Source organism: Podarcis pityusensis (genome assembly GCF_964106645.2).
Source record: "Podarcis pityusensis genome assembly, chromosome: 13".
NCBI classification, from domain to species: Eukaryota; Metazoa; Chordata; class Lepidosauria; order Squamata; family Lacertidae; genus Podarcis; species Podarcis pityusensis.
In genome coordinates, this window is record NC_138038.1 from 41,043,174 (window position 1) to 41,113,706 (window position 70,533).

The 70,533-nt window shown below is 43.7% G+C and overlaps 4 protein-coding genes and 2 pseudogenes across 8 annotated transcripts; 1 reads left to right on the forward strand and 5 right to left on the reverse strand.

The window, feature by feature from the left end:
* The first annotated feature begins 11,560 nt into the window (after positions 1-11,560).
* Positions 11,561-15,030, forward strand: LOC308461226 (vomeronasal type-2 receptor 26-like). 2 transcript variants are annotated; one of them, XM_080977953.1, is made up of 3 exons: positions 11,561-13,251; positions 13,520-13,646; positions 13,948-15,030. In XM_080977953.1, exons 2-3 carry the CDS (start codon positions 13,571-13,573, stop codon positions 14,856-14,858), a joined length of 987 nt encoding a protein of 328 aa, XP_080834079.1. In that variant the 5' UTR covers positions 11,561-13,251; positions 13,520-13,570; the 3' UTR covers positions 14,859-15,030. The 2 variants fall into 2 exon arrangements, with proteins under 2 accessions (XP_080834079.1, XP_080834080.1); XM_080977954.1 differs by having other exon boundaries at positions 11,561-11,836; positions 13,023-13,646.
* Positions 15,031-18,306: 3,276 nt separating this feature from the next.
* On the reverse strand, positions 18,307-25,773 carry SLC39A2 (solute carrier family 39 member 2). The gene is made up of 4 exons (XM_080978932.1): positions 25,109-25,773; positions 24,380-24,510; positions 23,020-23,073; positions 18,307-19,384 (listed from the first exon to the last, which is right to left on the reverse strand). Exons 1-4 carry the CDS (start codon positions 25,221-25,223, stop codon positions 18,788-18,790), a joined length of 897 nt encoding a protein of 298 aa, XP_080835058.1. The 5' UTR covers positions 25,224-25,773; the 3' UTR covers positions 18,307-18,787.
* Positions 25,774-30,578: 4,805 nt separating this feature from the next.
* On the reverse strand, positions 30,579-47,855 carry METTL17 (methyltransferase like 17). Its single transcript, XM_080978802.1, has 14 exons — positions 47,666-47,855; positions 45,699-45,852; positions 44,109-44,243; positions 43,762-43,858; positions 42,996-43,077; positions 40,531-40,604; positions 40,135-40,229; positions 38,797-38,867; positions 37,902-38,009; positions 36,749-36,817; positions 35,850-35,900; positions 34,240-34,332; positions 33,356-33,540; positions 30,579-32,949 (listed from the first exon to the last, which is right to left on the reverse strand). Exons 1-14 carry the CDS (start codon positions 47,717-47,719, stop codon positions 32,832-32,834), a joined length of 1,386 nt encoding a protein of 461 aa, XP_080834928.1. The 5' UTR covers positions 47,720-47,855; the 3' UTR covers positions 30,579-32,831.
* Positions 47,856-50,687: 2,832 nt separating this feature from the next.
* LOC308461278 (ribonuclease pseudogene) lies at positions 50,688-55,727 on the reverse strand (annotated as a pseudogene). Its single transcript, XR_013991520.1, has 2 exons — positions 55,556-55,727; positions 50,688-51,514 (listed from the first exon to the last, which is right to left on the reverse strand). The product of XR_013991520.1 is annotated as a ribonuclease pseudogene (transcript).
* Positions 55,728-60,578: 4,851 nt separating this feature from the next.
* On the reverse strand, positions 60,579-66,386 carry LOC308460883 (ribonuclease pseudogene; annotated as a pseudogene). Its single transcript, XR_013991521.1, has 3 exons — positions 66,371-66,386; positions 63,064-63,279; positions 60,579-61,364 (listed from the first exon to the last, which is right to left on the reverse strand). The product of XR_013991521.1 is annotated as a ribonuclease pseudogene (transcript).
* On the reverse strand, positions 65,327-70,175 carry LOC308461227 (angiogenin-2-like). Of its 2 annotated transcripts, none has more exons than XM_080977955.1 (2): positions 69,959-70,175; positions 65,327-67,785 (listed from the first exon to the last, which is right to left on the reverse strand). In XM_080977955.1, the coding sequence occupies exon 2, from the start codon at positions 67,754-67,756 to the stop codon at positions 67,313-67,315; it is 444 nt and encodes a 147-aa protein (XP_080834081.1). In that variant the 5' UTR covers positions 67,757-67,785; positions 69,959-70,175; the 3' UTR covers positions 65,327-67,312. The 2 variants fall into 2 exon arrangements, with proteins under 2 accessions (XP_080834081.1, XP_080834082.1); XM_080977956.1 differs by lacking the exon at positions 69,959-70,175 and adding an exon at positions 68,995-69,053.
* Between the last annotated feature and the right edge of the window lie 358 nt (positions 70,176-70,533).

Genomic DNA, 70,533 nt, shown 5'->3' on the forward strand with positions numbered 1-70,533 from the left:
TTGCAGTCATGGGATTTTTGTCTTTCACATGACGGTATATGTTTTAACTCCAGAGTAGGAAGTGACGGAGACAGGATGTTTGTGTTACTGTGTTCTGTGAAGTGGGACTATCGTCCTTTTTTTTTTTTTTTTTTTATAAAAATTTTTATTAGGATTTTCTCACTTTTTAAGACAAACACACACAAAAGAACATCATAAACATCAACATTACACACAAAAAACACATATAATTTCAAAATCTTATTTTCCTAACCACTTTCCCAGACTTCCCCCGCCTCCCCTTCTTGCATCCCCATTCAAAATTTAGCCCAGCAAGTTCTTTATGCCCAAATTAATCCCTTATTAATATTTTATTTAAATCATCTTCATTAACCATTTTCAAACTTCTATACCTCATTTTAATACCCACATCCACCTTTTCTAAGATCGATCCACTTTCCCTTTCACGAAATTCCCAATTGTATATATTTACAGAAAATCTTAACAAATAAGAGCATATACTTGTAACCCTTTGGATTCTAACGTTCCTCCCCCCCCCTCCCCCGGTTTTGGTCCCCCCAAAAATTGTCTTTCTATCTGACAGTTCTCAGCCTGGATCTATCACGTCCGAGGCCTTTAAATCTCTTTCAGTCCCTTTCAGCCGGTTTTGTTGACAGTCCTTTATGTTGGACATCCAATCTCGGAGCATCTTCAACCCAAAAGGGTCCAAATTTTTTCCAACCAGTCCTTCGTGTTCAAAAGAAGAGTCCAGATCTTGCTTCTTGTTCTTTCCAAGTCCCAATATCCCAAATGCCTCAAACGGTCCAGTTTTCACCTTCACCACATTTGTAATCCATAAGTCTTTTGGACTCTCCATGGGAAAAGATCCCCACTCTTCATTCTCAATTTCAATTTCAAACCAAATTTTTGACATACAAACTTTATCTTCCATGCATCCTGACCTTGAAGGCCTCTGGTTGTCCTTTTTCACTTGCATCATTTCTGCTCCTTCTTCACGTTCCTCCAAAACAGCACTTAAATCTTTCTTCCCAGCTGTAGATTCTTCTTGAGTCATGTCCACCACTTCAGCAGAGTTGTTTATTTTTAAATTCAAGATTGTCAGATTCGTAGCCATAACAGAACTCTGCTCTTGCAGCTTTCCCAGAAGTTCAAAGACCCTATTTAACTCTGCTTGTAATTTTCCATCTGCAGCCATTGTAATGTTCCAAATCCCCTCTAGAGGGATTTTTGTTACTAAGTATTCTTTTTCCAACAATCCGGATATTTTGTTATTGTTGCCACTCTAATTTTAAAAGCTTACAGTCCCAATGTTACAAAAGTAACCGACACAAATAACAAAAAACAGAATTTCTTGACTTTGACAGCTCAGTTGACAGCTGTCAAACTCTGTAAATATCTTCACAGGCTCCCTCTCGGGTCACTCCCGGATCGGGGGGGGGGGTTGCACTTCAACTCCAAAGATCAGTTCAAATCCTCCAGCAATTAACTTATAGGTCCAAATCGTGAAATTAAGAATTGTATCTCAAAAAGAAAAAAAAAACAGTCTCTCGATCTTAGTTGTTTAATTCTTGCTTTAAATTGCCTGCAAGAGGGGGGGAGGCGGACTTCCTTTTGGCACCTCCCCCGGTCGTACCGAATTCAATTAAAAGAAATTTTTAGTTCCAATTACTCACGGGTTGTTGCATTTTAAGTCCAAATATTCAAGGAAAGAAGTCAGCGCTCTCCAGCCATGGCTTGCGGCTTCACTCCGTGGAGGAAGCGGTCTACTCACAGCACCACGCCGCTCCCCGTATCCTCTCCAAAGCCTTTAAAAAGGCTTCTTTGTGGGTCGGGGGGGCGCAAATGGTGCCCGCCGAGTCACCAGGTCCACAGGCATCCGCGCCTGTGGTTTCTGAGGGTCCCCGCGTCGCCGTCGCGGCAGGACCCCTCCTCCACCGAGCCGATTCCCTCCGGAGCTCGGAGGGAATCCGCCATTAGCTGGTCGCGCCAACCCGGAAGTCCTGGGACTATCGTCCTTTGTTCCTTTTCTCTTTGCTGTCTGATACTAGAGAGAGGGGGAGCCATGTTGCAGTGCTCCGTGTGTGTTTATATGTAAATAGATTAGCCAAAATGCTGAGTTGCTGAGGTCTGTCACGCAAGTTGCGCAAACTCTCCGGATCCCTAAGTGTGCCGGTGTCGGTTGGCATAGGTCGCTGTGATGTTTGGGCTGAAGAAAGCTTATGAAGCTCCTGAACGATTGACCAGGAGGGAGGGAACATGCCAGTCGGGCATGTGTTTCTGCCAGAGTCCTACTCAAGTGTAGGCTGAACTCCTGACAGTCTGCACCTAAGGGGGGCAACAGGAGCAAGCTCATGGGCCAGTCTCCTTTCTTTTGCAGGCCACTCTGTGCAGTTGGCCAGGTTGCCCACCTGTCAATCACTGATACTGCGATGACAACAGGTGAACCATTTTTCCTTTGCAGCACTTCTTAAACTGAAGCCATGCTGCAAGCAAAGAACCAAAAAGACTGAAGCCCCAGGTGAACTAACTACTGTCTGCAGTTCCTGATACTCCAGAGTTTAGCAAGATCAGTTGGGCTTGAAATCAAAGCCCATCAGCTGATCATCAGTGATTTCAAGCCCCCATTTCAGCAGGGATCAGCTCCTTGGAGCTTCTGTGTGGAACCAAACGTTCACTGGGCACCAAATTTATCAGGTACTAAATGCATGCCCTGCACAGAGATGAGGGAGAAATTCAATTCAGCTCACGTTTATAGGTGACCTATTTTGTGGCAGTACAGGCAGCAAAATATATTTTTTGTATTTTCTCTCTCTCTCTGTCTTCACTGTGTCAGTAAGGGATGTTTCCAGTTGTCAGGGGTCTTTAACACACTGGTCCATGTGTGGAGAATTTTGACCACTCGGTGGCCCACTGTGAACAATTTCCTCAGCACTGTGCTGACAAACTCACTCAGATCCATTCTGACTTGGACACTTTAGTTGACACAGGTTCAGTGGATGTAGCTGGCCTCTGCTTGTCCAGTGTTAAGTTGTCCAAGTTTTCAACTTGGAAATGTGAGAGCCACCACATTCTTGCCCTTCCTGGCTCATCAAAAAGGCTAGCGGGGGACTGGCTGGGTGGCCAATACCTCCTTACAACAAGGCAGGGTTCCCACATCCTTAACAGAAGCAGTTACAAGACCTCTACTGAGAAAGCTCTCCCTGAATTTCACTGTATTGGGGAATATCAACCTGTTTCAAATATCTCATTATGGAGCATGTGGTATCATCTCAGATTCTGGTGGAGACAGATTATCTAGATCCATTTCAATCTGGTTTCAGGACTGGTTATGTGACAGAGATGGTTTTGGCTACCTTGGTGGATGACTTACCCTGGGATTTGGACAGGGTGTGTGTGTCCCTTTTGGTTTTGTGGGACCTCTCGGTGGCTTTCCATACCACCAGCCTTGGTATCCTTCATGGTCATCTTCCTGGGATGGGACTTGGAGTTTTACATCTATCAATGTTTATTTGCATTTTAATAGTTTTCCTATGTTTTTAGCTGTTCTTCTTTTTATAGGTAAGCCATCTCAAGTCTCATCAGGGGAAAGATAGGGTGTAAATATATAATGATAATGATACTGTGAAAAATCAAAAAATCAAATCTACCTGTGAAAACTAAGCACACAGGCCTGAAGTTCCCAACTAGTGGTCTTCACTCTAAATTCTTTGTTTCTTAGATCCAACCCCAATCCAGATGTGTTGAAAGTTGCCGTCCTGGACACAGCAAGATCGTGAGGCAGGGAGAACAGATTTGTTGCTATGATTGTGTTCAGTGCTCAGAAGGAATGGTTTCACACCTGGAGGGTAAGTAAAGATTTCAGAATTGCATTCAGATGAAAGTCCAGATGTTGGTAAAACAATTTGCTCAAAATGCTGGTTTGCATGTGCATGTTCATCACTTAATATGCAAACATAATGTTAAGACTCTGTAAATGGACCATTTAAGATATAAGAACTTATGATGATGATTAAATAATAATAATGTGCTTTTGTATCTCTTCACTTGTAACTCTTTTCGCAGCTTCTGTTCACACATTAAGCTATTTATATTTAACTATTTCATGAGGTAACTTCTCATGAAACCTCCTGAATTTAACAGAAAAATATTTGCAATAAAGGCATGCAACTGTTTTTTTGGGGGGAAATCAAAGAGTTGTAAGGTCAAAAGTTAAGTCAGAATGATCGAAATTTGGAATTTTTAAAATGTTTTATGGTTCTTTTTTCTTTTAAGAATCAAGAATTGAATTAACCAATATAACATCTTAGTTAAGAAAGTACATGTACTTCTTTTTACTATTAAACCTTAAAACTTTCAGATGCAGACCACTGCGACAAGTGCCCTGAGGACCAGCATCCAAACAAGGACCACGACCACTGCATTCCTAAGCATGTTGTCTATTTAGTTTATGGTGAATCCTTGGGAATAATTCTGGCTTCATTTGCTCTGTTCCTTTCTCTGATCACACTAGTGGTGATGTGGATCTTCATTCAAAACCAGGAGACTCCCATTGTCAAGGCCAACAACTGGAACATCACCTGCACCCTCCTCATTTCCTTATTGCTTTGCTTTCTCTGCTCCTTCCTATTCATTGGGCAGCCTGGCAAGGTGGCCTGCCTTCTCCGTCAAACAGTGTTTGGGATTGTCTTCTCCCTGGCAGTTTCTTGTGTGCTGGCAAAAACCATCACTGTGGTTCTTGCCTTCATGGCCACCAAGCCAGGAAACAGGATGAGGAAATGGATGGGGAAGAGAATGGCAGTGTCAGTCATCATCCTCTTTACTCTTATTCAACTTGGCATCTGTGCACTGTGGTTGGCAACCTCTCCTCCCTTCCCAGAGTTTGACATGCATTCACAGACTACCCAAATCATTGTGCAGTGCAATGAAGGATCAGCCGCCATGTTTTATACTGTCCTGGGCTACATGGGGCTTCTGGCCATCATCAGCTTCACTGTGGCTTTCTTGGCCAGGAAGCTGCCTGATACTTTCAATGAAGCCAAGCTCATCACCTTCAGCATGCTGGTCTTCTGCAGTGTTTGGCTGTCCTTTGTCCCCACCTACCTGAGCACCAAAGGAAAACTTATGGTGGCTGTGGAGATCTTCTCTATCTTGACTTCTAGCGCTGGGTTGCTGGGTTGCATCTTCCTCCCCAAGTTCTATATTATTATTCTGAGGCCTGAGCTGAACACCAGGGATCAGCTTGTGAGGAAACAATATTATGCTACCTGACTGATAATTTCAGTTTTCTTCATTTTCATGTGATGGTCATTTTTATTTTGAGAATGTTAACTTATAGACCAGGTTGTGTCTACTTTTTTGTTTTTGAAGCACTTTGTGAAGTGGTAAATTTCCACTTTCCCCCTTTTACTTTGTTGCCTCATCTGCTTCCACTCTTAGCATCTAAAGTGTATGTGGGGATGGGGAAGACAAATTTGATCATGCTGTTTGAGAACTACTGTTTCTAATTCATAAGAAGTACAGCTTTGCCTTTCTTATACATCCTAGAACATCCATATTAATAATCTGCAAACTTTCCTGAGCTTGATTAACAGTTGGATTCAGCTAACTGAACCTGTCAATGAATAAGAGAAAGTAGCAAAAGAACTTGTTTCTTTCATAAACCAAATCACATAGAAGATTTATTCCACGTTTCACAATACTAGACCAATAGATTTTTTTAAGTTATAGAAATGTTATGCTTCTTTTTACAGAATCTGGGTTTTATTACTCTACTTAGCTATAGGAGCATTCCTACCCTACTGAAAACCTAGCCTGCCCTCAGTTTCAGCACTGAACATTTCATTAGCAGACATGAATATGAGGAAGCGAAAGATGTTTTTCTTAACTTTGTTGAGAGGTGAGAATCTTGGAAAAGGTACTTACCTACCCTATAATTATCATAATCACAGTCCTCATGTAATTGTAGTGGGATCCCAACACAATCAGAAAGAGAGCAATAGATGTATCCACCTTAAATATTGGTGGAATGCTACTCCACGTCTATAAAGGCGAGTCTAAAAACAACTTTTCACACACAGCTCTTTGAAGCATTCTGTCAAATATGTTTGAAAATTAACTCGGATGAGGCTTTGAAGCATTCTTCTCCCTTGCCGCCCACCAAATACTCATGTTCTGTTTTTCTGTCACAATGAATATGACCAGCTGGGGGCAAGATTTTCTGGTAGCCAGATGGACCTCATTCCTGCTGCTCATTTTGCTGATGCACCTGCCTCAGGTTGTCAACAAGAATGTGCACAGTGCAATGGGGCAGCAGCCAAAGCTTCGAAATGGGTTCAGCATCCCAGAGAATATTGTCATTGGTGAATTTGCTTCATTTCTAATTCATAGCCTTGAGGAGATTCCATTTAATACGACTCCAGACGAGGAAGTACATTCCACGTAAGTAAGACATCCAACTAAATAGCATAGTGTGAACATGGTATCAGAAGAGGATCGATGAAAAGAAGTCCTTATTGTGAAAGAACTATTGCTCTCCACCGGTAAAAATTATTCTAAATGTTCTTGTGGAAATCCAAACCCTTAATACAATTCTTTATCCAGAAAGGATGTGTGACAGATAGATTGACAGATGATAGATAGATGCAAACTCTATAGAAAGGACAGTGAAGGACCTACTAAAGATATTGTCACACTGTGTGAAAGAGGACAAAGCACAACAATCTAGAAGTCCCAAAAGGGGCAGACTCCGCCACAGAATTTTTGGGAATAGTGATATTGGACCCCAAATGTAATTTAGTACGATGAACATGCTATCACCACTTTTTCCTTTACATTTACATAATCTACTTATTCTATACATGTTCGTATCCTCTTTATAATAATTGACTCCCCCCTACCTCTTAACAGCTTCTCTCTTTATTTAATTTTCTTTTGTACTGTGTTCTAGTATACTTTTGACCTTCTATTTATATAGGATATCTTCTCTAATTGTCTTTTATTTTGTGAAATTTACTCTGGACACATCCAAGTTTTGATTTGGGAACCATGTTTACACATAGAATTTTCTTATTGCTTCTGTCATTTTGGCTAGCGCAACATATTCACACAATTTCATTTGCCACTCTTCCTTAGTTGGTATCAAATCCCCTTTCCAGCATTTGGCAATTAATACTCTAGCCGCAGTTGTTGCGTATAGAAATACTCTTTTGCTTTTCTTGGGGTGTTTATTGTCATAATGCCCAGTAAAAAGGTCTCTGAGCTCTTAGAGAATGTTTGTCTGAGCATTTTCTTTAATTCTTCATAGACAGTGTCCCAGAATTTTTAAATTTGGGGACAGATCCACCACAGATGAAATAGGATTCCTTCCCCCTGCTTACACGTCCAACATGTGTTCTTGTTGTTTTTATATATTTTAGCCAATTTACTAGGAGTCAAGTACCACCTATAAATCATTTTCATAAAAAATTCCTTTATCAAATAATATGCTGTGAATTTTAAATCTATTTTTTATAATTTTCCCCAGTCTTTCATTAAAACAGGATATCGCTTCTCGGCCTTTTGGCTAAGATCAAGTGTAGAAAATAAAAGTCTTGTCCAAATGAAAATGAACAAGAACACAATTTTTGACAAAAGAAATGCAATAAGTCAATAAAGGATTCTTCAAAAGAATTTGAAGAGTGCATTTTATTAAATAGATTATTTGGAAGAGACTGGCTAGAGTGGGTGAATGATCCATTGGATAATAAGTTAGTCAATGGTATGCAAAAGCAGCATAAAGAACTGAATGAATTATTTGCATCTTTCTTCCCAGTAGAATATCTAGGGCACAGGGGGCACCGGCTCCTAGGGGCTGAGCCCTTTTGCGTCCCCCTATATTTTGGGGGTAAGGGCCGAGGCCCTGCTATGCCCCAAAAGCACGGTGTGCCAAACATTGGAGCCAAGCACGGCATGCCTCCAGCAGCCAGCTCCTTTTCTTTCCCCTCCTACTACAGAAGTGAGGAGTGATTGAAGCAGCCTCCTGCCAGTGGCCCCACCCAGAGGAGAAATGAGCCACAAGGCCACCACATTGGGGATCTGTCCCCAGATCCTCACATCACAAACATGGCCTTGGCCCTGCCTCAATTGCCTTCTCAAACTGGTGCCTCTGATAGGGCAGGTGTCTATTCCTGAACTAACTTTTGCAGGGAGTCTGGGAAGCCAAGGCAAGTGAAAGGTGGAATTCTAAGCCTTGTTGACAAAATTCGTGGAGAATAAGATTATTGATGGCTACTAGATACGACACCTACATTCTACCTCTGTTGTAGGGCAAATCTGCTGTCTCACTAGTGCCATTAACTACTTGTGAGTTGGTTTGAAGAAAGAGTCCAAAAATTATTTACTACAGTAAATAGGTTCAGCACTGTCACTTCCACAAAGGCTGAACAGTGTGTGTGTGTGTGTGTGTGTGTGTGTGTGTGTGTGTGTGTGTGTGTGTTACCCCCCTGAACCTTTTATAGGGTTTACAGGCAAAGAATTCATATAAAATCCAATCAAAATGCTGCAGACATTTGCAGAGGGTAGCTGGCAGAAGACTCATTGGATACAACTCTCTGAGGGGTCCAGTCTGCACCTTGACGTGGCAGCTCTTTGAGGGCCCCTCGCGTTGCTGCTGCTTCTTACTAAAGTTCTGAAGCCTACATACTAAAAGGGAGAATTGTAGTTTGATTTATGCTTACATCGGTAACGAGCCTAGGGATGCAGGTGGCGCTGTGGGTTAAACCACAGAGCCTAGGACTTGCTGATCAGAAGTTCGGCGGTTCAAATCCCCGCGACGGGGTGAGCTTCCGTTGCTCGGTCCCTGCTCCTGTCAACCTAGCAGTTGTGAAAGCACAAAGTACAAGTAGATAAATAGGTACCACTCCGGCGGGAAGGTAAACAGCGTTTCCATGCACTGCTCTGGTTCACCAGAGGCAACTTAGTCATGCTGGCCACATGACCACGCCAGCTCCCTTGGCCAGTAAAGCAAGATGAGCACCGCAACCCCAGAGTCATCCATGACTGGACCTAATGGTCAGGTGTCCCTTTACCTTTAGGGCTGCCATACATCTGGGGCACAACAACTTTTGTGTCTGGATTTTCACTCTTTGAAATATGGCAACCCTAACTTATAGAGATAATTTCCACAGAACAACCCTGTGCCTGGTACAGTGGTACCTCAGGTTACATACGCTTCAGGTTACAGACTCCGCTAACCCAGAAAAAGTACCTCGGGTTAAGAATTTTGCTTCAGGATGAGAACAGAAATCGTGCTCCGGCGGTGTGGTGGCAGCAGGAGGCCCCATTAGCTAAAGAGGTACCTCAGGTTAAGAACAGTTTCAGGTTAAGAACGGACCTCCAGAAAGAATTAAGTACTTAACCTGAGGTACCACTGTAGTTCAGGAACAGCTTCCAATGGTCAATAAGTCCACTCTGTACATTAAATCATTGGATATGCAACAGCCCTAAGTCTATATTGAAATATCATTGCAGTATAATACACAATTACTACCATCAAGTCCTTGCCTTTATTTTGGCCATGAATGAGATCAACAATAACGACCACCTCTTGCCTAACACAACATTATCATCCATCATCACTCCTACTGTTCTCAATGAAGTGGGATCCTGTGCTGGGACTATGGAACTCCTTTTCCAAAATCAGGGGAACCCCATTAACTACATCTGTGACAAGACATACAAACTAATGGCCATCATTGGAGGGCTCACCTCTCATAACTCTAAGCAGATGCCCCACATCTTAAATATCTATAAGATGCCGCAGGTGTGTACTGTATACATAGGTGCAACCAGTAGGAGTATTTAGTGGAACAAGCACATTTGTGTACCCATGGCCTTCCTTGTGTTTAACACAGGGACTAACTTGACCCTATGGGGAAATGCATGCAATAGAAGCTGGGTTCCAGAAGGCCTCACTATCAACCCACGTGAATGAACAGGAGGAAATGTACACTGTGACATCAGAAGCCATTTTGAGTGGTTTGGCCAGCACCATCTCATTAAAGGCCAGAACAACCCTGGATTTAATCAGTCCAGTTAATCTGCCCTCATTTTCTTCCTTCTCCATTCCCCCTCCAGTTTAACATTTTCTCCCTAAGTTATAATAATGAATAGTAAGTTGCAATAAGAAATATTCTGAATTTTTATATAAAAAGTCAGGTTCACAATGCTCTTCTCACATATGGGGCAAGACAGTTTGACACCAATTCTGGCCCAACTGCACTGGCTGCAAATTAGTCTCCAGGCCGAACTCAAGGTGCTGGTTTTGACCTATAAAACCTTAAATGGCTCAGAACCGCAATACCTCAAGGACTGCCTCTTTGAACTGACACAAACCCTGAGCTCATAATCTGAGGGCCTTTGTAATGTGCCTCCCCAGGATACGTTTGACAGGTGGCAACACGAGAATGGGCCTTTTCTGTGGTGTCTCCCTTCTTGTGAAATGTTCTCCCCAAGGAGTCTTGCCTGATGCCTTCATTACATATCTTTAGGCACCAGGCAAAAACATTCCTCTTCTCCCAGGCATTTAGCTAATTAAACAACCTACAGCCTTTAAAACTGGGGTGGGTATTGCTTTTGTTTGTCATCATGGTACATATTTTTGTGTTTTTATCTTGGATGATGTAGTATAAAAATTTAATAAATAACAAGGAATAGAACTGGAAGCCTTTTGTTAACTTTTCTTTTTAAAATATGCCCTGTATAAAAGTGTCGGCATGTATATATGCTCTCCCTCTCTCCCTCTCCCCCCGGCCCACCTAATTTATGTGTTTCTTTAATCAGCTCAGTAATCATGTCTAGTTTGTGGTATTGGAGAGTTTATAGTCCCTGCAGTATTTGTATCAAATATAAAATGACCTAAACGGTCTTCCTGCCAGATCACCAAAGGAAAAATCTGAATTTTTGGTTAGGTCTAAAAAATTTTGTTGCTCCTGGTTTTTAGCTCAGCTATAAATCCTTCGACCCTGCACTGAGCGATAAAACACAGTTCCCTTCTGTCTATCGGATGATGCCAAATGAACGTCCTCAGTATGCTGGGATTGTTCAGCTGCTTCAGCATTTTGGATGGACTTGGATTGGCCTTATTATTTCAGATGATGACATTGGAGAACTACTGTTGAGGACTCTCATGCCTTGGCTGTACCAGAACAATATTTGTGTGGCTTTTAAGGAAATTATTCCAACACCGAAGGAGGTCTTTGATGAAGCACTGCTAACAGATAAGAACTTGGTGAGAATAAGCACAGTTCTCTTTTCGGCTGTAACCAATGTGATTCTCGTTCACGGGGAGTCACGGACTATGGAGAGCTTACGAATGGTTCTATTTCTGCATGAATTTCTTGAAAGGAAGCCAGAAGAGAGGGTTTGGATCATAACAGCTCAGTGGGATTTCACAACTGTGCCGGTTAAGTACGCATTCACACCAAAAACCTTCAATGGCACCTTGTCCTTCACATGCCACACAAATTATATGGCAAAATATGAAGAGTTCCTTGAGACTATACATCCTAATCAATCTACACTTTATTACATCCATCATTTCTGGTCTGTCTCATTTATGTGTGCATTTCCCTCACTGGGCATTGTTGCAGAAGACGTAAAAAACTGTACTGGAGAAGAAACCTTGAAGAGCCTCTCTGGATTGGTTTTTGAAATGGGAATGTCTGGTCAGAGCTACAGTATTTACAATGCAGTTTACGCTGTTGCACATGCTCTCCACGCCATGTTTTCATCAAGATCTAGGCAGAAGGCAACACTCAATGGTGCCACAAGAAATGGCTCAAATGTTTACCCATGGCAGGTAGGAAACTCATGCCCACCTCTACTTAATATATGACCATGAATGCTGGATTCAGGTTTATTACTTAGCAATTGACTGAGTTTGATTCAGCAACAACACACATACATATACAAATACTGAGGTTGCCCTGATGAACCATGATGATTTAAGATGCTGTGTTTCTTCGCAGAATTTTGAAATGTTCTCTGCTAGCTTTCCCCAACCTGGTATTCCTCAAATGTTGTTGACTACAGTTTCCTTTTTGCTCCAGCCAAAATGACCAACGGTCAGGAATGATGTGACCTGAAATCCAAGGCATCTGGAACTGACAAAGTTCAGGGAGGTTATAAAGGTTATGAACAAAGCATATTCAACACGGGCCTCATATCTCGTTATGGCAACCATGAAAATTGAGAAAATATTTTATTCCATTGACTCTATATCCCCCACACAATAGTAAGAAGGAGCTAGTTGAGTATGATATCAGAGTGACAAAGTGATTTCCCACACTTCTTGTCCCGCTGCTGTTCTGCTGCTTTCCCCGGGGGAAAACCCTTCCTTTGCCCTCAACTGGAACAAAACAAAAAGTGGGTTTTCCCTGGGAAGGAAGTGAGGCAAGAGGAGAATGGCTCAGATCTGTGCCTAGGAAGTGTAAGGTAAAGGTAAAGGACCCCCAGGATGGTTAAGTCCAGTCAAAAGTGACTATGGGTCCACTGCTCTCATCTCGCTTTCAGGCCAAGGGAGCCGGCATTTGTCCACAGACAGCTTTCCAGGCCACGTGGCTAGCATGACTAAACTGCTTCTGGTGCAAAGGAATACCATGACAAAAACCAGAGTGCATGGAAACACCATTTACCTTCCCACCACAACGGTACCTATTTATCTACTTGCACTGGCATGCTTTCGAACTGCTAGGTTGGCAGGAGCTGGGACAGAGCAACGGGAGCTTGCTCCGTCACGGGGATTCAAACCGCCGACCTTCTGATCGGCAAGCCCAAGAGGCTCCATGGTTTAGACCACAGCACCACCCACGTCCCTTGCCTAGGAAATGTAGGTCAAGTGGAAACACACAGACCCACACTTTCAAGGAATGGGACAAGTGGAAGTGTCTACAAGCCCCCAAACAAGAAAGTAAATTCCAGGTAAAACACAGTAACTGTTACTGCAATTGGCAGTAACATGTCCTTTTCTTCTCCAATCTACGTAGCTTCACTCCTTCCTGAAACACATCCGTTTCAACAACAGTGCTGGAGAAGAATTTTTTTTTTGATGAAAATGGAGACTGGGCAACAGGATATGATATCGTCAATACTGTCACATTCCCCAATTTGTCCATACACAGAGTTCGCGTTGGAAGACTTGATTCAAAGGCTCCTGAAGGAAAGAAGTTCACCATCAATGGAAGTGCTGTTGTGTGGAATCACAAGTTTAACCAGGTGGGAAACACAGATATTCTCCAGAACAATAGATTCTGAACAAATCCTGCCTGCGCCTGGTTCCACACAGAATAGTGTAAAGTCCAACCTGTTCTGGTTCCATGCAGGTATTTCAGGAGGAATCTGCAGAAATCCAGGAGAGGGGATGAGGAGGTGTAAGGACTGGGTAATCTTTATACATTCACGTTAGGCCTTCAGTAGCCCTGTGGGCTGGCAGTTCAATACCAATTGTTTATACTTTAAATTCTTTCTTTCTGGATATTCTTAGATCACACCACAATCCACATGTGCTGAGAGTTGCCACCCTGGACAAAGCAAGATGGCACGTCAGGGGGAACAGATTTGTTGTTATGATTGTCCTCAGTGCTCTGAAGGCATGATTTCAGCCTTGACAGGTAAGTAGAGACTGCAAAGTTACATGGGGAATGCTAATCCAGGTGTCTGTAAAATAAATGTTCTCAAAGGCCCATGACTCTGATGTGTGAATGGGCCATTGCAGATAGTCCTTAGAAAGGGTGTTCCTTAGAAAGGGGATTCCTTTGTTTTATCACATTACCATCAAAAAAGGGGAAGGGATTCTGTTCTTCTTGTCCAAGAGAAATGTTACCGAGGCCATATTTCATGCCACACCATGAAACAGTTGATGCTGAAGAAGATCCATGCACATTTTCAATGATTAAGATTTATAACTTTCAGATGCAGACCACTGTAACAAATGCCCTGAGGATCAACATCCAAATAGAAATCAGGATGGCTGTATCGCTAAAACTATAAGTTTTCTATCATATGGAGAGACCTTGGGAATAATTCTGGCTTCATTTGCACTTTCCCTTTTTCTGATCACACTAGTGGTAATGTGGATCTTCATTCAACACCAGGAGACTCCCATTGTCAAGGCCAACAACTGGAACATCACCTGCACCCTCCTCATTTCCCTCTTGCTTTGCTTTCTCTGCTCCTTCCTATTCATTGGGCAGCCTGGGAAGGTGACCTGCCTTCTCCGTCAAACGGTGTTTGGAATCATCTTCTCCTTGGCTGTTTCTTGTGTGTTGGCAAAAACCATCACTGTAGTTCTGGCCTTCATGGCCACCAAGCCAGGAAACAGGATGAGGAAATGGGTGGGGAAGAGGCTGGCAGTGTCAGTCATCATCCTTTGCACTCTTATTCAAACTGGCATCTGTGCACTGTGGTTGGCAACCTCTCCCCCCTTCCCAGAGTTTGACATGCACTCCCAGATTGGCCAGATCATTGTGCAGTGCAATGAAGGATCAGGCCCCATGTTTTATACTGTCCTGGGCTACATGGGTGTTCTGGCCATCATCAGCTTCACTGCGGCTTTCTTGGCCAGGAAGCTGCCTGATACTTTCAATGAAGCCAAGCTCATCACCTTCAGCATGCTGGTCTTCTGCAGTGTTTGGCTGTCCTTTGTCCCCACCTACCTGAGCACCAAAGGAAAACTTATGGTGGCTGTGGAGATCTTCTCTATCTTGACTTCTAGCGCTGGGTTGCTGGGTTGCATCTTCCTCCCCAAATTCTATATTATTGTTCTGAGGCCTGAGCTGAACACCAGGGATCAGCTTGTGAGAAAAAAGAACTGTGAAATCTGATAGGTTTCCTCCTTGATTTTGTAGCTTCTTTCCCACTCACTTTTCTGGTTGTTTTGTCTTTTTAAAACAACCTTAACCGAAATACAAGCAATGCCTTCTTTTATGTTTGGAAAATACTTCCGATGATGTAAAATTCCAGCCAGTTTGGCTTTTACTCAGTTTATAAATCTAGTAGTTTGTTTATAAGCCGCTTTTTGAAAAGGAGCTTATTTATTTATATTCCACTGTGTCATAAATAAATATCAAAGTTGCTTACAACAACGCAATAAAACTATGTACAAATTTAAGATCTGAGATGATAAACTAATCATTATGGAAACATAATTTCTTAACTGCATGCAAGAGCCTGGTGGCATAAAAAGTTTTCAGCAGGTATTTAAAGGATGAAACAGAAGGCGCCTGCTGAATCTGTCACCAGAGCTTTACACAAGTTTGGGATGATAACACTAAAGACTCTGTCACATGTACCCATAATAATAAAAATAATACTAATGCCTAAATATCAGCACATAATTAACTATCAGCCAGCCAGACCCCAGTACACAAAGCCCCCATTTATAACCCCAGTTTATATTAGCCATTACAAGCCGGAGAGGGGTGCTTTTGAAATTGTAAAGTTCTGCTTAATTGACATGAGAAATGGAGCCTTTTCAGTCTCAGAAGGAATTGAGTTCTACAGCTGCAAAGCCACAATTTAGAAGTCCCTGTTATGAATGCCCTCCAGCCTGATTGTTTCTACTGGTAGGCACCTATGCAGGATGTGTGAAGTAAATCTTACAAGGCTAATAGATTACTTCAGATGTAATCTAAAGTTTATATAGCTACTCATCTCCTTGACAGCTGATGGGAGGGCGTTCCACAGGGTGGGAAGCCACTACCGAGAAGACCCTCTGCCTGGTTCCCTGTAGCTTCACTTCTCGCAGTGAGGGAACTGCCAGAAGGCTCTCAGTGCTGGATCTCAGTGACTGGGATGAATGATGGGGGTGGAGACGGTCCTTCAGGCATACAGAAGTTTTTTTCTTAAGCCATTTATTTTCTTGATTAAGCTGTATTGATAAGCATCTTCTTTTTCTTCATTGTCATCGTTATTGCTATTACTACAGATGCTTCATTAACACATCACTGGGCAGGTGACAGCAAGTTAATGCAAATCAAAGCAAATGCCAGCCTGCACTCTGTAGACTTACTTATGTAAACACATGGAGCTAAACCCTCACCACCCTCTCATGCATTCTTGGAGTATGTGAAAGTGAGGCATCCAAACTTCCATGTAAACAAATCAGATCATTTGCATGGTGCTGTCTGGGAACTCTTTATTTTCAGTAAAGGAAATATTTCCTGCCCTCACTCTGACTTGGCTTTGTGTACCTTTACATTGTGGTATGACAACATCTTCGCATTGCCTACAGTAGAAGTAGGTTGGGATCCCACTGGTAGCTCTGTTAATGGTTGGGTGTAGATCATGGATGTCCAACAGCTCGATGGGGATCTACTGGTAGATCGCAGGCCGATCTCTGGCTCCCTTTCCTTAGCGTCATTGAAACGGACTCCTGCCCCGCCCCCATTGTTGTGTGATCAGTGGAAGGGAAGACAGAGCTTTCTCTCTGTGGCTGTTTTCATTCAAAGCGATATTACTGTGAGAGAGAAAGTCTCTCTCCCTTAGACCCTTGGTTTTAACTCCCCCCAAAACGGAACTTCCCTCCTAAGAAAGTCCTCCTCCCTAAAAAAAGCTCAACAACTTTGAAACTTTGACCTGAACCCCAGATTTTCATTGCCAGATTTTAATTCTGAAAGTAGATCGCAGTCTCTCGGGAATTGGTCACCCCTGCTGTAGATCAACAGGTTTCTTGCCTCACAACTGTTTAGGAATGAGCAGGAGAGCCCCGAATCACTGCATTGTATCATTAGGAGGGACCTCAAAGGCCTAGTCCATCCCCTGCTCCTTCAAACAATGCACATGACAATCTTAAGAAGGGTGCCCCTGGTACATTAAGGCCAAAGTATACAATTGCTGAGCTACATAGCTGACTGGCCTGAGCAATTAGAAGACCTTCTGTCTGTTGCTTTTGCCTTACCCTCACCCTCAACAGCACAGGGCCTGGATCTATCCCGCATATAGCCCACTACCCAGTTAAGGACCTTATCTACTTTAGAGTGGTGTAGTGATTTGAAGGAAGGAAGGAAGAAATAGACACTGGTTTCTTTCTGGGTTTTCTCTCCACCTTTCTATCCCCACACATGGGGATACCCTGTCTGTCATGAGACATGGAGAGGGTAGTTGGGTGCTGAGGAGGAACTGGTGAAGAGTTGGATGATCCCATGGAAGCTCCTAGCAAGCTGGAACAGTTGAAATCAGGACACCAAGAGGAGCCTAATCCAGAAGAGGGATGCAGTGGGCTGGAAGATGGAGATGTGGATTCTGTGGAAGGGCCTGGCCAGAGCTGGCCCAGGACATTTTACCACTCCAGGCAAAATTGAAAATGGCCACACACACAAAGCCTCCTCTACACCCGCTGCCTGGAGGCTTCACTGGGAGCAAAAGAAAGCTGGAGAGGAGCAGACATTAGGGGATGGGGGTGTGTGCAGTGGTGGCAGTACCCATCCCAGCTGACTGCCTTACTGAGCCTCATAGGCAGGTGGGGTAGGGGGCTGTCAGGCTGACAGAAGAGCACCCTGCCCCCAAAACATTGTCTGTCCCAAGTTTAAATTCCTTTCTGGGAATAAATTGGATGCCAAGCAGACTCTTGAGTCCACCCCCATCTCAAAGGATGCGGTGCTGTCAGCAGCAGCAGCAAGAGCATGCCTTGCATAATCACTTGGATGAGGGCTCATTTGAAAGCCAAGTTCCAAGATTTGGGACAACTGCCACACCAATAGCACCTTCAAAAGTAGAGCACAGAGGGCATGTCACTTGTGCTTAGCCATTATTTCTAACCTCTTATGCACCCACTGGTTTCTATGACTCGAAAACTGACCTACATAACATTCTGATCTAAACATTTAAGCCTTTGGTAGAAAGTAAGCTGGAAGTCTAAGTTCTTCATCTAGCAGTGAGAGCCAGGACACCATCAAAAACACACACACACCAATGGGATATTCCTCCCCCTCTCTCTCATACACTCTTCCTCACACATGTAGGAACATCCTTCGCACACATACGTTCCCCAAAGACAGACAAAAGGGTAACAAAACAAAACAAAACAAAACACTGAGTGTATATTTCCATCCACATCCACAAAACATACATCTAGCAGTGAGAACCAGGACACCATCAAACACACACACACACACACACACACACACACTTCACATGGGATACTTCCCCTTCTCTCTCTCTCTCTCTCTCTCTCACACACACACACACACACACACCCTCTTCCTCACACATGTAGGAACATCCTTCGCACACATACCTTCCCCAAAGACAGACAAAAGGGTAACATAACAAAACAAAACAAAACAACTCAGTGTATATTTCCACCCACATACACAAAACCCAACAGCCTCTTTTAAAATGTCCCATTTACCCCTTAGCCAATATCCTACTTGTTCCGGAGTTCCTTGCAGGTAGACCCTACATACTGTACATTTAGTCTTTCACGATGATTGAAAGAAGTGATGCCATTGCTTGTGTTAGGTCTACTGACTGTGTTAATTATCACTGCTGCTAGGATATTGTGCTGATGGTTGTGGCTTTCCAATAGTTCAGGGAGCAAAGCTAAAAATGATGTATTTGTCGCTCAAGCTCCATTGCTTCATATATGTTGCATTTTCGTCCATGTGGGTTGCTGGTTATTTCCCTTCACTTAGTACATAGTACCACCGGAGGTGACGGCTCTCATGGCTGAATAGAGGAGGATCTGGAAAGAGAGGAGCCTATGAGTGCCGTTGTGATGGGCTTTCATGGAGAACATAGAAGAGCCACTCTTTCATGCCCAAATGGCAATGATGGCCATGATGGAGAAGCCCAGTCCAATGAAGAAGAACTTGGTGAGGGGGCTTTCGTGCGAGCGCAGCTCGTAGGGGAGGATCTCCAGGAAGGTGACGTAGAGAAAGGTCCCCGCGGCCACCCCTTCCAACAAAGCCTGAGCCAGGCTGGTCCCGTCACTGTTGTAAAGGGAGACACCGATGCCCACGCTGATGCCAGCGGGAGACATCAAAGCAAACACCACCAAGTACAGCAACCTCCACCGGGCGGGCGTGCCGCTCTGCACCAACTTCAAAGCCAGGCTGAAGACCACAATGGCCTTGTGGATCAGCACCGCCAGGCAAAGCTGAATGGCGGCCGTCTCCTGCTTTTGGACGCCGATGGCGAGGCCCTCAAAGACCGAGTGGAAGGAGAGCGACAGGAAGAGCACGAATGCCCGGAAAGAGCTGTGGGATTCTGGCGGGTCCTTGTGATCCTCTTCGGTGTTGTGGTCGCCGTGGGAGTGCACAGCCTTGGGGCAACAATGGAGCACCACACTCTCAATGAGGAACACCAGGAAGAAGCCAGCTGAGATGACGAGCTCCCCAAATGGGTACATCTGCCATGGGAGGAGAGAAAGAGTTGGACATGAGTTAAGGCCCCATCTGCAGTGTCCATTTCAATCAGTATCATACCCCTTTAAATAATCATGGCTTCCCTCAAATAATCCTAGGAAGTGTAGCTTATTATGGGTGCTGAGAGTTGTTAGGAGACCGTTATTCCCCGCTACCACAGAGCCATAGCTGTCAACATTTCCCCTTTTTAAAGGGAAATTCCCTTATTCCGAATAGTATTCCTTGCAAGAAAAGGGAAAAGTTGACAGCTATGCACAGAGCTACAGTAAACGGCTCAGTGCTGCAATACGTCAAGGACCACCTCTTTCCATATGAACGTACTTGGACCCTGAGATCATCTTCTGAGGCCTTTCTTCGTGTGCCTCCTCCTTGAGAGGTCTGGAGGGTGGCAACACAAGAATGGGCCTTTTCTGAAGTGGCTCCCCGTCTGTGGAATGCTTTCCCCAGGGAAGTTTGCCTGACACCTTCATTATACACCTTTAGGCGCCAGGCAAAAACATTCCTTTTTAACCAGGCCTTTGGTTGATCTGATTTACATCCTAAGCCCTTTAAAAATGTGTTTGTGTTTTTGTGGCTGCGAGGGGAAGGGAAGGGCTATTGGGTTGTTCTTTTTATTTTCATTATGTATTTTGTGGTTTTATATCTTGATTTTATTCTGTGAACTGCTGCGAGACCCCTGGGTATAAAATAAAATAAAATAAAATAAAATAAAATAAAATAAAATAAAATAAATAAAATAAAATAAAATAAAATAAATAAAATAAAATAAAATAAAATAAAATAAAATAAAATAAAATAATAAAATAAAATAAAAAATAAAATAATAAAATAAAATAAAATAAAATAAAATAAAATAATAAAATAAAATAAAATAAAATAAAATAAAATAAAATAAAATAAAATAAAAAATAAAAATACTATGTGAATACTTTTTTTTGCCTATTCTGAATCTTCCAACATTCAGCTTCACTGGATGGACCAGATGAGGGTGTAAAAACCTCTCCCCGTCTTCATTATACACCTTTAGGCACCAGGCAAATACGTTCCTTTTTAACCAGGCCATTGGTTGATCTGATTGACCTCCTATACCATTTTAAAATGTTTTTGGGGGGCGCTATTTATGGTGCAGTTTCTGCACATGTGTGATTTATAAAACCAGGTGTTGTTTATTGCTCTTCTATTCATTTACCCAGGGACTTTATCTAAACCTAAGAGGTGCTCAAGTCTTCAAAGAGCTTTCCATGGTTCCTGGGGTTTTTTAAAAATTAAAGTTGCACCACCAGGTGGCAATCAAGGGCCACCGTAGGATTTCTCAACTGGAACAAGGTTGTCTTGGCAGGGTTCTTAGTCTTCGATTGCAACAGCACCTCCCTGAAGGGAGGAAAAAAAGGTGCTCACAATACTTGAGCTTGGAAAGAGAGGTGTGAAAAATAGAAGCAGGGTGGTGCAGGCTGCACCTGGGACCTGGGAGACCAGGGTTCAAATCCACACCTGGGCAAAAAGTCTAGAGATAGTCTTTCAGCCTAATCAACCTCACAGAGTTCTTGCAATGATAAAATGGAGAGCTGGGGGGGGGGGGGGAATAAAAACGTACACCACTCTAAGCTCTTTGGAAGAAAAATGGGATATAAATGCAAATAAATAACAAAGTAAAATACAATACAATAAAATGTGTTTCAGCTCACCGTTTGGTAATGTATCGGAACTGGCTGTGTTCCCACAATCAGGTACACGACGGCACCCCCCTTTTAAATTTGTTTTTCATATTTGTATCCATTCCTTCCCTCAAAGAGTTCAAGGTGGCATACTCTCCTCCATTTCCATATTACCCTAATAATATGTTGCATACCACCTTGTGATCTTTGGATGAATGAAGGGCGATATACAAATGACAGATGATAGATAGATAGATAGATAGATAGATAGATAGATAGATAAATGATAGATAGATATAGCAACAACCCTGTGAGCCAGGCTGAACTGAGAGCTAGTGACTTGCCCAGTAAGCTGGCAGGTCAAAAAAGAAAAAGAAAAAGAAAGGGTAAAAAGGTAAAGGACCCCTGGACGGTTAAGTCCAGGCAAAGGTGACTATGGGGTGTGGCGCTCATCTTACTTTCAGGCCAAGGGAACAGTTTCAGGTTAAGAACGTTAAGAACAGTTTCAGGTTAATAACAGACCTCCAGAATGAATTAAGTTCATAACTAGAGGTACCACTGTATCTGCAAGATGGGAACTATTTTATTCCATTGACTCTATACCCCCCCCCCACATTAATAAGAAGGAGCTAGTTGAGTATAACATTGGAGTGACAAAGTGATTTTCCACACTTCTTGTCCCGCTGCTGCTCTGCTGCTTTCCTTTGCATTCAGCTGGAGCAAAACAAATAGTGGGTTTTCCCTAGGAAAGAAGTGAGGCAAGAGGAGAATGGCTCAGATCTGTGCCTAGGAAGTGTAAGGTAAAGGTAAAGGACCCCAGGATGGTTAAGTTTGGTCACAAGCAACTATGGGCCTATGGCGCTCATCTTGCTTTCAGGCTGAGGGAGTTGGCGTTTTTCCACAGACAGCTTTCCAGGCCACGTGGCTAGCATGACTAAACTGCTTCTGGTGCAAAGAAATACTATGACAAAACCCAGAGCGCATGGAAATGCCATTTACCTTCCCGCTGGAGCGGTACCTATTTATCTACTTGCACTGGCTTGCTTTCGAACTGCTAGGTTGGCAGGAGCTGGGACAGAGCAACAGGAGCTCACCCCATTGCATGGATTCGAACTGGCGACCTTCTGATCAGCAAGTCCAAGAAGCTCTGTGGTTTAGACCACAGCGCCACCTGCATCCCCATTCTATTTTCTTCATAGATGGATAGACAGACAGACAGACATATATGCCTTTGTATCTTGCTCTCCAGATATAATAATAATAATAATAATAATAATAATAATAATAATAATTTATTTATATCTGGCTGAGTTTCCCCAGCCACTCTGGGCGGCTTCCAATCAAGTGTTAAAAACAATACAGCATTAAATATTAAAAACTTTCCTAAACAGGGCTGCCTTCAGGTGTCTCCTCACAGAAACTCCTCACAGCAGGAAGAAACTCCTCACCGCAGGAGGCAATTAATTTCAAAAATGCAATAATGCAAACACAACTACAACCATAACAAAATTTTACAAGAGAGTGTACCAGTCAAGGTAGATGTTTTAAAAGGTTTGTTATGGTTCTGTTCACAGATCCTTAAATAAGTAACCAAAACCAAGACCTGAGCCAAGCAAGATTAGAACAGTCATTAAAAGATTGTGAAATATGCAGAGGCCAAGCTTGAGATCTTAATCAACCATCCCACCCCCATACACTCTTGCAAAATTTGAGAGCCTTTTGCAGCTGACTAGAAAACAAAATCCTTGACTGTGTGGATCCTGCACCCGAATTCACAGCCCCATTCCCTGAAGGAGAGTCAGAAGATGGATAAAAAGCTTTTTCAACTCCCCTGCCAATACCCAAGGTTACAAAATAAATAATCCATAATTGATCACAATGGCAGCTCGTGCCTATCCAAAGCTAACCTGATCAGCAATCTCAAAGGTGGGGGAACAACAGTGTTCAAACAAGGGGAAACATACCTCAGAATCATCATCACCTTCAGAGGTGCCGTTCTGCTTATGCATAGAAGCTCCCTGGGGGAAAAGAAACAAACAAACAGCTGAGTTGGAAACATTCTAAGGACAAGAATGGTTCACAGTCATTGGCTATCATGGTGGTGGAATCAAGTTTCCTCCCTATTCAAGCAGTGGGAGCTCAGATATTGAAGATCTGTCAAATTTTGGAACCATGAACTTCTTTTGCATGCCACAAACTTTATCTATCTATCTATCATCTATCTATCTATCTCTATCATCTATCTATCTATTATTCATTCATTCATTCATTCATTCATTCATTCATTCATTCTAAGGCCTCTTGTTGCTGCTTTCCCAATCCCAGTGCAACAGTACCCCTAATTATTAGAACAATTTCCAAAGGGGTGGCTGTGTTAATCTCTTGTAGCAAAATGGGTGAGTCTTAAATTTATTATGGCATAAGCTTGTGGTTCCCAAACTTCCCCCTCCTTGGACCACTTGAAAATTGCTGGTGGTCTTGATGGACTACTTAATGATTTTTCTGCCTGTTGTAGCAGTTATGCTGTGCTGTGATTTCTGATTGCACTTATACATATACACCACGGAGCACCTGAATGAAGCTCGTGGACCATGGGTGGTCCTTGGATCACAGTTTAGGAACCCCTGGCATAAGCGTTCATGGACAGTAGTTCACTTCATAGTGTGCAGGCACTTTTAGAAGAAGGGACTCTATTCATGACCTTATGATAAAAGGAGGTACATCTAGGAAGATGTGATCTTTTAGGTCTTAAGCCAGCTTTATAGGTTAGAAAAAAACCCAGTATTTTGAATTGGACAAGTCAGATGAAGCAGTGAAAGCAAGCAAGCAAACAAACAAACAAACCAAAACCCCCCCACACAACCCAAACAAAACTTGTGCAATATGTTTATAATGGCCAGTTCCATTCAGATTTTTGGTACCATGTTCTGTGTCGACATTTCCATGCCATCTTCAAAGGCTGCACCATGTACAGTGGGTTACATTGGTCCAAACCGTTATTTACTAAAACATGGAACACTGAAGTCCAGTTGTACAATTCAGCCAATGTCAGAGCCGGGACACTGGTTTAAGCTTGTCCAGTACTGTCTCCCCCAACAACGTATAGGGACTCAAGGTTGAAGAACACCAGTCTGCTCTGACTGGCAGTGACCCTCCAGGGTCTCAGACAGTGGTATCTCCCGTGATCTTGTTTTAACTGAAGATGCTATGGACTGAAGCTCAGACTTTCTGCATATAAAGCAGACGTTGTTCCACCAAGCTGTGGCCCATCCAAATTCATTGCAGTGGAATTCAGATTTAAGAGACTGCTGCGATGGCACTCACCTGCTGCCGTCTCTTTTTTAGTTCCTCCTGGATGTCTCCCAGTGCATCGGCCACCATGTGCATAATGCAGGCCCCAAGGAACACTCCGGCGGCAAAACAGCCTATGAAACTGAGGATGCGCCGATGCTTCCCTAGAAGAGATGCAGGGCGGAATAGGAAGGATTATGTCAGATGTAGAGGCTGCCAATCCATGTCTTAAAAATATATCTTAATGTAAGTCACTTGCATAGATTTGGTTCCTGAAAGGCAGGATACTAATCAATACTAATACTACTAATAAAGGAGAGTAACACCTGCATGCTTAGAATTCAGTGCATGCTCAAGAGTTCAAGATCCACCACATCAAGAGATAATCTGGAGGTGTAAAGCACCCTTTGAGTTCCAGCACCATGGATAGAGCTTTTTTGCCCAATGAAATGTAATGTTTTTTAACAGAGCTAATTTGCTTGTTCAGCTCACTTAAGCCCTGTTTACTTATTCTGGGTGTGGAAGTAGAAGGAACGCTAATCTGTAAAAGGAACATGTGAGCATTGATTCACCAGAAAGATCAAGAGTGGTAAAGAGGGACCCACCTCAATATATAGCCACCTAGAGAGTTAACAATAAAGACTTCCTGATGTTGCACAGCACAACATTTGCACTCCTGCACAAGTTCTGATAGTCACATTGCATCCAGCCCCTCTGAAGATCAGGCCATACCCACTCCAATCCCTTCCATCAACTGCTCACCTCTGGCCATGTTGCTCTGGAACCATCTAACTTGCGCCGGGATGAGGCCACAAATGAGCGTGACCACCAGCAGACCTGCCAAGCAGCCGATCTTGACCTCCAACAATTGATCCATCTCTGCAGCGTAGGGTAGGGAAAATCACACCGGGAGGAGAGGCAAAGGCTTATCCGTCGTATCTCTGGACACTTTTCGGGCCAGTCTGATTCCAAAAGGACTTTTGAGTGTTAGTAACTAGTCCCAAACAGAGAAGTCCACCTCTCTTCACACTCTTCTGGTGCAATAAAGCTCTCCCCTTTGGAAGTATGAGTGGGGGAAAGAGTAGGAAGAGCGTCTCACACTATGGAGTCTTCATGAACTGAGAATCCATATATAGCAAGATCAAAAGCAACGAGATGTTCCAGCAGCAGTTGGGTGTATGGTGCTGTCTTCAACCTCTGCCTTCTAGAGATATTTCATGGAGCCTTCTACTCCCCACCTTGTTCCCTTGTTCCTTACCCTCTGCTATTTCCCTCATTGATCTAGCTTTCTGGTCTCTTGTCCTGCAGATGTTCTCTCTTGCATTCCACCTTCCTTCCTTCTCTTTTCTACCTCCCTCATCAGATTCCTGCTTCCATCCAACCTCGGTCTAATCCTAGCCGCCTTCTAGGGAGTGAGTAATCACCCCGATACTCCAGAAAGCCGCCCGCCCACTTGGGTTTTGTCCCATCCCATCCCCTCCCCTTCATTATGCAAACGCGTAATTTCATTTACAATAAACAGTCTACAAGCGATCGTTTCGTCATTAATTTTAAGGTCACTGGGCCATAGCAGCCACAGTCGAGGGCTCCACCTCAAATTCTCGATAAGAAATGCTCATTAAAAAACGGGAGTCTATTGATCTAGCTGAAGATTGTTTTCCAGCTGGCAGGTCAAGGCTAACAAGTGCGTGGGTCTCAATAGCTGCACCTTTCACGTTTTGCTTCAGACGTGGATAAGGGGGAAGAGAGGGGAAAACAAGCACAAAACATTGCAAAAAACCTCAAGGCACAATCTTATGAGCCTTGGCAGGGTAGCCCAGGGGCCACAGGATACAGCAGATCTCCCTCTCTGCTAAGCAAGACACTTGACCATCTGCCTCTGCCAATGAATTCATGTAGGTTGTTCATTTTTATTTTATTTTGACAAAGTCATAATCATAAATAAATAAGAATAAAAATGTGCACCTCACCACTGAAACCATTCCATTGTTAACTAGCCACCCTCCCAAAATTTCAACACCTCTTGCGATGGTTTGGCCCCTTTCTGTTTTAACAGTACAAATTCTACAAACACCCTCCATATCTCCTCAAAATCATTTCTCCTGCATATTCCCTGTCTTACCTTAATGGCACATGTTAATTTATCATTAATAGCTATATCCCACACCCCTTTAAACCATTCTTCCATTTTGTATTCTGCTTGCCCCTTCCACTTCTTGGCTAGAATAATTCATGCAGCTGTCAATAAATTTGTGAGCAAGTCCTTCATAGCCTGCGAACCTTCCACCCCATCGTAAATTGATAATAATGCTACCTCTGGACTTTCGGTCAGCTTTACTCATGTAGATTGTGCTGGTCAGATGCTCTTGGGCCCTTCTGAATACTGATCAGTGGGGGGGGGGGTTGAGTTCTGGGCTTTTGGTTTTATGATTCCCTGCTGCTGCTGGGCAGCTGTCTCCTATGGTGTTGAGCACCTGCACTGGGGGCAGGGGGTAGAAACAAACAGGGGCCCACTTCTGCCCACTCAAGGAGACCCACCCTCAGAGGCCCCCTTATTCTGGCTCCAAGACCATCCCTTCTCCTCCCCCACTGCTCTGATGGCACAAAGGAGAGGAAGAAAGGGGCACACCTTGGAATAGACTGAGGGAGGCTTACAAAACTCCCTCCCTGAGAAGAAACCAGAGACTAACTACACCTGTCCTGGAGCTAATATAGGAAATGTTCCTCTCCTAAGAACCCACAGGACAGAAATGGACGGTGTATCCCTCTTCTGCAAGAATGGTGTTAAGACTGGCAGGGCTGTGAATTTGGTATCTGGCCCATCTTGGATTCCCCCCCCCCTTCTACTCTGCCTTTTGGTGGCTCTGTAAATTTGGAGCAGCAAGATTTCATGCAGGTTGAGGCTGCTGGGAGCTGGGAGTCAAGCAATAGTTGGGCTACAGAACCCCCACCCTTGTACTAAATCAGTAAGTTCTATTCTGTCGAGGTTATGCAATAATTAAGCAAATGAGGCAACTTTAGTCAAGGAGCCTGAGCTATTCAAGATACTGACACAGTTCAAGATAAAGACCCTTCATGCTGATTTTGACTGGAGCTAACTAGGCTATCCCACCTGCCTTTATTTTGCCTGCCAGCTCCAAGACTGGTTTGGCAGGCTGGCTGGAGCCGCACCCAAGAGCCTTCGCTTTTCAAACTTGGTTTCATTGAGAGCAAACCAACAAGTTTGGATTGCTACATTAGCTACCTCATTACTCCACCACAGCGAAGAAAAACACAGGACTTTTCCTCCACTGTCTGAAGCCAAGGAAACAAATCTACAAAAGGACTCTCAAGTGGAGACCAGAGGCTCACGTTTTTTGCACCCAAGTCCTTTGGCTCACAACAGCACCAGCAGGTGAGATTAAGGCTGGAATGAGACATGCTTGAGAGTAGGAGAGAAAAATGGGGTTCTCCCAGCCCTGCTCTATTTTTCTTCGGGCAGGAACTGTGAATGTCAGAACGGACTGCAGGCATGCGCACTGACCTAGCACTAAAGAAAACATAGCCACGAGCCATTTGCTTGAAGCAAATATTGCCCCTCCAAAAGCCTTATAGCAGATAAGCAATTGTATCTGGAATGAAGATTTATTTATATTATTGTTTTTTGAAATACACAATCATTGGCTTCAGGACTTGAAATAGGGGGCACCCTTTGCCTATTTTAACATTGCACTTGAAAAGTAGAGATTTCCTTTGACGCGTGTGTGTGTGTGTGTGTGTGTGTGAGAGAGAGAGAGAGAGAGAGAGAACCACTAGGCTTCGTGATGTTATTGGGCTACCAACTCCCATCAGCTCCAGCCACCACAGTAAAAGGTCAGGGATGATGTGAGTTGTTATGCAACATCTGGAGGACTGGAGGTTTCCTCCCCCCTTGTATTAAGTCACCATTCTGTCCTCCCTGCCCCCGGGATTTTCAGTTTTTCAAAAATTCTTCCTATTCTGCAAACTGCACAACAACAAGGAGCAGCATAACAATGCATGGGTTTTTTTGGAAACGATTTTTCCTGCTATTGCACAACTTTGCAATAGCTGGAAAAGACATTGTAAAAACAAGGAAGTGAACTGAACTGGTGATGAAAGAAAAAACATGTAAGGGTTTCTTTGTGATGGAAATTGCTACTTCTGGGCGTCAGTCTAAGTTCCACAAAACCGCATTTCAAATATATAGACCCAGTAAACCTGTTTGGTAAAGTGGAAGATCAACATCCAGGGAAGAAATTATACCCTCCCAGAATCACTGGTCCCTGGTGCGCCTGGATGGAGGGAGGCCTCTCTGGAGGGAGGCCTCTCCTTTCCCCAACTACTCTGGGCAGCTCCCAACGGAGTATTATTACTACTACTACTAATTAATATTAATATTATTAATAATAAAGCAATATAACATTAAAAACTTCCCTAAACAGGGCTGTCTTCGGATGTCTTCTAAAAGTCAGATAGTTGTTTATTTCCTTGACATCTGATAGGAGAGCGTTCCACAGGGCGGGCACCACTACCGAGAAGGCCCTCTGCCTGGTTCCCTGTAGCATTGATTCTCCCAATGAGGGAACCGCCAGAAGGCCCTCGGCGCTGGACCTAAGTGTCCGGGCAGAACGATGGGCGTGGAGACACTCCTTCAGATATACTGGGCCAAGGTCATTTAGGGCTTTAAAGGTCATCACCACCACCACACTTTGAATTGTGCTCAGAAATGTACTGGGAGCCAATGCAGGTCTTTCAGGACCGGTGTAATGTGGTCTTGACAACTGCTCCCAGTCACCAGTCTAGCTGCCACATTCTGGATTAGTTGTAGTTTCTGGGCCACCTTCAAAGGTAGCCCCACGTAGAGTGCATTGCAGTAGTCCATGGGTAGGCAAACTAAGGCCTGGGGGCCGGATCCAGCTCAATCGCCTTCTAAATCCGGCCCACGGGTGGTCCGGGAATCAGCGTGTTTTTACATGAGTAGAATGTGTCCTTTTATTTAAAATGCATCTCTGGGTTATTTGTTGGGCACATGAATTCGTTCCCCGGCCCCCCACAAGGTCTGAGGGACAGTGGACCAGTCCCCTGATGAAAAAGTTTGCTGGCCCCTGCAGTAGTCCAAGCAGGAGATAACCATAGTCAAATACTGAGCTAGATTGATTTTTTCCCCTCCCCTTGGCTTAGTATGAGGAATCTACCTGTGTTCCAGAGTGGGAAATGGCTGTGAGTAGTGGATTTTTTTCCATGCTCAAATCATGAGCCGAACCAGAGAAGTCTGGATGGGAGGGGGCTCTGGAACTCTGTTCACATTAAGGAATTTGCAAGCAGAAGTATTCTGAGTTGTCCCTCCTTTTGTAACACATCTGTGATCTACATGATGCAGAACAGTCTTAGTGATGCAAAAGTCTTAGTGATGCTGAGCAGGTTTGAGACAAGTTGGTGCCCAAAGAAGAGACCAGCAAGAAATCCTTTGTGTGGCAACTCCATATAAGAAAGATGGGATATAAAATGTAATGATTTTGGGTTGACATCACTGGTTGGCAGGGACTCTGCAGGGTTTTTGAAATGGTGCATTCCCAGCTCTAAATGCAGGTGAAGACTGCTAGAGCTACATTCGCTCACTCTGACCTAGAGCCAGTCACAAGATCCAGAGGCCTCCCTTCATCCTGACACACCAGGGACCAGTGATACTGGGAGGGTGTCATTTTCCCACAATGCAATTCCAGGCTGCCTTAGCAGCTGGGATCCTAACACCTGGCAAGGCCCAGTACAGGTATTACAAACTGTTCTGCACTCTTCCCAACGACCAGCTGAATGAAGCTCTCTGGTCCATGCACCTTTTTCTCAGATCACTCACTCCGCAATGAGAATGAAGCCTGCCCTTATTTTAATGGGCCTTAAAATATGAGCCTGGCCTTGTAGCCAAGCTCTTCTGATAGAATTCAGAAGCAGGATCATAGACTTCCCCCTGGTGGCGCATTAAAGCATAGCTGCCTCTTCCATCTGCTTGGCTCAGAAGATTGGAACTCTGCAGTATGCCCTAGTGATGAGAGTTAGCGGGTTTTATAAAGGATGCCCAGGAATGCAACCTGAGTCAGTGGGGCACTTGCACACTCCAGAGTCTCGGGATCCTTCCTAAAGAAACTCCGGCACATGGGCTGTGAATCTCGAGCAAAGAACCAAGATCATCTGCTTCACCCAAGGCAGGAAGTGCTGAAAAGCTGGACTTGGCAAGCAGGAGTGAAATGTTACTTTAATACTCTGTTATAGCTCATTTTCCCCATCATGAAACCCAAAGCAGTCGTCAGCCACCCAGGCACTGACCAGACCTCCTTAGCTTCAGAAGGGCAGTAGTAATCTAAGAAGCCCTGTATGGTTTGGAACCAGCTACCTGAAGGACCATCCACATTCATCTGTACCTGCCTGAACCTTAACCCTGGTGCTCTTCTCTGGTCTACTGCTGAGACCTTTAATGACAGTAAGTACCATGGACAGGGACTTCATTGTATTCACTCATACACACACACCCTCCAGCTGTGGGAGATAAGCATGAAACCTTGATGTTTACAAGAGCCTTAAAAACTGAGTTCAATTCCAGTTTGGTTTGTAATAATTTTACGATACTGTGCCTGTATCCTTTTAATTTTATCACACTACATCTGCTGCTCTTACTTTATTTTTTTAATAAAATTTATTTGGTTTTTCAAATTAAAATCTTACAGAAATGTATCATAAAAACAAGATTCCAAGGACTTCCATCCTGCTCTTTATGGGCCCTGTTATTAATCCTTTCCTGCCGCTTCTTTTATGATAATCCAAAAACCTCTTCCATTATGTCCAGAATTCAACCTTAAACTGCAAGTGATAATTTCAATCCTACTAACAAGTTTAACTGTTTACAATGGTCCTTAAGCTAAGTTATAAATTTCCCCCATTCCTTGTTAAAGTTTTGGTCTTCCTGATTTCTGACACTTCCAGTCATTTTAGCCATTTCAGCATAGTCCATTAACTTCATCTGCCACTCTGGTGGGAACTTTGTCTTCTTTCCATATCTGGGCCAGTAACATCTGTGCAGCCTGCTGCTCTTACTTCAATGTTCTTGCTCTATATAAACTTTGTTATATTTTATTATCTGTTGCTAAGCCACTTTGGGAGCGTGAACACCATAGCAGACAGGATTCATGTATTTATTAAATCACCTAATAATACATTAATTCCAGCACTCATCCTAGAGTTGTTTGCACACCTCAGGAATCCCAGCTCCCACACACTTGGCTCTTCTCCACTCTCTGCCCCAATTCCAAAACAAGGAACTGAATCCAGGATCCATCCTAGCCCTATTTTAAACCTCTAATTCCAGAGCTGAGAATGAAACCAAGAGTCAAGATCACACCCTTCAGCCCTGGACCAAAACTAGAGATCTACCAGCTCCTTGTTTCAGGCTCACCCCCACAAATTCCATTTAGAACCACATTCTTCCGCCCATGAGCCTGCCTTGAAAGAAAGGGAAAGGATCTCTGCTGCTTTGACTGTCCACTTTCTAAAGGAGAAATTCATCTGCACTAAGCCCCAGAGGCAGCTCCTCCCAGCCTAAAGGTGGCTTGTCTAGGGTGGTCCAGATAGTGCTGGACAACCACCCCCATCATCCCTGACCATGGGAGGCCGATGGAAGTCTAATCTCCAGAGACTCACAGGTTCCCCATGCATAGGCAAGGCTTCCCATGCAGTCCAGCTGCATTAAGCCTCCTACTAGGTTCCTATGAGAGTAACTGCACCAACAGGTTTACTCAGTCCCTTCAAACAGGGACTTTACCTAAGAACTAGGACAAACAAGCAGAAGCACTTTGCAATACTTTTCTGGAAGTTTTCTCCCGTAACATTCCTCCTACGAATACAATACCAGGGAGAAGGTTTGGAGCTATCCTGTCCCACAATAAAGGGGTTTTGAACAGATAGATTTTAGAGAAGCGAGAAGAGGGGAGGGATTTAAAGGTTCAACCCTGTACACCCTACCACCTGAAAAGGGGTAGCAGCAGAAACAGACACACCAGAGAGCTTGATGTTTTGTTTTCAGCCTGCAATCTGCACATCTCGGACAGAGACTATAGACTAGCCAAGCACCCCTGGTTAAGTAGAAAATGACTCTTTGGAGTTTATGAATAAATATGCAGCCAGGTAAGACCACAGCAAAAACAGATCTACATTAAATACATGTGCAGTGTGTCTCCAAGGAGCAGGAACAACTTCCGTATGTTTAACACTGATATAAAACTGCCTGACGCTTACTGAAACCTTCTGCTCTCTAAGATCCCACAGTTCCCCCACCAGGCCAGGAAGGCCTGGAAATGTGACTTGTGGCACCAGTTTATCCAACCAGCTCATGGATTCTGGAAAGCCATCTAGCATTTGTAAGCCAATCTGATGCAAGATGTCTCTTAGAGGATGTGGTATATGCTGGGATGAGGAGGGTGGCTGTACAGAGCTCCCATCAACTGTGATCTTCATTCGTGTCGCCTCTCTCTTCTCCCGAGTCTGGCTCGCTATCCAGGTTCAAAACAGGGAGGCGGTCGCCACATTCACAGTTCCGGGCACATCTGTAAATATCCCTGTAGGAGAGAATGATGGGTGAAGATGATCCCTACACGAGAGAGGGTGTAAAAACCTTTCCCTGTTTACATAACTCCACACCACACACAATATTACAAACCTCTATTGTGTTATACACAAACAGACACTTTACCGGCTATTTTTCTAAGCTAAAAGCCTCAAATGATATAATCTTTCTCAAAGGGAAGTTACTTCGGTGCCTTGATCATTCTTGCAGTTACTTTGTCCAGAGAATCAAAGTGGAATAGGATTATAACTGCTGAGTGACAAAGTATAACTTTGAATCTTGAAATAAAATAAAAATATTAGAAGTAGGGGGAAAGTCTACACCCAATGCGCCACCAGAGAATGAATGAGAGTCTAGAACCAAGGCCCCTCCCACCTTTGGGAGAAGAGATCCTGTACCTGCTGTGTCTCTTTGAAGTAATCACTGCGTGCTGAAGGCTGCCATCGGGACAGCACAGGTGGACGTGGACATGGCGGGTACGACAAAGGACAGGCTTTGTGATCCGAGGCCAGGGCTGCTCCAGTTCCCCCGATCCTCTGCGTAGGATCAGGTATGAGAATTTCTCCTCCTTCTTTGGTGGGTTCTGGAGGAAGACACAGAAGGTTGGGAAGGGGAAAATGGATCTCTGAAGAAGACAGCTTCCCGCCCTCACTAACTAATTTGCTTCCCAGCCTTTGCTAAAGGGCAATCCAACTCTTGAAGTTGGCTTCATATTTAATCAGGTGTGGAGCTGCCCAACTCCTTATCCGGTTCAGCGTGCCAGCATTTCCCAGCCCTGATCCTCCAGGATGTGAGAGGTGAAGGGAGAAGGACAGGGTATTTGACAGATGCTGTTAATGGAGCCTAATAACATGCCTCTTTGCCCCATAACATTCATTCACGGGAAAAGCTTCTATGTAACAAAAACAATATGAAACACATCACCATGGACAAGTGCGCAGGTTTTTATTGGCACCCTGAGTGAGGACACAATTTGGCCCCCTCCCCCTCTTGCTTTCTGCTCTGTGCATGCTCTCAAGTGTGCTATGTCATAGTTTTGTGCCCCCGCTGTGCAGGGGAACTGCCTGCATGAATGGTGACAACTAATAAAAGGGCTCGGTATGCTTTTCTGCAGTCTATAGGGTAGGAAAACGTAGTTAAATTATATTGGAAATGAGGGAAGCTGAGCCAACCAGCCTATTGCTTGTAACTACACAAGCAACCCAAGCTAATTGAACACAACAGGAGGTTGATCAACATACAACGTGGAAAAGCATTGCACGTGGAATAAGCAGAAACTCACCCAACTGAAAGGCAGCGGGAAATACGTCTGGGTGAAGTTACATGGCAGGATACGGTCAGGCGACAAACGAGGGCATGGCAAATGGTGCGGACACTGAGCATAAGAGAGAAAGGGTAGAAAGTATCTGTTAGTCTCAGGTTATGGTAGGGTTATTTATCTCTCTGGGAATAGAAGACAACCAAAGTCTAATTTGCCCACAGGGCCCCCCAAATTAACAAGCCTTCGCATCCTATCTACTCCACATTGCTCTAAGTGGAAGAATTTATTAGACATGGTCCAGATGAAACAATCTCAGTCCAATAAGCGAAATGCACAGCCTGTTTCCTGCATCTCATTTCAAAACCTCTCGCATTTCTTACACACTTTGTACAATTTAGAAGCTGTGGTTTATGTTCCACCCACTAAAACAGACTGCAAACCACAGTATTTTTTCCAAGGTTGCAAGCGAGGCTTCAGTTAGGATGAAACAGGAAATTGTGGTTTAACAAGCCCCCCAAATACTGAATTCAAACACACAAGAGATGGGTAGAGGGAACTTGCAGAAACAGCACTCATTCTCAGTCTAAGAGACCTTGCTTTACCTTAGGGGTTGGTGCCCTCCAGATATTGTTGGGACTCCCAAAACACATCAGCCCAGCCAACATGGCAAATGGGCTAGGATGATGGGAGCTGTAGTTCAGCAACATCTGGGGGGCATCAAGTTGTTCATTCTTGGTTTATCATACTGAGATGGTTATATCTGAACTACATATTAGCTTCCCACTACTCGCACGTATCTGTTTGACAGTTTTGGTACTGTTATTTATATTGCACATTTAAAACATTTCTAGACTGGCTTTCATTCAAAATCACAGGGCAGGTGTACAGCAACACCGTTAAAAATCACAGCAATAAAAAACATATACAATATAAAACAAGGAACAATAATATATTCAAACCAAAACAGATAGGTTCCAGTTGCCAGAAGATGGGGTAGAAGGTTTTCAGAATGTGCCAAAGGGACATTAATCAGCTCCCTCCTTGGAGGTGGTGTCACAACAGAAAATGCCCTATCCCAATTACTGCAATGCAAAACTTGATCAACAGTACGATCTCTGTGACAGAGCAGCTCGATGTGGGAGAAAACGGTTCCTCAAGCAGTCCGGTCTAAAGTCGCTCAGGGCCCTCTATGTCAATACAAGAAGCTTACACCTGGCTCTGTTGTATACTGGGGCAGCCAGTGCAATTCTCAAGAGGAGCATTAGCTATGCTGCACCACATTCAGCAACCTAGCTGCAGCTTGCAGACCAGCCTCAAGGGCAGGCCCACATACAGTTCATTACAGTAGTCCAGACTTGAGGTTAACAACAGGAACGACTGTATGTGGCAAATCAGATGAAGACGGCAAAAGGTGCTCCTAAGCACTTCAGCAATGAAGACTGATTGTGGATCACTCCCAAATGAGGCACCTGTTCCTTTCGGGGGAGGGGAATACAATTCTGTCCAGAACAGGTAAATCACCTAATTCCTGGCCCTAGGAACCATCTATAAGACCTCCTTCTTCTCAGGATTCAGCAGCAGCAGCAGCTCCTTTTCATTCAATCTAGCTTCAGGAAGATTTCAAAACTCACCGGGGCAAAAACGGAAGGCTCTGTGGGATCACGAACCACTTCATCTGTGCCCTACAGAAGAAGATGGATGGGTGCAGATAAACATAATTCATTTAAACAGTCACGCATGTCATTCTCACAGTCCTTCCTCGATCGTGGGCAAGGAAGCTAAATATTGAGGAAAATACAGGGGCCAGAGTTCGAGCAGGTGCAGCCATCACAGGAACAGGCCTATCAACTTGTTTAGAAGTTCAGGCGCATTTGAAATGGAGACAAGCCTAAATGCCTGCTACAATTATGGGGTGGGTGGGAATGAACTTTCCTTCTTTAATTAAAATGGGATTTTTAAGTATCTGTGCAAATAAGAGTGGCAATCTGGAGCAGTTTTGTTAATTAGCAGAGTTTGGGGTTAAAGGTCTTCAAGAGGGAAATTATGAATCTTAAACTCATTCATTACAGTCCACGCTACAGAGAAAAACTTTGGGGAAGACATAAAGCAATCATCAGTCTAAGAGAAAGAGACTGACGTGCTTCCTGGCACGATATCCTTTTTTAAACAATCGTTTTATTTCAGGGGTCACCAACACAACACCCATGGGTGTAACGGCACCCCTGATGTCTTGTTCTGGTTCCCACAATCACAGCCCCCCTTGGTTATGAGGCCATCACCTTTTGTCCCATGGAGAGTACGCAGAACTGGAAGAGGAAGGTGGAAGAATGACTCTCATTCCCACTTGCTCACTCAGCACTTTTAAAGGCTGTGTGTATGCGCGCGCACACATTTTCTATCTCTGGGGAGCAGGAAGAAGTCAGGGGTTGTACCCCCAGCATTTGCTCACAGGTCTAAAAAGACCTTCAACTCCTATTTTATAGCCTGCATGCATTTCTTTAAAGGCCACAAACACAGAGAAGTGCCTCACCTTTAATATAAGATCCCGGGCTTCCATGAGCATCTGATGACCTTCTTTGGTCCCGTTCTCTACCAGAACCTGGAAAAATGAAGGCAAGGGAGAGGCTATACACTGGGTGGTGCTGAGCAACAGCCCCCCCCCCCCCATTCCCAAACAAGAGCAGGCTTCTGCGGTGCATGGAATGCAAGGGAAAGTTAGCACCACCAGTGGGCAAGGCACTTTGCCAAGTACATGAGAAGAAATCCCTGTCCTGGGGAGCTTACAATATTAAGATTTTATATAGGGGAAGCATGTGCCTCCACTTTCTGCTGCTCTCTCAGTGCCTTGACTTGGTTATCCAGGAACAGCAGTACACAGAGTTTCCTCTGAGTTGCCCTAAGAATCAGGAGACCCTTTTTCATTCAACGTACAGAGGAATCCAGGTCACAGTTAGAGAAATAAAGAGAATTGCAGATACAATAGAAATTGCATAAGTAAAGGTAAAGGGACCCCTGACCATTAGGTCCAGTCGTGGCCGACTCTGGGGTTGCGGCACTTATCTCGCTTTATTGGCCGAGGGAGCCACCGTACAGCTTCCGGGTCATGTGGCCAGCATGACTAAGCCACTTCTGGCAAACCAGAGAAGCGCATAGAAATGCCATTTACCTTCCCGCCGGAGCGGTACCTATTTATCTACTTGCACTTTGACGTGCTTTCGAACTGCTAGGTTGGCAGGAGCAGGGACTGAGCAAGGGGCGCTCACCCCGTCACGGGGATTTGAACTGCCGACCTTCTGATCGGCAAGCCCTAGGCTCTGTGGTTTAACTCACAGCGCCACCTGTGTCCCATAGAAACTGCATACCCCCCTCCATTTACTGGAGCCAATAGGAGCTCCACACACCCTCACCTCTAATTATGGTGAGCGTGAAATATGTGTGCAGGGTCCAAAGATGTAGCTTTCTCCAAGCCTTACTACAATACAGGGAGTGAGGGCAGAGAGGAGGCAAGGATATGCTGCAGGATGGGTAGGGAGGCCGCATGGGCCACACCCAGTTATTCCCCATCCCTGGAACAGAAGAATGGAAGGCAAGGTTAACAGGGAAGGTATATGTGGTTGCTTCAGTTGCACGTACTTATGGGGAGAAACACAGTATCAGATGGGTAAGCCTGTTTGTCCACTTACCAAAAAGCCACCTGTCTTTCTCCAGAGTGTCTGCACGGTCTCCACTCTCTGAGCATAACTTTGGAGTTCGTTGAGTGAGAAAGCAGAGACCACAAGGTCAAATTTCACCTGCATGTGGAGCAACGGGAGAGAAAAAGATGGGGCTGGAATATGTAGGAACAGTGTATTCAATTACAAATCTTAGGGTCTTTTAAAAAAGAAAGGGAAAAAGCCGAAAGTTTAATTTAGAGCCGGTGTGGACAACTTCTGCAGTGTAACAGTCAAGCTCTTGGACTTAAGACCGGGAAGATCAGTCCATTCTCTGCTCTGCCATGAAGTTTCCTGGGTGACTGTGACAAAGGTACACTCTCAGCTTAACCTACTTCACAGGGCAATGATCCAACAGGTGGTGGCTGGCAGCAGTTGGGGAGGGCAGAAGAGGCCTCTGTATAATGGATATTCTTAAGGGCCCTCTGTAACAGATACGTTGTGGATTTGGGGGAAGTAGCAGAAGACGCGAAAAATTCCTCCCATGAACTTCCTTATGGCTCAAGCCATTGGTATTATTTGAGAAAATCTCTGATTATTCTTAAGTGTGGCAAAAGTTGGCCACTTGCAGGGTTTTTTAAATGGAAAATTTACACAGCATAAGAAGTATTTAAAAACAACTCAGCTGAAGACCAGTTAAATCATTAAGCCTGGGGAATGGGAGGGGGAACCTGCTTAGATGTGGCAGTTAACCAGTTCAAGTGGGAAATCCTTGTGGGATTCTGGAAAACACACAATGGTACCCAGTCAACAGAACAACAGGGGACTGTAGGCACCTGAATGCGGATTTAACGAGACCCCCTGGGACTCATCCTGCTCTGAGTGCAGCTCCCATTGGGAGGGAAATAAGATGATGAGTTATTATTACCTTTGGTGAGACTGGGAGGAACTGCCGAAAGTAGACTCCTGGGATGCAGAGATTCTTCTCCTCAGAAATGCCTGGGTAGTTATTTTTTTAAAAAAAACCAAAACAAAAAAAAACCAAAAACAAAGGTAGAAACATGGAGAGGTTTGTGGAAGCTCAAATACAACAGGTGAAGTGCTATAACTCAGTGAGTAGAATGTACGTTTTGCATGCAAAAGGTGCTAAGCTCAATCCCTGATATTCCCAGGTAGGGCTGGGAGAGACTCCTGCTGAAACTCTGGAGAGCGACTGCCAGCCAGTGTCTATAGTACTGAGAAAGCTGGACCAATGGCCTGACCCTGTATCATCATCATCATCATCATCATCATAATCTATTACTTATACCCCACCCATCTGGCTGGGCCTCCCCAGCCACTCTGAGTGGCTTCCAACAGGATATTAAAAACACAATAAGAAGATCAAACATGAAAAACTTCCCTAAACAGGGCTGCCTTCAGATGTCTTCTAAAAGTCAGATAGTTGTTTATTTCCTTGACGTCTGGTGGGAGGACGTTCCACTACCAAAAAGGCCCTCTGCCTAGTTCCCTATAACCTCACTTCTCGCAGCGAGGGACCTGCCAGAAAGCCCTTGGAGCTGGACCTCAGTGTCCGGGCTGAACGATGGGGGTGGAGACGCTCCTTCAGGTATAAGGGGCTGAGGCCGTTTAGGGCTTTAAAGGTCAGCACCAACACCTTGAATTATGCTCGGAAACATACTGGGAGCCAATGTAGGTCTTTCAGGACCGGTGTTATGTGGTCTCAGCAGCCGCTCCCAGTCACCAGTCTAGCTGCCGCATTCTGGATTAGTTGTAGTTTCCGGGTCACTTTCAAAGGTAGCCCCACGTAGAGCACATTGCAATAGTCCAAGCGGGAGATAACCAGAGCATGCACCACTCTGGCGAGACAGCCTGCGGGTAGGTAGGGTCTCAGTCTGTGTACCAGATGGAGCAGTTTCCTATGCTCCCATGATTCTAGTGGCAATGGGTGGAAACTGCAGTACAGAAAGGGTCTGAAGCCATACGGCCGAGGCGCAGGTTTTATGCTTAAAGAGTAGGGTTACATTGAACTGCCCTGTGCAAATCACAACAAAAGGGCAAAGGGGCAGAGCTTCCCTTCATTTCAATGGTCCCTGCATATAATTTCCCCATTCATTGGGCATCTGGTGCCCTACCTATTAATCCAGGACGGGGCGGGGGGTGTATTTCACTGGCATGATAGGGCTCCTGGACAGATGTTAGGCAAAGGAGAACCCCACTCCACCCCACATGAAGTTCTCCACATAGCACCACTCACAACTCTCACCTTTCATCAGCCTCTCAGCTAAGGCTAACATTGAAGCCGAACTGTCGATGTTCATGTACTCGTTGATACACTTGCCCCAGATGCCGTGTGCTGCCCTAAAGTGAAGGGGAAGGAGAGGAAAGAAAGGAGCAGGGTGGCACGTCTATGAATGGTCTCTTCTAAAAAATCCGAGCTGCTGGGATGGGAAGACTCCTGGACCAGGGATAAAGAACCCGTGGCCCTCCAGATACTGGAATACAGTTACTATTATTCTTGACCACTAACCTGCTGGCTGATGGGAGTTAAGAGTCCAGCAGCAGAAGGGCCACAGGTTCCCCACCCTTATTTACATCAATATTTCCCTCCCTCCCTCCCTCCCTCCCTCAATGCTGCTCAGGAATTGACATGGTTTCTCACCAGGTGACAGCGCCCGTTCCTGAGCCGAAATCCAACAGGGTGCGCGGCTCAAAGTCCGAGACTCTCTTCTGGATCTGAAGGAGGCAAAAAAGAGAAATTGCTTCATAAACCAAGGACTGCTGTCAATTGAGCATACATACGAACCTTTCCCCAAAAAACCAGGGTCCTTTTTGTTGGGGATAATTCAGAGGAAAATTCCCAAGTGTTAAAAAAGACTATTTATGTATGCTACTACTGCGGCCCATGTTAGTCCAAAAATGGAAAATGAGAGTGGTCCCAACTAAAGAAGAATGGCAACTTAAAACAGATGGAATACGCACAGCTTGTGGATTTAATTTATAGAATAAGAGAATAAGAAGAATGCATGTTTAAAGAAGACTGGAAAACGTTTACTGAATATATGGGTGAAAATTGTGTTCATTTAAAAACACTGGTAGCATTAAGATAAATTCAACAGTGTAAGTAAGTTTTGATGGATGTAACAATGGATTACTGAATGATTTAGTTCATGTAAAATATGCAGGGATGTATGGTATGCAAAATGAACCACGGAAAGGGAAGAAGGGAAGCCATTGATTTAAGGTTGTTTAAATGAGTATTTTGAAATGCAATTTAGAAAATTTAATAAAAATGATATACAAAAAAATAAAAAACATATGACCCCGTTCTCCATTTGAAAGTAGGGTACGGTATTTACAAATGAACCCTGCAGTGCGATAACGATCACTTTAAAAGCAACACCAAAGTAATTAACTGTACAAAAACAAAACAGGATGGCATTCAACCAAGTTTTACTCAAGAGTAGGCCTACTAAAATTAATAGACCTAATGTATATCAATTTCTAGGGGTCTACTCTGAGGAAAGCTTAGCGGAATACCACAGACGCAGCCCAGAAAGCTTTCAAATACCCGCTAGAAATTCAAATCTTACAGGAAACACCTGCTTTGCACTGCCACAGCAGGGAGAGTGTACAAAGCAACTTTGCTCACCTAACTGCAGCTTGTGCATGGGCTAATAGAGCGAGCAAAAGCCAGCCAGGTATAAGAGTCTCAGATTATGAATCATACTAAATAATGCTGACCTACCTTATAGGGCTGTTGTTAACCATTACAGAAACAATGCAGGTGAAGCAGCTTGGTCATTTAATGGGCAGTGTATAAATCAAGGATGGGGAATGTCAATCCTGGGGCCTCTCTCCATTTGCTCCCCAGGACTCTCACACCACATCACAAATAATACCCTCCTTGATTATTCTTAACCTGGCTGGAATGTGCCCTTGAACTCCAATAACGGCTCCTGCTCACCAGGGTGGATGACAGAGGTGTGTGCATGTGGATACGTATAGAAACTAGCCTATTGAACAAAGGGAAACTTTTTGTTTCCTGATCCGCATACTTTTGCCTCTCACCCTATCCACTGTTATTTGGCCCCCAGAAGGTCACCAAGAATGAAATACTGACCACAGGCTCAGAAAGCATTTATACGAGGGGAAGGGAACCCAAGCCATATCTATTTTATTTATTTCCTGTATTTTTAATCCTGTTTGCCGTGGCAAATTACTGTTTGCCAAATTCGCTCATACCAATTGGTGGGGGGGAGCGTTTGCAAACAGCCTTACAAACCCAAAAATAAAAAGGCAAGACGTATGAGGAAGAGGTGCTGAGGGAAAATGTAGAGAGGGACGATCTGTTATTCAAGGCCAGGACAAAGTGGTGACCCATAGCAAGGCACTTATATGCAGCTCAGGTCAGGCTGATCTTCTCTTGAAACTATTCACGGTTCCTGTTCCTTTCAGCCAATGGATGGAGACAGAATCCCTCTGGGTTTTTTTTGTTTTGCTTACATAAAGGTAGGGCTTGCCAGAAGACCCCAAATCCTTTGCTCAAAGGGGATGAGAACCTGGGGTTCTCATATCTAAATAATGCTGCACTAGTCAGAAGCCTGGGACGCAGGTGGCGCTATGGGTTAAACCACAGAGCCTAGGACTTGCCGATCAGAAGATCGGCGGTTCGAATCCCTGTGACGGGGTGAGCTCCCGTTGCTCTGTCCCAGCTCCTGCCAACCTAGCAGTTCAAAAGCACGTCAAAGTGCAAGTAGATAAATAGGAACCGCTACGGCGGGAAGGTAAATGGTGTTTCCGTGTGTTGCTCTGGTTCGCCAGAAGCGGCTTAGTCATGCTGGCCACATGACCCGGAAGCTGTCTGCGGACAAACGCCGGCTCCCTCGGCCCATAGAGCGAGATGAGCGCTGCAACCCCAGAGTCGGTCACGACTGGACCTAATGGTCAGGGGTCCCTTTACCTTTTTTAGTCAGAAGCCTGAATAATCCAGAGTTTTACTAAATGAATGTTTGGTGATGTTTTAACTACTAGTAAATTAATAGCCACCAAGTTATTTTGAACATGTAGTACACAGCCATCTTCTCACCTTGCTCCACCCACTAAAAACTTGAAACGTCAACTCACTTCATGGAAAGCTCGGGTCACAGCTGCAAAAACCCCATCCATCCGGGCTGCCATGTATATAAAGCTGAGCTCTTCAGTGTACCTAGGAAAAGACAAACCACATAACCAAGTCAGCAAGGAGCACAATTCTCACAGCCTGTGCCACTGAGAGAAAAGGGAAAGCACCGCACCACAAAAAAGGGCTGAGCGAGAGCTCCCTGCTGGTCTAAATTGTGTAATGAGTCATATCTGCTCTACTACCGGTTGTTGCTATCGACTTATCCCTGATACAATAAAGAGCCGGGTGTCTTCTGCAGGCTGGCCAAATTTAATTCAACCTTCTGAGAATAGACCATGGCCCATCTGGTCCAGCCTTCTGCTCCCATAATAGCTAACTAGATTACTGTGCAAAGCCCACAAGCAGGAAATGAGGGTGACAGCCCTATTCTGCTTGCAGCTGATATTCAGACCCACTTTATCTCTGGCACTAGAAGAAGTAAACATCCATTTGCATAGTAGCCACCAACAGACAGTGCTACTCTCCATGAATTTATCTAAAGCCATGTAAGAATGCATGTCCAGGACCACGTAAGTTTGCTGTAGATTACTGTTTGGAATAAGTCACCATATTGATTCTCTGTATTTAGAACGGGAAACAAAAGGCTCTGCAATAAAAGAAGGACTGCCAGTCTGCATTCAGTAATATGAGACAGCATGCTATGTTCACACCAAATCTTCCCAAGAGAATCAGGTCCTTGGTTTCTGGCAAGGTCCCCAGGACACTCACTTCAGCTCCTCCCAGTGGTAAGTCGATTTTCGAAGTGCATCCAAGACCTTTTTCTGCAGCTTCGCCTCGGCTTCCTCATCCAGAGGGCCCGTGGCATCTGAGACAGAAGAAGTCGAATTATTTTATTTAACTCCACTCTTCTCCCACACTAGTATCAATCATTATTCAACCCCCTTTCTCCCACCCACCCCCATGCAACAACATGTAAGGTAAGTTAGGCTAAAAGAGTGTGACTAGCTCAAGATCGCCCAGCAGGTTACATGGCTAAGTTGGGAACAGCATCATATCCTCACTCTCTGGGAACAGGTATTGTCTCCTCCACAACTACCCCACAAATCTGCACTCACTTTTCTTGTCCCGAAATTTCTGCTCCAATTCATGAGCCTTCCTGCGCAGATCTGCAGCCTCCAGGGGGCGTTTGCGGCTCCACAGGTAGTTGGTGAGGGCCTTGGTTTGTTGCTCCAGATTCCGCATGGAGGATTCTGGGGGAAACGAAAAGCTAGTCAGGGTAGGGGCACCTACAGCAGCTCTCACTTGAAGACCCAAAGCACTTTCTCAGATTGTTATGATGCTATCAACATGCAGGGAACTTTCTTATCAGGGGAAGAGCAACAGGTAGTTAAGTACATCCCCCCAAAAATCTGCAGCAGATAAACAAGGGGTTTTGAATTCTAAGTATTTAATAGAAGCAGAAACAAAACAGAAGTCTTTTGCTCCCCAATCCAGTCTGTATGAATCCTTGATCTGTCACCAACTCAAAATGTAGATGTGTACAGTCATACCTCGTGTTGCGTTCCACTCTTGTTACGGACTTTCAGCTTATGAACATGGCAAACCCAAAAGGGTTTACTTCCAGGTTTGCCACCCGTGCAAGCGCAAAAGCGATCTGTGCACTTCACGCATGCGCAGAAGTGCTCGATTGCGCTGCACACATGTGCAGAAGTGGCACTCTAGTTGCAGATTTTTCAGGGTGCAAATGGCACCCCGAAACAGTTTAAGTCCGTAACTAGAGGTTCAACTGTATTTGCACAACAAGGGCGGGGAAGCACTTAATTATTTATTGATTTAAGGAATGTATACCTTGCTTTTCCCAATGTGGGTCTCCAGGAAGCTTACAGTTATAAAATATACCATGTACAAAATTAAAAACATAAATGAAGGCTTCAAATTTTTAAAACATCAATAATTTAAAATCTAAAAGGAAAAGGAAAACATCTGAGAAGCATTCATGGTGCAAAGGCCTCCTGAAACAGAAGAGTTTTGACTAAGCAACTGAAACTCAGTAGGGATGGTGCCTGTCTAACTTTTTGCAAGAGGGAGTTGCACAGAGTTAGGCCCACAACACTTGAAGGCTTAACTCCTCATTGATACAAGTCCAAATCCCCGCACCTCCTTGAGGAATAAGCTACAAAATATTATCTTTATCATTGTTGTTGTTTATTAATGCAGATGATTTATATCCTGCATTTCCGATACATTTGCACTGCTCAGAGGAGCAATACAATAAAAAGCAATCACTGCACATGTGTGTATATGTGTATTCATTCTCTCTCTCTCTCTCTCTCTCTCTCTCTCTCTAACACCAAAATAAGAAAACGAAGTCCCAAGGACCATTCCCTCTTCAAAGCTAGGAGACCTGTAGTCCTCCAGAGTTTACAGGTCTACAACTCTCATTTTTGACTATTGTCCGTGTTGATTGGGAGTTGTAGTCCAACACACCCTGAAGGGTCATGTATTCTCCAGCCCCGATATACAAAATCAAGGGACCAAGAAAACAACAATAGTTTATTACAAAATCATTCTTTAACTCCGCACCTCTGGAGTTGGGAAGAGTGAATCCAGCCCACCCAACAAATCTATGAAGTGCATATGAGTCCACTACCCTTCATCCCACCCCACATATCACAGAGGAGCAATTGTTAATGGGTTTTACTTACCAGTTACCAGAAAGTGAGCTACTTCTACCAGTTCAGGAGGAAGCCTAACATTTTTGAGATGGAGGATGCCCGGATGCTGGCGATGTGGAATTTTGCCCAAGAAATCAGAAGAATTATCTACTTGGGAGACCTTGGGTATGACAGTAGCCAGGCCCTGAGGGTAGACAAACAGAAAAAAGGGCTAGTTATGAGACCCAAAGATATGTTCACAGCCAGGCAGAACTACAGCAGTGCTACAAACTGAGATATGAAAGCCAGGAGCTAAATGGCACCTTAAAACTAGGTTATGGGCACAACAACGGAATGTCTAGGAACTTTTTAAAAACAAGAATACAAAGCTGAAAATGAATGAACTGCAGCTAAACAGTCTAGTCCTCACCCTGCCCACCACCACTAATATTCCCCAGAGTAGCTGGAAGTAGGAGACAGAAAAAGGTCCTCCTTTCCTTCCACTCTGCAATTTAAATCTGAAATCTCAGGCTCAGTACTAAACTCAGAAATGGTTCATGCTAATGAAATTCCCTGTCGCAAAATGCGCCTAGAACAATGGTAGTTTCGAACACTGAACTATAGGGAGTAATGCAGGTTTATGCGACCAAGGAAAGTAGTAGAAGGACAACATTGCTAAGCTAGAGAGGCCCAATCCAGCATGTCTTTGCCAAACAGTGACCATCCACATCCCTAAGAAGCTCAGAGAAACAAACTTGCTAGTCTTCAAAACGATTTTTAATTGTTTGCTTTTATGCATTTCACAATGTTTTCTTTTATTCAAAGAAATGTATCTATGTCACCATATCATAAAGTATCAGGGCAACAATAAAAAACACTATGGGGGGGGCAGAAATACTAAAAATCATCAGAATGTCTGTCTAATTAGAGTTGAAATAAAAAAAAAATCCTTCCAGTAGCACCTTTAAGACCAACTAAGTTAGTTCTTGGTATGAGCTTTTGTGTGCAAGCACACTTCTTCAGAAGTGTGCTTGCACACGAAAGCTCATACCAAGAACTAACTTAGTTGGTCTTAAAGGTGCTACTGGAAGGAATTTTTTTTATTTTGACTATGGCAGACCAACACGGCTACCTATCTGTAATTAGAGTTGCAAAGCTATGTTGGCATAAAACAATTTTGCTACTGTTGTGAGCTGCTTTGACAATAATAATAATTATTATTATTTATTTATACCCCGCCCATATCTTTGAGTGGAAAAAATATACAGAGAGAAAGAGAAGATAAATGTAAACATATAAGACTAGCATGGCATACATAACCACCAGGTGGAAGTATGAACTTCATTATTTCCAAGTGAGGGGAGAGAGATGGGCTAACAAACAAGTCACAGAGCCAAAGATTGGGGGTTGAACATTTGTGTCTTATCCATTTGCAAGCTGCTTTGAGGTTGTATGAATTTTACATACATTTCATGAAACAAAAGAACAAAATAAAACTAAGCAGAATCCAGAGCAAGGCAAGTGGTGCCCCAAAAGAATAAAAATAACCAGTTATTGATGAATCCACATTTTAGTTAAGGGGGGGTGGCTGGTCTTAATCACCACCACTATTATTGCAATTATTAAGGCTGCATGCAATTTCATAACATTTGTATGCTGCTGGGTTGCTTTAAAAAAACAAAAATAATCACCCTCAAAGCGGGTTTTCAAAAAGATAATAAAGGAATAAAATTATTAGCGGAACCAATTCAAAACACACACACATCCCTAAAAAAATCCCGAAAACAAGAAAAACACATCAGCATTTTAGGTTTATCTGGGTCGACACTGAGGCGGGTTTGCAACCTGAGAGCATCATATTCTCCTATAAGCCACAGTTCAGGAAAGTCTGACCACCCGCAAATTAATGGCTCGGGCTACCTAAGAAACTCAAGCCTTTAAAAAGCCTGAAAATGCAAAGTTTACAGCGCCCCCAGCCCTCTCGCATATAAACGGGGGCGAAGGGGGGAAAAACCCACCCTAAACGCCATAGGATAATTCCACGTTTTCCTCAAGCACCTCGCAGCCGCCATCTTCGGAAGGGAATTGGTGCTTGTCGCGCTGTCGCATCAACGCTCCTCTTCCGGCCGAGTCGCAACGTAGCCGCCATCTTGGGAAGGGCACTGACCGACGCTGCATCGTACAAGCGCATGCGCGTAACTCTCCAGTCCGTTCCTCTAAGTTACTCGCGGGAACGCAGAGCGAGGGCAAGCCAAAGAGGCCGGCGCCCGTGTCCACGCCCTCTAAGCTGCTGATTGGCCCCAGAGTCACCAATTATCAGCAGCTGCCTCCCCTCAGTTGTTTTATTTTTGGTCACTTTTTTTTTTTTTTAAAAGAAAAAGAAGAGCGGTGTATTTGCATACTGCTCGCTGATTCGCTCGTTTGGCGTTCTAAGGCAGGGATGTGCCCGCCCGCTTCCTTTAGCTTTCCAGGAATACGGTAGTTTGTTCTCTTTGAGGAGTTCTGAGCCTGGCTGCTCGTGTGAGGCTGGCTGCGTGAGCGGGCATATTATTATTATTTCTTTTCGCAAGTTAAGAGAGTGAAAAATAATAATGCATTTTTGGGTCTCTGAAGCTTCAACTGTTATGGAGACCCATTCGCCAGTAGCAAGCCGCTCTGGATAATCACTGTTCTCTTATTCAGTGAGCTTGTTCCACGACAGTTCACCACATTCCCCCCCCCCTTTAATTAGCTGCTACATCTCAGACTTTGATTAAAATGGCTGTACTGGATTATTTCACATTTCAGAGTCACTGATGTGAATAAAAATTTCCTGTGCCTTATAGTTTTCAAGTTGTTACTGGAGGAGGATGAAAATTAGGGAAATGTTAGATACATGCATGATGCATCGTAGAATGATGAAATAAAACAAATAAAAGACCCCAGTCAATATATTTATTTTAGACACCTCTGGGAATACATACTACATTAAGCGCAGATGTATATAACAAATCTCTATAGCAGAAATCTCTCCTCCCAAAAAGCTGAGATCCTTCAGAGCTCAGTTTCTTTTGCACCTTTGAAATTATATGTACTGAATGCACATTGGCCAATAGATTATGCTGCCTGTGGGAAAAAAACAGGGTGGAACAGCAATGGGCTAATTACATTGGAAAAGGACCAAACATAAACCATGAAGTCCCACACATTACGCCCACGGTCATTTATGTGAATAAAGAGCAGCATGTGCGTAAGTTGTAGATTTGTGCCTATATTGCATTATGTATTTTATTTTATTTTTAATAATAATTCCTGGACTTAAAAAAACAAAACTATATTAGAGTAATAGAAACAAGTGAGCGCTTGGGTGTACATGGTGGTCTGACACAGGACAAAGCTTGAGTGCATCCGTATCCACAAATCTGTATTGAACCTGTATTCCTATAGCATCCCTCGTTCAAATGTTGAACGAGTCTAAGATTATCGTCATACACAATATGTTATATTATCATCCAAGAAAAAAAAATCACAGGAAAACATATTGAAATGCTAATGTTCAAAAATGTTGCCAACTTTCAAATGCAGGCTTACATTTCATTTTCACTCTAATCAGAAACCGTTGAATCCAAAATGACAACTGTTTAATAGTTTCCTCAGCTGTTGGACAGGCAGCCTAATGCGGAGGCTGTCCACCTTTTGGGCCTCAAGGTCACATTTGCAAATGTGTGTATTGTGGGCACCACAAATGCACTGCAACCAAGCAAAAGCTGCAGCCTATTATAGTGACTACAGAAGAATGTTTCTTGCTAGCCTCATTTCAGTGGGTGGAGTGAGGGAACTTGAAGGCATCTGGAAAGACATCTGTGGATACCTTGGTGACCCCTGACCTGATGCCACTAAACCTATAATTGTCTAATACAGTATCTCTCTCTCTCTCTCTCTCTCTCTCTCTCTCTCTCTTCTCTCTCTCTCTCTGTGTGTAAAGCAGTGGGAAATCCAGCTTTAATTTTTGTAATGATGGGGGTCAATGGGAGGGAAAGATGTATGTAGAATAGGACAGGTTTTTTCTTATACAATGGAACCTTCTTCTCGAATGGCTTAGTTGACAAACAAATTGGCTCCCGAACGCCGAAAACCCAGAAGTAAGTGTTCCTGTTTTCAAACGTTTTTCAGAAGTTGAACGTCCGATGTGGCTGTCGGCTATTGTTTCTGCACCAATCGGAAGCTGCATCTTGGTTTTCCAACGTTTTGGGAGTTGAACGGACTTCCAGAAGGGATTAAGTTCAAGAACCAAGATTCCACTGTACTAATGGCTGGAGAAAGAGAAGTAAAATGGGCCAGATTAGACTGATACCTATCTTCAATATGTCCCACGTGCGGAGGAGAGACGACTCTGGATAGAATCGGGTAACCAACCATGCGGATTAACCCTATGTGTCTTGGATCTTGTGGGTTTACAGCATATGCAAATGAACCTCAGCATGGACACCTGCCAGTAGTATCAGAGACAGGGTAGGAAAACAGCTGCTCTCTTTTGCCCATCCATGTATATCAGGTGAATTTGGAAAACACATTGTTCGATGTGGCATGAAATCTCTGGATGATCCAGTCCCACAGTTTTGGATCTGATAATGGAGTCCAGCAATATCTGGAGGGCCACAGGTTCCCCACCCCGTATTATGTGGCCTGACAGGTATCTGACAACGTCTTAATCTGAATTTTAATGTCCCAGGCAAGTGGCCAAATAGAACCTCTAGCTTAATGGGTTATATAGTGAGCAGCCCTGCATTAATCCAAGGCAAGGACAATGTTATGCTTCATTACATTGATGAGCCTTGTAAAGAAATAATAGGTAATTTCTTTTTTTCCCCTTTATAATTTTTATTAAATTTTCTGTTTTACAGTTGAATATACTCATTTTTACATCCTTAAAATATCAATGACTTCCCTTCTTCTCTTTCTATGGTTCATTTTACATATCATAAATCCCTGCATATTTTACAAAAACTAAACCATTCAGCATTCCATTATTACATCCATCCGGTGCTTTTTTTCTAAAAAAAAAAAAATGTTTAGGGGTACTCTCATTTTCCTATTCATATTGAAATACTGCCCCTCAATGAGGCCAAACTTAGATTCAAAAAATGTTTAGGGGTATGCGTACCCCAGAAAAAAGCACTGCATCAATCAAAACTTATTTACACTGTTAAATTCATCTTAATGCTGCCAACGTTTCCAGCTGTACACAATTATTTCCCAAGAAATAATAGGCGAATTCTTACCACACTATACATACGTTAACTTTGGGTAAGTGAGATTCAAGTGACAATTCTGTTGTGAGTGAGCTCCGTGGAACACCAGCTTTCAAAGATTTTTACAGCTGTTTAGTGCTCTTGCTGCAAGTGGAAAAAGCCAAGCCTGCCCTACATGAAATTGCTTTCTTCAAAATGGACAGGCCACCCTGATGCATCGCAACCTATGAGAATATGCCTTTGTCCCGTGTGGGCCCAGTAGCGGCATTGGCCCCGCAAAGTTCCCTGCAGCTTGCAGGTGGTGACGGACAACTGTGCCCTGCTGAGCCTCAGGGCCCGGCGGTAATGGGTTCCGCCTCTGTTGCAGATGTCCTTTATGTCGCTCCTGGGTGCATGGACAAAGCTGTTGGTGTCTTTGCAAGGCCTCGTCATCCCCCGGCGCAGCATCATGGCCCCACAGTAATCCTGCCCGGCCACATTGGTCCGGGGGAAGTCGCTGTGCTGCCTCAGGAACTTCTCGTGCCGAGGATTCTGCGAGGAGACGCGGCTTATGATCAGGCAGGAAGCCAACAGGAGCAGCAATAGCGCTTCGTTTCCTCTCAGGGAGATCATTGTTGCTGCTGATTTCCGACGAACCTGCAGCCATCGAAAGGAAGCAAGTGAAATGGTTATTTCGCATCACTTTACAGTGGTGCCTCGGGTTAAGTACTTAATTCGTTCCGGAGGTCCGTTCTTAACCTGAAACTGTTCTTAACCTGAAGCACCACATTAGCTAATGGGGCCTCCCGCTGCTGCCGCGCTGGTGGAGCGCGATTTCTGTTCTTATCCTGAAGCACTATTTCTGGGTTAGCGGAGTCTGTAACCTGAAGCGTATGTAACCTGAAGCGTATGTAACCCGAGGTACCACTGTATATTTTTAAAAAATGGGTTGCAGTGTATCGTAAAACAAATAAGCATTGCAAATGAAGGTCAAGATAAAAAAAAAAAATAGTATTTAAAGAAGCGTGATTGACAGGAAAACAAAACAGAAAAAAATTGAAAAACTGAAACTCCACATGGAGTTTTTTTTAACTTTTTTTACTTGATTTTTGCAGTGAACAATACAAGTGGTTTTATTCGGGGGGGGGGGACGCAGGGATATGCATACCCCTAAACATTTTGTGAATCTTTGTACTTTTGTCCATTTACTGTATTCATCTTTCCTTATCTGAACTGTAAAATGGTGATTTTCTTGAGTCAAAATGAGAGTACCCCTAAACATTTTTTTAAGAAAAAAAGCACTGAACAATACCATAAGAAGTGTTGTTTACCATCAAACACAGACCATTGGTCCATCTAGCTAAACGCTGTCCACACTGACTGGCAGCTGCTGTGTGGGGTTTAAGTCAAATGGTCGCATCTAGCTGTACAGTACCAATGTGAGAGAACTGCTTTGCCCCAGTCTCAAGACGCCCACTGCAAAAGTAGGCTAGGTTGGTGCAGTTGACACTAGATGGCAACAGAGAACAATAGCTAGCCTGTCATGAAGCAGAAACTGTGTGTGAGAGAGATTGCGATAACCTTCCATTTCTGTTCAGGAATGTTTTTAGTGCACCCATATGCAAAAGAGGGCAAAGTCTCTCATATCTTTTAAGGGTTCTCTATCAGGCATAGCTTGGTGGCAGGGAAAAGCAAAGTCAAACACGCCGGAATTCCCACTTTTTGAAAGGCACAAGGACTGTGTTTTCAACATTACAGCAAGTGATCATCTTAAAGGTGCTCTTTTAGCAATTTCTTATTCTCTCTCTCTCTCTCTCTGTCTCTCTCACGCACACCCACACCCACCCACACCCACAAATTCTTGCTCTGCATGGACTAGAACAAACCCACAGGTGGGTTTCATTGGCAAGACTCAGCTCTGGGACATAACAGGTAATTTTAAGAAAGAAAGAAAGAAAGAAAGAAAGAAAGAAAGAAAGAAAGAAAGGAAGGAAGGAACAGTCCTGGAGACCAAAAGGGTTTACCATTATTTATTTATTTACCATTTTGTAACAGAAGAAGCACTAAATGTGGAAGGGGAAATAACTTCTTTCAAACAAGTAAAAAACCAACCCCCCCCAAAAAACCTCAGGTATTGTTACCATTGTAACAAGGAACTAGTCCCTCAGGGGTCTCACACATTCCTTACCCTTTTGCTCAGTTAGTCAGAGGCTCAGCAATAGAGGTTTACTTTCTGGGTGATTCTGCTGTGTGGAAGGGAATCAGTGCCACAGGAGACCCCCCTTTCCTCTGAGGGACAGTCGTGGATACATGCAGCGGGGTGCCTTATTCTCTCTCTCTCACACACACAACACACAGTCACACACTTCAGACCTTCTTGTGTGTCATGACTGCAAAGCACATACTGTTAGAATCTTTTTTTTTTAGTCTGGGGGGAGCACAGAGTCTGGGTATCCTGTGCCCCCCTCTAGAAGCTTTTCAGCGCCAGCTACCATAAGCCCCAGCCAGCATAACGGGTGTTCAGTGATAGGAAAGGATGATCTCTGCTTCTAGTCAGTGAATATTCTTCACATTTACAAAGCTGAGAAAGGTGCTTTTATATTAATATACAGGATTGTGAATTGTTTTTGTATGCCACAACCGCAGCAAGAATATTATTGGCACAGAAATGGAAAGGATTGCCGACGAAAGAAGAATGGCAGATGAAATTAATGGACTATGCAGAATTAGACAAACTGACAGGAAGGATTCGAAACCTGCGGCACCAGAGATTCTTAGAGGACTGGAGTAAATATTTGAACTATTTGAAAAGCAATGGTAATAAACAGATTACGCCAGTAGGACTGCAAGAAGTTTTGTAAGGAGGACTATGCGAAATATTGCAAGGAAGACTATGAAGAGATTTATCAGTTAAGGACAATCAAAAGTAATAGAGAAATTAAGAAATGCAGATTAAGTGATAAAGAATGGAAAATCTTCAGAGGTAGTTGATGGAAGTCTAAAATATTGCATAAGAATTTATGTTAAATGATTGTTGGAAACGATTTGTTAAAAAAATAATTAAAATGTATATATAAAAAAGTGCTTTTAAGAGCAAATAACACACATGCAGCTGAAGGGAACTGAGCCTCCCCATTCTCCCCTTCTTTATAGCCTAGTTGATACTGGAGCTAGGATGGGGGAGAAAGCAGGCACTGGCCCATAGGGAGGTGGTGCTGGGAAGTGTCCCTGCAAACATTCGTGTTTATTTTTATGTCAAACACAAAATCTCTGCTCTCCATCTTCTGCGTCACAAATGCGCACGAGGAAACAAACAGGGCTGCCGCCGCCTCACGTAGTTTGACCTGTAAATTGTCACAGCAAGGGCCCCTCCATTCTCCCTTCGCAGCAAGAAGAGCGAACCTGTGGCCCTTCAGATGTTGTGGACTACAAATCCCATCATCCCTGACCACTCGGCATGCTGGCTGGCACTGATGGGGTTTGAAGTCCAATAGTATCCATAGGTTGGCAGCTTCCCCACCCCTAGCCCACACGGTGTAAGTCTAGCTGGGTTGCAACCAATGTTTCCTTTGGCGACAAACTTAGCCTCACTCCCTGACACAAGCTAAGGACCACAATTTTATCACCCAGAACGATTTCTGCACCAACTTACGCGATCTTCTCAGCCAGCACTACTCAGAAATGCCTCCAAATTCCCGGGGGGCTGTCAGAGCGGTGAATTCGGTTTCCTGTAGAACTGAACATTTCCCCTTGGGCTCTTTATACCCAGCCTAGCCAGCTGCTGGTAAAAGGTTAGTACTGATCACATGCAGCTGGATTGAACAGGCAGACAATGTGTGGATCACTGAGATGGAGGGTAGGGATTAAGAAGAACAAATGCACTGAGGATCAAGACACAGTTGACCTCATCGTGGTTTGAAGTCTCTCTGTTAACCAGTAAAGATAACACTACTTCCTGAATCCTTCTGAATATTTCTCCTGGGTGTGTGAATCCTGCAAATCATCATCATCATCACTTCTTGATTGATTTAAACAATACTGTTACTGGGAATGGGGAAGAAATTTGATTCAATTCGCACTTAATGGTCAACATACTTAATTCACACTTTCTGGAACATTCTGCCTATTGAAAAATGGCCAACCTTAAAATTCGCACTTTGGTGAATTTTTCAGTGCAGTTCTGCTGCCAGGCAATGTGTGCAAGAATGCATGTGCTGGAGTAAAATGTGCTTATAAATGCATATGTAAAAAAATTAAAATAAATAAATAAATGCACATATGATTGAGAATCACATTAAACTGGCATTAGAGAAGGGCAAATTGCTTTGCAAAAAAAAGTATGCGTTGGGCAAAATGGCATAAAACATGTATGTATTAGGAGAAATTCACACAAAATGCTGATGAATTTTCATGGAGACTTTTTAAAAAATGAAACTGCTGTGGAGGTGAATTTAAGATTGGATTTAAAAATGAGAACTGGAGAGAAAATGAAACTGACAGATTTGCTTACCCCCTAATTATTCCCTGTTTGGGTGGATGCTAGAACTGTCTTTAAAAAAAAACAAAACTATTCGAAATTTTCAGCATAACACAAATTAAAGCTAATTAATTATTTACCACTTCTTGACTCCCCCCCTCCCGGTTGCCAATGTCTCCCCTTTGTTTTGTTTTCCATTCAATCTCAAATCCATTAATCACCTTAATACAGTGGTACCTCTGGTCCAAACAGGATCCGTTACGGAGCTCTGGCCGGATCCTGAGGTTTTGCAACTGGAGGTGCCACTTCTGCGCACACACATGGCTGCGGCACAGAGATCGCTTCTGCTCCCGCGCAAGCAGCAAAACCCGGAAGCCGGTTTGCTGCTTTCGCAACCCGAAGTTTACGTTACCTGAGGGTAACATAAGCTGAGGTTCTACTGTACACGGTACTTCATAGATGCTGTATCAATCCTCCTAAAGTTTTTAACTCTTCACAGTGAACTTTAAGGTATTCTATAATTTTTTTCCAGTCTTGTACAAACTTTTCTTCATCTTGCTTGCGGATCTTCCCGGTCATCTTTTCCATTTCAGCATAGTCTGTCCTCTTTGTTATCCATTCTTCCATCACTGGAACTTTATCTTCCTTCCATCTTTGGGCAAATAGCATCCTTGCTGCTGTGGTTGCATACATAAATAATCTTTTAACATTTCTTGGTAAGTCTTCACTTGTTATTCCTAATAAAAATGCCTCTGGTTTTTTTTTTTAGCAAAAGTTATCTTAAACATTTTTTTTCAGTTTGTTATAAATCATTTCCCAGAAGCCTACTGCTTTTTTACATGAACACCACATATGATAAAATGTACCTATTTTATCTTTACACTTCCAGCACACATTAGATAAATTCTTATGGATTTGGATTTTTGGATTTTGGATTTGATATCTTGCTTTATCACTACCCTAAGGAGTCTCAAAGCGGCTCACGACCTCCTTTCCCTTCCTCCCCCACAATAAACACTCTTATACATTTTAGCTAACTTTACTGGAGATAAATACCATCAATACATCCTTTTCATATAATTTTCTTTTAAAGCACTACAAGCCGTAAATTTTAAATCTTTAAATTTTAAATAAAGTTATTTGCTAGAAACTACTTCTCAAAATTAGATACAGCTTCTCATAATGTCAAAATGAACATCGTGACATAACATATTAAAATGTAGCTTATTCAGTTGACCGTCGAGTCCAGGATGTACAAAATGCAATTCCTATTTTGTCAGTCCTGTAGTCCATTCCTATTCTAATTTCTAATATATCAGCTGTACAAATTCCAAAGAAACATACAAAGATATAATAAATGTACATAACATGGAACTCATTCGTGATAGATTTTCAGTCATGGTAAACCTGTAAGCCTGAGTACTGTAAAATGGGGCAACACTAGCTAAGGCAACAGGTGCAGATAATTCGTATTAATTCACTCTTAAAGGAAGAGTACTCAGGCTTACAGGTTTACCACGACTGAAAATCTATCACGAATAAGTTCCATGTAGCTGTTATATACAGTAACGGTATGTACACTTATTATATGCTTGTATGTTTCTTTGTAATGTGTACAGCTGATATATTACAAAGTGTCTATGTTTATATGATTTAGAACCACGCACAGCTGTTGAAGCCCCTTGGGGCGAAACAGGGGAATATCTAGGAACCCTCGTCTTGTTTGCCTGTGCCAGCATCTACCAGTGCCAGTGTTCAAATGATTTAATGTTGTACTCTTCTAAGGAATACATCGGATAGAAAAAGACAAGAGAAGATGAAGAAATAAGAATACGAATGTGCTACGGGACTGACAAAATAGGATTTGCATTTTGTACATACTGGACTCGGTGAGTTTTACAAAGCAGACAGCACTTTCATGTTGGACCCGGCAAGTCATCCACTGCATGCTGCTGGATGCAATGCATGCATTTTACTATGCATACGTATCCAGATTGAGAAACTGCAGTTCACCCTGGCTTCACCCTGCAGTTCACAGGTTACATATGCATGCAGTGAAACACTCACTCATCAAACATGCATATTAATTCTTACGACGAACCATTTGTAGCTCTGAAACTGTGTTTACTGTCCACAGGTCTTGAGAAACGCCACTTGAGGAATAAAAGATTTCAGGGCTTATAAATGAATTTGTGCCAAGCTGCAAGAGAGTCAAGGGTGATTTTAACTGGGGCCCTCTTTCCAATATTATCACATTTATAAAGTGTGTATATATATGTAGAGAAAGAGAGAAAAAACCTTCCATGGAGCTGTACAAGACACACGTCTAAGATTAAAGCGATCATGTGCATTGTGAACAGACATCCCAGAAACTAAGACACCTCTGTATTTCTTCATCTTGCAAGGGAGGAAGCTAAGTAGGATGAGGTTGGTGGAAATGAAGAAACCTGTTAGTAGCGTGGAGCAAACATACACCAATGTTTTTTTTCTCCTGCAGTGGCAAAAAGAAGTACAGTTGTACCTTGGTTCTCGAACGCCTTGCAACTCGAACGTTTTGGCTCCCGAACTCAGAAGCAGGGCTGTAGCTAGGGAGTGGTGAGGAGGGCCCGTGCCAGGGGTGCAGGCGAGGGGGGTGCATGCAAAATTGGCTAAAAATATGTCCATAAATATGTCTAGAAATAAAAATATTGATTATTGCCTCTTAAGAAAAGGTTTTAAATAGAGGGTGAATTGAATGGGGGTAGGGTTGGAGGAGAGGCGGAAAGAAGAGCTAATTTGTCAGTGGCTGGGGGTGCAATCAGGACAGTTCTGCTAGGGGCACAAGATCACTTAGCTACGTCTCTGCCCGGAAGTGAGTGTTCCGGTTTGCGAACGTTTTTGGGAAGCTGAACATCCAACATGGCTTCCGTGGCTTCTGATTGACTGCAGGAAACTCCTGCAGTCAATTGGAAGCTGCGCCTTGGTTTTTTAACGTTTTCAGAAGTCGAATGGACTTCCGGAACAGATTCCATTCGAGAACCAAGGTACGACTGTACCTCAATATTGTCCTCACTGATTTTTGATAGACGTTCCCTTCTTACGAGGCACAACAGCTGCGTCCAGCTCTATGACTCCCTATTCTCTACACTCCAACTGTATAATTATTAGAGCAACAGAACTTCACGAAACACAAAGGACGGTCCAGTTTCACAGAGGATTGCACTTCTGTTGAACTCTGAAGTGTAAACGCTAGATTTCTTCAGCAGCATTCTGGACATTCTTAGCTCTGATCCTAGGCCTTGTCTTGAGATGGGAACACCATTGTCTCCTGAATCGGTCAATATTTGGCCACTAATAAAGGAGTAGCAAACAGGAACAATCCATTGTAGGCAGGAGGATTTTCTGAATTTATCATAAGCTATTGTTCACCAGCGTTTTGGAGCCACTCTCTTGCTTATCTCTTACCCAGTCTCCCATTTCTTATCCCAATGGTGATGGCTGGGGCAAACCCATCTAGAGAAAGCCAAAAGCCTTTTCACTGCCTAAGATTTTTTCCAGGCGAAACAGGTTGTAGCTGGCCTGCCTCATTAGGAGGGGCTGCCCCATTTCCAGGAGTCACTTCAAAGAAACAAATGGACAATTAGTGCTTTTTAATCTCCCTGCAATACTCAGTTTGGTCTAGCAGGGCTATTATTACATTACGTTCCTTACGTTCATTTTAACTACTTTGGTGTTTTTCTTCCCTGTACTCATTTGGGGCTCTGATTCAGTTATGTTTTCAGTGTTTGGTTGATTTTGTCATTTCTGTTTTCTTTAGAGGAACAAACAAGACTGTTCAATCTTGGCAGATACGTTGCCTCATGAGGCATGCCAACTGCTGCCTTGCAACTTCCTACCTCCCTTTTGAAAAACGTCTAGAAACATATCAATCATTTGGTCGTTGGCCTGTTTCCAAACACCCCTACCAACTTCTGTTGTCAAATGGAGGCCTCTCTTCTGGGGGAAAGTGTGCAAACACTTGAGATTACAAGAGGTGACTTTCACAAGCCAATTTAGCTTGTTCAGAGTAATGGCGTCATTGAACAGGTTTGCTGTTGCCATCACTGAGAGCCACTTAAAAGTGGGTGAAACCACACATCTTGATACTGGTAGGTAAAGGTAAAGGTAAAGGGATCCCTGACCATTAGGTACAGTCGTGACCGACTCTGGGGTTGCGGCGCTCATCTCGCTTTATTGGCCGAGGGAGCCGGCGTACAGCTTCTGGGTCATGTGGCCAGCATGACTAAGCCGCTTCTGGCGAACCAGAGCAGTGCACGGAAACGCCGTTTACCTTCCCGCCAGAGTGGTACCTGTTTATCAACGTGCACTTTGACGTGCTTTTGAACTGCTAGGTTGACAGGAGCAGGGACTGAGCAACAGGAGCTCACCCCGTCTCGGAGATTCGAACCGCCGACCTTCTGATCGGCAAGTCCTAGGCTCTGTGGTTTAACCCACAGCGCCACCCGCGTCCCATTTTGATACTGGTAATAAACTGCTAAAAGAAAATTTGTGTGGTGCAGACTAGATAACATCACAAAAAATCAGCCACCAGAACCCATGTTTTCATAGGTTCCTGTGCATTCATGGCTCATCCTATTCATGTTACTATAATTTGTTGCTGCTTTTGAGCCTGTTAGAATGGAACATGTTGCCTTCTAGCAGGTCACCTACTTAGTTCAATATTGCATTCTCTGACTTCCTTAAGGTCTTAGGCAGAGGCCATTCAAACTACCTGATAACTTTAAAAACAAAGCAAAATCTGTAGATGCCAGGGACTGAACTGGGGACATTATTGTGCTCTTAACAATGAGCTATAACTTGTTCTCCAAATTAACTACTCCCCAGGAACCAGAATCAACACCTGGGAGAAATTCAGCTCTTTGTTTGGATACAATCATACTACATCATCATGCAACAAAATGGTAGACTGAAGCTTTTCAAGACTGGATTTGTTTGTTTGTTTGTGTTCCTGAGTAATGCCCTTTATGAGGCTACTGGTATATATAGCAAACACATTTAAACTCCATAGTCAAACAAACACTATCCACAAACAAAAGGAGAGGTCCTGGGAAACCCCAAAGTTTACTAAGGTACCCAAGCGGGGAGACCTTAAGTTTTGAGGACCTTTAAAAAGTTCAAAGAGGGGTGGAATGGAGTGTCCTAGAGTAGGGCATGTTTAGCTGGCTGCCACTTCACTGCCGTCTTTTATTGCAAATAACAACACAGTTCTACATATGTAAAGGAATATTTTATTGCATGAAACTGCAAGAGAAGACCATTAAGTCACAGGTGTTCTCAGATCTGAGCCTTAATATTTAGCGGGTGTTAAAACGCAAGGATAGGAAAATGCATTCATATTGCTTTATGACCACTAGATGGCATGCATTTTATTAAAATACAAAAGCAGGAGGGAAAAACTGGAGGGACTGCGCCTCAGAGAAAGCAAACGGCAACATTTGAAAAGGCAAATTGCAGTTGAGATATACAAACAGAAATAGATTTTTTAAAAATTCTACCGGATTCTAAAAAGGGATTTAAAGCATTGTGATTCAATACAAGTAAACAGAGACATCTAAAGAGGCATTTTGAAGTGAACCGGCACCCCGTTAGTGCAGCCCACCCGAATGCGCTGGGAGGTGGACCTGCCTCTGTAGTTACAGGGGGGTCTCTGGGAGCCTCCCCCAAGAATGCGGCAAGCTGTGAGGTCAAAGGGTGTGTTGCTGTCATAGTAATTCTCACTGGCGTAGGTCCCCCCGTCACTGCAGGTGGCATCCACGGCCATGGGGTCCCCATGGATGAAGGTGTTGGAAGGTTTGCAAACACTGTCGGTCATCCCCCTTCTCTGCATCATGAGGTTGCAATAGCGCCGGGCATCCAAGTCACTTCTGGTCTTTGGGAAGTCGATGTGCTGCCGGCGGAATTTCTCGTAACGGGATTCCCTCTGGCTAAGCGCTGGCAGGACCATCAGGAATAGCAGCAGCCAGCAGGCAGTCGTCTGAGCCATGGTGTCTGCTGCACTTAGGAATGGAGAAGGGAATTATTATTTATTTCTTTTAAAAAATTGTAAGGCAATTTGCACACAAAACTAAATGATTTTGTGTAACTATATACAGTGGTACTTCAGGTTACAGACACTTCAGGTTACAGACTCCGCTAACCCAGAAATAATACCTCAGGTTAAGAACTTTGCTTCAGGATGAGAACAGAAATTGTGCAGCAGTGGCGCGGCGGCAGCGGGAGGCCCCATTAGCTAAAGTGGTACCTTAGGTTAAGAACAGTTTCAGGTTAAAAACAGACCTCCAGAACGAATTAAGTTCTTAACCCGAGGTACCACTGTACAGTAAAAGCTGTAGAGCGGCCACTGCTTTGATTGGCTAGCTTGAATATCAACACAGATCCTCCGCAGGCATTGGCTGGCCTTCTGTGATGTCATTCCTGAGTGTTCTAACCTCTGAGTGGGAAAGAGGTGCTCATGGAATGTTAACAAAATGCGGCTTCTACAAAGAAAGCGAAAGGTTGCTTGAGCAGCATGTAAGGGCCACCAATATCTGGGAAGAGAAGGAGCTGAAAGCTCTTTGCAGGAAGGAGGAAGTGTCACAGAAAGGATGGCTCAGCTCACCAAAGCCGATTGCAAAAAGCTCAGTGTAGAACATGTTAAAAAGCAGGGAGGTTGAGTTGATTCTTTAGTCTTCTGCTTTAGTCTTCTGCCAGGATAACAAATGAGTACAATCTAGAAAGCTGTTTATGAGGTCACAAGCTTTTTCATCTGTGTTGAACACATAGTTTAGATAGTTGGGGTTTTTCCTCATCTCCTGTCATAGCTCCAGGTAGAGAAGCAGGGGCCATAGCATAGATTGAGAGATCGTTTGATCAGTGATAAACACCAGTGGAGGCTGGTGCAGCAGAGCAAATGGGAACTCACACTCAGTGCACAGACAGCCCTCACCTCCCTAACTGTCCCCATATACATGTCATTCAAAATATAAACAACAATAAACCATAAAATAAAATTTTATTTTTTTAAATGAAACAAAACCTACAGTAAGATGGAAAATAATGATTATTTTTTATACTTCTGATTGGCCCAAGAGGCTCAGTGGTTTAGACCACAGCACCACCCGCGTCTTCATGCAGAATGTAGGCACCCTATATATAGAAATGAGCAAACCAGTGATATTTTAGGGAGCAGGCTAGCAGGCGGGGCCCATGACTTACATCATAGGAGCCTACACAACACAAAACACTGTTGCTGTATGTAGGTTTTATTTTATTTGTTTTTTATCTTATATTTTGGAAATGTACATCCAGTTGTTTTTTTCCTTTAATTTTTTGGGGGGCTCCCAAGAGAGTGGGGCTGTAAGCTATAGCTTGTTTAGCGTATATGTAAATCTGGCACTGTTCACATGCAGCGGAAGTCCCTAACTCACTGAGGGTTTGAGGCCCATCGGCTGCCCTCACCTGGTTTAGCTTGCCAGTCAAAACTGTTCTGGGGTGTGGCTGCTGTCACATGCTGACAGCTTCTGGGAGCCACAGGTGAGAGCTGAGTGCAGGGTGGGGACCAAAGGCAAGGGGAGAAGAAGGAGCATGACACGTCCCTCACCACAGATACTACCCCCTCCCCTAACACCCCATACACTCCAGAACATTTAATTATAGCAACTCATTTGAATGCTTGGGCCCTAATCCCCTCACTTTTTTCAGCAGATCCTACCTGCCTTGCAGAGCAAAATGGTCCCCTTCTGAGCTGTATTTTTCCCTTCTCGAGATCTTGTTTTACCGAGATGGCGAAACAGATCAAGTTCCCAGAAAACCTTTTTTTTTTTTTTTTTAATGGCATATTTTGCAATCCTCTGGACTGCGTGGAAAAGTGGGAGGCTCCATTGCAAAGCTGTTTGAGGCAAATTGGCTGGTTCTAGACCACTCGTTGCTTATTAACAAATGGATCTGGTTCAATTTTTTTTAAAAAAAAAAATTCAACATCATCATCTCGCCCTTGAAAAGTGTGTCAGGGCCTCAGTGTTGACAAAGCCAGGACAAGGCTGAAAACCGCACCCTGCTGATCAAGGGCGGCAGGAGGGGGAGAGACTTTTGTTTCATGTTTCTAAGGAAAGAAAAGATGCAGAGCATCTGGAACTGATAATATTTGGAAAGGAAAACATCACTAGCCACTTTCTTCTGCTACACGTCAACCAAGTGAAGGAGGACCCAGGGAGGAGTAAATAACTGCTGCTGAGAAAATTAGACTGAAGAAGATGACTGCACTTTGGAGCTAAAGAAGAGCAGTTCAGATCAGCCTCCTCTCCCTCTGAAAGGGAAATGTCACAGATCTTGTCCATCTTCCCTCGCTGAAACCTGAATCTTGTGGCATGGGCCTGTGCTATTGATAGTCTTGCATTCTCTGCCTTATACTGAGTGAGGGCATCGGTTCTCCAGGATTTCAGGCATAGGACATTCCCCGTCCTACCTTGAGATTTTAGGGACTGAACATAGGATTTTCTGTTTGCAAAGCAGAGCCACTGCCAGTCAGTGTAGACTGAGCTAGGTGGGCCAGTGACCTGACTCAGTATAAAACATCTTCCGTTGTTCCTTTGGCCTGATCTAGTTGGGCACTTAAGTTATCTTAAGTGAAGAATGTGCAAGGGCGACCAGTGACATCAATATGAGCATGTGCACTCAGGGCCGGATTTAGGTTTGATGAGGCCCTAAGCTACTGAAGGTAATGGGGCCCCTTATAGGTCCAGCTGTCCTTTATCAACAACAAATTGTTTCTGTTTTTTTGTGTTGAATATATGCTATATGGTAATTTATGGACCTAGTAGGTATCTTAAGCCATTTGCACACAACAAATAGGAGCCTACACAACACAAAACACTCTTGCTGTATGTAGGTTTTATTTTATTTGGTTTTATCTTATATTTTGGAAATGTACATCCAGTTTTTTCCCCTTTAATTTTTTGGGGGGCCCCAAAAGAGTGGGGCCCTAAGCTATAGCTTGTTTAGCTTATACGTAAATCCGGCACTGTGTGCACTAATGAACTCTGCTCAATGGTGCACTGTCACTGGTCCTCCTTGCAAATTATCTTCAACTCTCTGGGGAAGGAAAGAGAGAGAGAGAGAGAGAGAGAGAGAGAGAGAGAGAGAGACCTTTCTTTGTTCAAAACAAACCTTCTCTGTAACTTTCACATGCTGCTGTGAATTATTAACTTACTTATAGCTTTAGTAATTTATTAACTTGCTGTAAAAGTTGAAGTTATTCACATACACATTTTTCATTCCTCTATAATGGTGTGTGTGTGCTCCATGAGGCAATACCCGAAGGACCTCCTCTTTCCATATCAACCCACCTGGACCCTGAGATCACCTCCTGAGGCCCTCCTTCGTGTGCCTCCTCCTCAAGAGGTCAGGAGAGTGGCAACATGAGAACGGGCCTTCTCTGCAGTGGCTCTCCATCTGTGGAACACTCTCCCCAGGCAGGTTCTCCTCGCGCCATCATTATACACCTTTAGGCGCCAGACAAAAACATTCCTTTTTAACCAGGCCTTTGGCTGACCTGAGGGACGCGGATGGCACTGTGGTCTAAACCACTGAGCCTCTTGGGCTTGCCAATCGGAAGTTCGGCGGTCCGAATTCCCGTGATGGGGTGAGCTCCCGTTTCTCGGTCCCAGCTCCTGCCAACCTAGCAGTTCAAAAGCACGCCAAAAAGTGCAAGTAGATAAATAAGTAGATAAATAGGTAGATAAATAAGTACTGGCCACATGACCCAAAAAAACTGTCTGCGGACAACCGTCGGCTCCCTTGTCCAGGAAGATGAGCACCGCAATTCCAGAGTCGTTCGTGACTGGACTTAACTGTCAGGGGTCCTTTACCTTTACCTTGGCTGACCTGATCAACACCCTATACCCTTTAAAATGTGGTTCTTTTGGGGTGGGGGCGTTATTGTTTTGATTTTATATATTGCAATCCTTTTTGTGAACCACCCTGAGACCTCTGGGCATAGGGCGGCATATAAATTCAATAAATGAAATGAAATGGCTTGTTAGAAGGGGGTCCAGGAGGGCAAAATAGCTGGTGGGTAAAAGTTCAGTATCTCCTCTTCCCCGCTTCTTCCACTTCAAAAACACTGTCTCAAAAAATGGTCTGGGGGATGCCTCCTGCAGAGACACATCTGACCTTTGGGTTGATGCTCTATTGCTAACAATACCACCTGAAGATTTATCTTTCTCTCGGTTTCCAACAGATTTCCAAGCTGACTTGGAAGCTAGATTCCCATGTGGGTCTGAATATCCCCATAAACATTCAAGGGGTATATTTGTCCCCCAAAGAAGGGAGTTTACATTCTCCATTATATTTACTCCCAGCCTCAAAGCACCCACAGAGCCACAAACGGCAAGATGACTATTATGCAGCCTGTGGAATGTGCTCAGAAGCAGCCCTGGGGCTGTGGTGCCTGATCACATGATGACAACTGGCTGTGTCCATAAACATGAACTCTGCACACTGGGACAGAACTGAGTGGGGAACCAGAGTTGCGAAAGTGTTGGGGGAAGCATTCCAAGCTGCTAGACATTAATGCTGAACCATATGCGCTCTATATTGTGAATACCATATGGGTGGGGGTCAAATGGAAGGAGAAAATCTAGACATTTGGGCATGGGGAAATGGAAAAAAGGAGAAAGGCAGTGGTGACAGCTCCCCACCCTAATATTTGACTGCTATACCTTTCTTGCTGAAACCTGGTTTTGCTTCAGTCATGAGCATCAAAAAACCTCCTATCCATCTCCCAGCAGACACTATGTCCCCCCCAACAATGATTCACTTGGAATAACTGTATGCCACCACACCATAATTCCTGGCAGGAAATGGTTGTGGCCTGCGTGCTCTCATAAAATGTGTTGCAGACACCAATTGGATCTAGCCAGGGCCTCAGCTTTTACTGCCAATGAATCGTCCAGGTACTCTGCCTCCCCTATGGTATGTCTAGCTAAACTCGAAGTCCCTAAGTGCTGGAGGGCCTTTACCTTGGCTCGATGTCATGCCCACCCTTCAGCTGTCCTTGAAGGCCAATACAGGAAGATTGCTTACCTGGAGAGACAATGCGCCTGTGACTCTGGATAAATGGAAACAACAGAGCATGTGCTTCTCCATTATCTTTATTATAGAGACATTTGTACTACCCTCATCTTACCACTACTGCATAAGTACCCAGGGCGCACAGGACAATTCTATACCTCCCTGCTGCTTTCAGATACCAATCCTGCTACAACATACGTTCCAGATTCTGCACAGCATTGCTCAAAATTAGTCGGATGATGACCTGTGACACAAACTAGATATAATGAGCACTCATATTAGAGTGCTCTGTAGACTGACAGCTATAGTCTTATATATACTAACCTTTTATGCTCTTTCATTCTTGTCTAATGTTCCTAACTCCTCTTTTAGACTCTTAGTTTCTTTTGGATTCTGATAGACTTTTATATATATATACTTTCTGTTTTAACTGCTTTTTTTAAAAAAACCAAACCAAAACCAAAACGTTTTTAGACTTTAAATGATTGTACCCTTCCCTCCTTATGCTGGTCTATGACCATAATAAAGATTTGATTTGGTTGTAGCCTACTACCCATGTGGGCAGAAACACGAAAGAAAATCTCGGACAGTGCAGTACTGCATTCCACATTCCCTCCCTTGGATGCAATAAGAAAAAGAAAAAGAAATGAAATTAAACACACATCAAATGCTATGCAACTTTCTCCTCAGTTTAATAGTGACAGACATTGCTGGTTTAACAGAATCAAAGCAGGTTTCTTTGCCACTATGGTTTAAGGGTGTTTTCTTTGTTTGTTTTTTAATTGCAGTAAAGCAGAGCTGGACAGAATAGCAGCAAAGGTTCAGTGGAGTTGCAAGGGATGGCATAATTGTTAAAAACCTGAATATTTGGGATCTGGGCGTTGGAAATCTTACACTGTGACAATGATGCTTTCGTCGAAGTGCACAGGCTCTTTATTCTCATTACAGGCAATGACGATGTATCTGGATGACTTGTTATCAGAGTACTTGCAAGGTGGGCGAGTTGAGCCGCCTTTGAGCTTGCAGGTGGTGACAGTGAAGGGACGGAGAGCGATCCTCAGCCCATTTCCATAATCCTTCCCTCCAGTATCAGTGCACACAGATTTGATGTTATTCTTGGTGTTGTGGATGAACGTGTTCACTTCCTTGCATGGTTTGTCCAGCCCGCGTCTTTTCATCATGACGTCACAATACTGCTTTCCAACATTGCTCTTGGGATTATCGTAGTGCTGCCTTAGGAACTTCTCATGGGGGGTTTCACAATAGGCTCCCAGTGCCAGAACAGACACCAGAAAGGTGAGGAGCACAAGGCCAGATCCCTTGAAAGGCATCATCGTGGGCGACCGCTGCCTGAAAGAGATACCTGGGGGGAAAGTAAAGTGGGTGTGTAAATGCTTTCTTTCTGTTTGCCACCAGAGGGTGCTTTGTGAAACAGCTTGGAGTTCAAATGAATGCTGTACTGTATATCCTTGCAAATTCTTATCTGCAAATGTTGTGGTGGATGTTATCTAGTCATGATCACATAACCATGTGAATATTGATACAAACCAGTCACATTGCAGCTTATGCATCTTATAGCAGAAGTTTAAGACACAATTTAAATATTTTTTTAAACCACTCTAAGTAGAATAATGAAGCATGACCACCCACCCTACCCACTCACCACTCCCAGTCTTCCCCTCCTCCTCTTCTTCTTCCTAATTGTTTAAACCAATTCATAAACCAAGAATTTATGCATTCACCACTAATAATGAAACACATGTTGTAGATATTTCTCAACAATTACTATGCTATTTTTGTGATATACAAATGACATGAGAAAACTTAGTATACTTATTTGTATAACATCATTCTTGTTTGTAAAACACAATAAAAAAAAACAATATAAAAGAAGAAGCTTGGACCATTGTTGAGGGTCAGGGAGAGGAGGCAAAGAAGACAGGATATTTGTACAAGCTCAGTTAAGTTTCTGGCTGAAGTGAGATCTGAGCAAAGGACTCACTGGTATGAATCTGAGCTCCAGACTAGCACAGAGAGACCAGGGTTCAAATCCTCACTCAGCCGTGAAGCTCATTGGGAAACCCTGGGTCAGTCTCAGTCTCTGCCTCACAGGATTGATGAGAGGACTGACTGAAGGAGGAGAATGATGGATGCTGCCTTGAGCTCCTTGGTGGAAAGGTGGGGTATAAATCAATCAATCAATCAATCAATCAATCAATCAATATATCCATCCATCCATCCATCCATCCATCCATCCATCCATCCATCTCCCTTTTGTATAAACTCCCTTAAAATCCTTCTGAAAGTCTTCACCAAGTGCCACCAGTAGCTCAACAAGAGAACGGGATATAAGATTTATTTCTTAACCTTTAGGTTAAAGTGCTGTACACCTGGGAACATCATGAGCTTTAAGTAGTTGGGTTGGTGTTGCAGCATCAGTAGATTTAAACAATTGTTCCAATTGTTGCTATATTTTGCCTGCTATAATCTTTTCGCATAGCCTTTTACATAAATACATCTTAAGCTCCCCCCCTTTTCTAGTAGGATTTAGTAAGAGCTAAATTGGAGTCACTTTTGCATGTTGCAATTTGTGCACACAACAGCTCCCTCCTCTTGTGGTTTAACGTTGTATGTTCACCCCTCTTAAAAATATATACTCCCCTAATAATAACTGCATGCTTTATATTCTGCTTATGCTTCCCAGGCACGTAATGTTCTCTGACATTTCCCTTTTTCTAAGATTCCTCTGTGTGGAATGTGCTTTGAATTTCCTTGGTGTAGATTATTACTCCCATCCAGGCCCATGAGAGGGTGGGGGGCAGCCAAGTACTGCAACTATGAGTTGGGCCATAGGGAAAGCCCCATGGAGGCCATGCTTTCCACAAAGTCCCAAGTGCCCCTTGTTAGGTCGTGTCAGCAGGATGTTAAAATCCCCTTGGACAACCAAACTAGGTGTCTCCAGGAGAACATCCGCCATGACCTGAAGCAGCTCGGGCAGGGAATCCTTGGTGCAGCAGGGAGTTGGTATACCAAAAGGAATCCTGTACTGTCCCTATTGCCCAACCTCCAGAACATGCACTCAGAGAACTGGGTCTTACCAATAGGATGCCTGGTGCAAACTAATGACTTCCTAAAAGTCACTGCAACCCCACCTCCCCACCCATATGACCTGGGTTGCTGTGTGTAAGAGAAACCTGGTGGACAAGCAGCGGCAAGAACAGGCCCATCTGCTTCATCCAACCAAGTCTCTGTTACACATGCCAGGTCAAGTCCTCCATCCACAATCAAGTCGTGGATGACAGCCGTCTTGTGAATCATTGACCTGGCATTGCACAGCAGCACCTTAAAGTCATGTGGGTCTCCCTTGCTGAATCCAGTATCCTTGCGGACAAGACCAGACCCGGAGGCAGGGATAGTCTTCAAACAATGACTAAACCTGCCTCCTCGGTAATGACATGGTCATAAATCCACCATTACTCTGACCTTTCAATAACTGTTATGCTCTTAGGCATCAACCACCAGACCCAATAACTTACTATTTCTTCTCTTTAGCCTCCTGTCTTCTCTCTTAGCCTCTCTTCTGTTTTGCTCAGCTCCAGATGATACCCTGTCAATGCTTTGTCCAACCTTTTATCCTCTAGCGGCCACAGCTTCTGGCCAATAGCACACGGCCAGGTTGCAAGGCAGTCTTCTACTGGACTTCAGTCAAGGTTCAATAGGAATCCTTTAGTGACCCTCAGAACACCAATTGGATTGGTCCTTTAGGATGAATGGAATAATGCCCCCAACAATAACAGCGTGATCCTAGCCACTTCCTCCAGCCAGCCCAGAGCATGCCCCTAGTTGTCAACTTCCTCTTCCTCAGTATCAGATCATGCCAGTCATGAATGGAGAATTAAATGCAATTTTGCAAAGCAGCTCAGATATGCCGAAATGTGTTTTCGAAAGCCAAAGCTGACGAAAAGCCTTCACAATGATTCTGGAAAAGGGCCAGGGTTGCAACTGTAATCACTAGAAACACCTTCTTAGTCACTACCGAGAAATCCACACTCAAAAAGGGCAAAGTCATAAGATACAACTCAATTAATACTTCAACAACAACACAAAAACC

Excerpts from the sequence above, each read along its gene's own strand:
- LOC308461227 (XM_080977955.1), bottom strand. The coding sequence starts at position 67,756 with ATGATGCCTTTCAAGGGATCTGGCCTTGTGCTCCTCACCTTTCTGGTG.
- METTL17 (XM_080978802.1), bottom strand. The coding sequence starts at position 47,719 with ATGGCGGCTGCGAGGTGCTTGAGGAAAACGTGGAATTATCCTATGGCG. Across the intron at positions 33,541-34,239 it reads TCCCGCTGCCTTTCAGTTGG|AACCCACCAAAGAAGGAGGA; the intron begins GTGAGTTTCTGC and ends GTCTTCCTCCAG. Across the intron at positions 32,950-33,355 it reads ACTTCAAAGAGACACAGCAG|GGATATTTACAGATGTGCCC; the intron begins GTACAGGATCTC and ends TCTCTCCTACAG.
- LOC308461226 (XM_080977953.1), top strand. The coding sequence starts at position 13,571 with ATGGCACGTCAGGGGGAACAGATTTGTTGTTATGATTGTCCTCAGTGC. Across the intron at positions 13,647-13,947 it reads CATGATTTCAGCCTTGACAG|ATGCAGACCACTGTAACAAA; the intron begins GTAAGTAGAGAC and ends TATAACTTTCAG.
- SLC39A2 (XM_080978932.1), bottom strand. The coding sequence starts at position 25,223 with ATGGATCAATTGTTGGAGGTCAAGATCGGCTGCTTGGCAGGTCTGCTG. Across the intron at positions 24,511-25,108 it reads CCAGAGCAACATGGCCAGAG|GGAAGCATCGGCGCATCCTC; the intron begins GTGAGCAGTTGA and ends CATCTCTTCTAG. Across the intron at positions 23,074-24,379 it reads TAAAAAAGAGACGGCAGCAG|GGAGCTTCTATGCATAAGCA; the intron begins GTGAGTGCCATC and ends CTTTTCCCCCAG.